Raw genomic sequence first — 55951 nt, forward strand, 5'->3', positions numbered from 1 at the left:
ATTTGAAAGGGGGGGGGGGGGGGGGGTAACTATCCAAGACTTTCTGTGTGTGTGTGTGTTAAATCATTAATATTTTGATCTCAAAATCAATTGGGGTCTTTTAAGGTCATAAAATATTTCACATAAAATTTCATTACAAAAGCTGATTCCAGTGGATTTCCTTATTACCTATCTGGAAAGTTTCTTCAATAATAGGCATAACTCTTAGGGCAAAAATAATGGAATCGGAATTTCCTGGTAATATGCACATCTGCACATTGTGTCCTAAATATCTGCAAAGTTTGACCAAATTCTGTGCAGAGGTTTAACTGACAAACTGTTCATCTCTTTATTCAAGATATGGCCAAAAATCTAAGTTGAAAAGTGCCGAAATTCCCAGAAAAAATAAATGAATCGGAATTTCCTGGTAATATGCACATATACACATTGTGTTCTAAATATCTGCAAAGTTTGACCAAATTCTGTGCAGCGGTGTATGAGAAGTTGCGCTGACAAAAAATTACAGGACTGACGGACGGGCTGACTGACGGACGGACGGACGGGTCAAAAACATTATACCCCCCGCAATTTGTTGCATGGGGTATAATAAAGCCAAATCCTTACACCAGAACATTTGACCCACTGGCCATGAACTCACAATTCTGGAAGAAGCACCCTTGCTCATCAAAACTATAAACTTGTTTCTTTACTTTATAACCAGTAGTAGAAAAAATATTTTGAAAGAAATTATGCATTTTCACTATATAATCAATAGAACCCCCCCCCCTTTCACCAGAACCCCTGACCAAGGGGCCATGAATTTCACAATTTTGGAAGAGGCATTCTTCCTTATCATAACAATGTACTTCCTTTGTTTGAAAAATACCCAGGAGAAGAGAAAAAAATTTTGAAAGATTTATGCCTTTTCCCTATATAATCAATAGAGCCCCGCCCTAACACCAGAACCCCTGACCCAGGGGCCAAGAAATTCACAATTTCTGAAAAGGCAGCCATGCTCACCACAACTATGTTCTTAGTTAATTTATTTAATACCCAGGAACAAAAAAAAAGATTTTCAAAGAATTAATGCAATTCTACTAAATAATCAATAGAGCCCCGCCCTAACATCTGAGCCTCTGACCCAGGGGTCATGAAATTCAGAAATTTGGAAGAGGCAACCATGCTCATCATAACCATGTATATAGTTAGTTTATTTAATACCCAGGAGCAGAGAAGAAGATTTTCAAAGAATTAATGCATTTTCACTATATAATCAATAGAGCCCCACCCTAACACCAGAACCCCTGACCCTGGGGCCATGAAATTCACAATTTTGAAAGAGGCACTCTTGCTCATCATAACTATGTACTAAGTTAGTTTATTTAATACCCAAGAGCAGAGAAGAAGATTTTCAAAGAATTAATGCATTTTCACTATATAATCAATAGAGCCCCGCCCTAACACCAGAACCCCTGACCCTGGGGCCATGAATTTCACAATTTTAGAAGAGGTACTCTTACTCTTCATAACTATGTACTTAGTTTGTTTATTTATTACCCAGGAGTAAAAAAGAAGATTTTTAAAGAAATAATGCACGTTCACTATATGATCTATATATCCCCACCCTAGCACCAGAACCCCTGCCCCTGGGGCCATGAATTTCACAATTTTGGTAGAGGGCTCAATGCTTATTACAATCATGCCAACAGTTTGACTGCTTGATGTCCAGGGGTAAAGAAGAAGATTTTTAAAGATTGCATTAATTTTGGTGGTTTTAGCCCCACTCCTCAGGCCCCAGGGGGGCAGGGACCATGAAATTCAAAATTTTTGTTCCCCTTCACCCATAGATGCTATATGCCAAATTTGGTTGAAATTGGTTCAGCGGTTTCAGAGAAGAGGCCAAAAATGTTCAAATGTTAACACACGACGCACACCGCACGACGACAGACGAAAACAGATAGCAATAGGTCACCTGAGTGACTCCGGTGACCTAAAAATGGAGCGAAAACCCACTCATATCGAAAAATTGTGTTTTAGTATCAGAAAATGATCCTTTTTGTCCTCTTAAGTGTATTATTCCTTCAAGACCAACACGCTAACCACCACGCTACACAGCTCTTGTGGAACTGTGGCATTTAATTAAATCATGTTTGTGATATGACCCTTGACTAAATGGATTTAAGTATTTCTCGGAAAGATGCGAATGTTGTTGTTGACCAAAAAATGTATATTTTTTCGCAAACGTTGAGGATAAACTTTAAAAAATATGGAGCGAAGACCCACTCATATCGAAAAATTGTGTTTTAGTATGAGAAAATGATCCTTTTGCCCTCTTTAGTGTGTGTGTGCTATTTCATAGGCAAATAATTTCAATCTTAGTGAGATTTTTTTTGCAAATTGTGGAGACTTTACATAAAGTATACTTTAATTTTAGATGAAATATCAAAGAAAATTTTGTTATAGTCGAGATTTAATTTTTCACCTTCATGTTTGTTGCACTATAAGCATTGCGCTCGCCTTGTTCGCCCATCTCTTTCAGTATTAAATCAAAGGTCTAACAATTGGTATGAAAAACGTCAACCAAAATACGACCCAGTGTTAGGTTACATTTGCTAACAAGGTCATAATAACGACCATAGAATTTACGAAATGCTGACTATAGACGAGGATGTTGAAATCCCTGTAACATCAACTTATCTGTCAGTAGCCTGTCTCGGTTTAAAAATTGATCGTAAATACAGCATGCTCTTGAGTATCGAATAAGTTGGGAGAAGTAAACCTCAGATGCAGGTGATAGCGGAATATTACTATATAAATAAGGAAAGTTGACGATGGAAAAGCTGAAGTCATCTCGTTTGACATACAATTTAATTGTAGTTGTCTATAGTCAGTAAAACTCCAAAATATGAAACAGACGTGGCATACTCTGCAGTGTTCACTGGGGTCGAGTCAACATATGAATGCAAATAACTATAAAACGTCGTCAATATATCTGAATGTGGAGTTGAAGACAAAAGCAAACTGTTTTTTCTTCTCAGTAAGAGTTTTTGAATAAATTCTTCATAGGAATATAAAAACAGGTCGGCCAATAAAAGAGCACAATTAGTTCCCATAGCAATTCCAGCAGTTTGTTGGAAGGCATGGTCCTCAAAGACTACATAGATGGTGTCAATGAGGAATTCCAGCATTCTTTTAAAATCAATATCAAAGTACTTTTGTGTAGAGTCAGAGTGATTTTTAACAAAGTTTCCGAGTTCCGTTTTTATGGAAGAAGAAGTTGTGTATGATATCAAAAAGTCTAATTTTTGATTTAACATGAGGAATGGTTGTATAAAGTGTAGAAAACCCGTACGTTTTGATGTTACCGACTTTTGAAAAAAAAAAGATTTTTACATTTTCAAAGAATTCTTTGGCGTTTTGGAGAATCCACATCTCATTTACACCACTTCCAGATTATGCTGTAGCATACGTCTGAAGTTTCTCCTTTACAGCATGTAATTAATATATTTTTGTGAGGAGTAAAGATAGGGGCTTGGAATAGCATTTATATCTTTGAATGCATGTTAGGTTAAACAATAAAATGCTTTCTTTGGTTGTTAGTACGGGAATTAATGTCGCAGCCGTTGCAGAAAAAATACATAACCTGAGTAATTCCCCTACTAATTACATGTACCAGAGAAAGACATTTTAGTGGCTTGCTAAGTGTTGTTTATGGACTGATTAATGGCAATGGATTTTATAAGAAATAAAGGAAATAATATTCAGTGGATGTAAATATATTTTTATAAAGCTTAGGAATCCAGTATAGGTAGGGTAGATCGAAGTCTCCTTGGTTGAAAGAATTAAATACTGAAATGTGATTTCGAAGAATTTCATTCTTAGAAAGTGAACTCTGTGCATAAGTTGGATTTCCAGACGTTGAATTAAAACTAAGTTTTCTATAATATATTTATAATAATGAGCCTTACAAACAAATACGATATTGTTACAAGCCTTGTCTGCTGGAACCATCACATATTGTTTGTGTTGTCTCTTTAATTCTTTTATTACCTCAGATTTAGTGAAAATGGAAGGATAAATAGTTCTCATATTGCCTTGAATTTTCTAACTCGACAATATATTTCTAAAACACAACTGTTGCATCCCAACTTTTCAATTATAAACAAACTGAACTGTACCTATAAATTGATCATCTAAAACAAAATCCTCCAAAGTGCTCTTGTTCTACTTCTTTCAACTATTGTCCTGTTGAACACATCATCACATTCAAGAAGTGGTTGTATATTTGTTGATTCTCAAAAGCTACAAATAGCTTTAAAGCAATTTAAAATAATATTTTTTTTTCAAAATCAGTAGCATCACAAAGTGTGACTTCAACGCATAGACAACTCCTTCTTCGCCTCTTCAATGAAAAAAATGGAACTCGGAAATTTTCATATCTTGTGATTGGTCATTTACAAGATTGCTTTCTGAAAAATAATTCTGATTCTGCACGCAGGAACTCTGAAGTTGATATATCTGACGCTGGAGTCCCTCATTAACAGTATATATGTACATGTAGCATTGTTTGCTTGAATGTTTGTGTTACATATTCATTGAATGTTGCTATTATAATCCAATTTATCTGAAGTCGATAAAAGACACTAAATACAAGACAAAATTCTGTTTCTTGTAGTAATTTTCCTTTTCAAGATTTTTTCTAGATGATGTAGTTAAGTGAAAATATGATGTAGTTAAGTGAAAATATATCAAAATGACTAATTTTTGCGTTTTGTGATTGCGGATTTTGATATTCTAATTTCTGCATTCAAATTCTATACGCATTCAGTCAGCTTTACAGGAGGTGTCCTTTACACCAATAACAGTGCACAAAATTGATTACATTCGTTATTGACCCACAAGCCAATGCTTTAATTACTGTTGTGTTGATGAAGAAAAAGCCAATATACAATGGGGGTTTTTTCTGCACGATTCATATCTACACCTTTGGTGAGTGATCATAGAAGACAACCTTTAAAGCAGTGCACTGATGTCCAATCTTTCTTGTTAAACTACGGGTCGTGTAACTTGAGTAATTCCGTCAGGCATGACAGGTCAAATTGAACTAGAAAGCACACGGGTATATGTACACAGTATTGCATAATGGGTGTTGGTGAATCGAGAAAGAAAACTGAACAGACATGCAAGGCTTTTCTTTGGATTTATTAAATGTTGTTGGATATTTGTTTCTTACGATATTTGTAGATCATGGTGCCACATTGAAGCATTTTGAAAACTTTGATCGAGGTATGTATTCTTAATTAGCACAGAAACAACTAATGAACTTTAAACATGGACAAATAATATTATTGAGACTTCGGTCCAGAGATTGGAAATTGGTTATTTTGGAATTTAAGTACCAATACCGTTTATTAGAAACTCGTATATTGCTTTTATATGAAGGTTTTCACCGTAAAATATTGAGGAAATGAAAACTTCCACACCCGTTTATTATTTATAAATATTGAGTAATTCGATAGCCAGCTTGAGAGATATAGCTTTATTGTTATATCTGCACACTTTCAGTTATACATTGCTCCCTTGAGGTTCTGGTAAATTGCCTGAGAATTTGAAAGGAGTGTTGCTCTAAATCGAATAACTTTTAAAAATGCTGCTGTACACGAGAAGAAAAAAAAACAATCTAAGCCTCCAACCACATACTGAACATTGCTACAAAAGGTTCTTTTAAAAGGTGATAAGGAAAAAAAGACGAACATTTGGGATCTCATTGAATTCTAAAAATTTCCAATTAAGAACCCTCTATACACTGCACACTAAAGAGTTCTGATTCTGTGGTATTTTTATGCCGTTAGAGTAACCTGCCCTCCATCTAAAATAAAATAAATTGAAATCAAAAGTGCATTACTCAGTTTACACAATCAATTCAAGCATTCTCAACATCTTAATCAAGATAAATAGATTGAACACTTAATTTGCATGTATTTTATTTCATTTAAGTAAACAACACTGATTTCTATTCATCAGTATTTCATCGTCTTTGAACATTTTTCCTGGGGGTAATGGCAAGGTACTCTTTGTCGAAAATTAAATATATAAGCTCAATATATAGACCTTTGTACAATGTAATTTTCTCAGTGTCAAAAAAAATTCCTGTAGTATATAGAGGGTCCTGAACACAAAAATTACACATTGTGATTTTAAAACGTATAACCTTTTAAAAGGCATGATCTAATGTAAAAAAAAAAAAAAAAAAAAAGTACCCAATGGAAAGACGTGACCCACAATCACGCATCCAGTCATATAAGGGTTCAAATTTCAATTGGAATAGAAAGAGACTTCTTCTTTTATGGCGTTTACCGTCTTATAATTGTCGTAGAGGTACGAAAGAAACTGGATATGTTGAGAAATTTGGCTCTTTAAAATAGAGAATAACCATCAAACACTGACATTAGTGGAGTAAAAAATAAAGATTTCGGCAAACCAGTTTTTGTCAAACAATAAAATTTATATTTCAAGTGCATTAGTAAGCATCTTTGACGTCTACACCTAAACTGACTTTTTTTTTAAATACTTTGATATATTAATTAGTATGTCTAACTTTGGATGTAAATTAAAATGAAATTGTTTAACCATTTCGTAAGGAGGCTCTATACAAATATGACAGTTTAATGCTTTTACAATAAATTATACATTTAACCAATGCCGATCTTTGTTAGTTAAACAGTATCTTAGTTCCATTAATAGTACATTTAACACTTGTTTAGCACTTGTTATCCATGATCTGCAAACAATCCCCACTTGTTTTGACTTTTAGAGCAAGGCTTCAAAAATATTTTTGCAGATTTGACATACGGAAAAGTACATCACCTGTTTCCCACGTCGAGATGGAGACCAGGGACAAACGGATCACCTTACAAACCCAGTGTGCTTGTAGAGGTTGAAGGTCGTCCGCTGAGACTGTCCTTAACCTTTAATTCACGTCTATCTGGGTGTGTCAGGGTCTACCCTCAAAGAGAAGATATCTGTAACAAAGAGAAGGAAGTAAGTTGCCTTATTTTAACGAAGAGCCCAAAAAAGTGCATTTATAAAACAGTGAATTTGATGCTAATTTTCAATTTTAGAAATGATATTTCAGGACAATTATTTACATTCAGTGTAATTTTTTTTATGAAAATCATTGGAAATCTACAACATGCAATTCTCTATAACACACACGAAACCCACTAGGAACACCTAAATTGTACACACAAGTTCTAAAAGACTCTAAATGTATAATGATGATTCATGAAATTAACATTTATGAAGAGAAAAATTCAAGTGAATGTAAATATAAGCATTGAAGTCTCATTTGGGATGTCGTCGGTCGTATAACAGCACCTGTCCGTGCTGACAAAATCATACCGCGCGGGCACGGCCAGGTGCTGTTATAAGACCAACGACATCCAAAAATAAGAATTCAATGCTTAATTAATTACAACTTACGAATGAAAATTGAAGTTTTAACTATTTTGAGAAGTTTTTCTTAATCTAAATACATGTTGACAGGTTGAATTATATCAGGATCCACTTCATGGGGCGTCAGTAGAGATCGAGACCTCTGCAGCGGGGCTATACAGTTTGGTATGATTCTCTTATATTCTACTCTACGATAAGCTGATATACAGTCAAACCTCTCGAACTCAATGGGACCGAGAAAAACCTCAATATCCAAGGATACGAGATACCCAGGGTAAAATACTAAAAGAATAAAGGGTTCAGACTTCCAAATCACTTCGACATATCCATGGTATTCGAGATATCAGTGTTCGAGATGCCGAAGTTCAACTGTATATCTCATGACTGTGGTAAAGACTATTGTACGTACATGTGCGATATAGCAGAATATTTTTGTTTCTTTTCTTCCCTTAAGATACGAAATAAAGGATTTCCCTTCCTCAATTAGAAAACTCAATTTATCTAACGACTGTGAAAGAGACTACCTATGCATACTATAAAATAAAGGAATTTAAGTCTTTCCTCATTCGAAACTTTTTTCTATAAATATCAGATTTTATATTTAATAAACCATTAAAAAAAAATAAAACAATCGAAATCCCTGCGAATCCATTTCAGCAAAAGAATGAAAGGGTGATCACAATTTTTAAAAATTAAAATACTACAACTGTTGTAGCTATGAAAGCAATTTCATAATTTTCAGTCTGGAACTTTTACTTTTGGTCACCACCATTATTATATCAAGACAGTCTCCAATATCAAGTCCTTTCATCAAGTTTCAAAAGTGCCATTCCTGATTTCAAAGATAACAACATATTCAGATTTACGATCTGACTACATCATTCCAAGTAAGAATTCAGTATACACATCTTTTTTTAATTAAAAAAATCGTATAATAAATCATCTTTAAAGTTTTAATTAAAAGATCTTAAATTAGAGAAACCATTAATGAACCCAAATACATTTGCTGGAAGAAATGATAAATCCAAACTTTGTCAATTTCTAAATGCAAATTCAATATAACATGGACTGAAAGTCGTTATTTTGAATTTTTAAATGTTTTATTCAGATCCTAAACCACTTAGGTACAAACCATTAAGGAGAGATTTTCCGCTCCGCCATAAAAGATCTGGGACAGTGTACACGGTGGAATTGTTTCTAACTATTGATTACAGCATATACAAGTTGTGAGTATTATTTTCAACCGATACGAACGTAATATACTCTGCTTAAAAAAAATTGCATATCTGCAATGTCAACTGTTCTTTGTCAGATAGTACTTCGATGTCAACCTTGTTCTTTAAGTCAAATAGTTATGTCATGATGTCAACCATTGTTTTGGTTTGTTCTCTATTAATCTTTAAGTCAGCACTGCGATGTCAACCATTGTATGTTCTCTATTAATCTTTAAGCCAGCACTGCGATGTCAACCGCTGTATGTTCTCTATTAATCTTTAAGTCAGCACTCCGATGTCAACCGCTGTATGTTCTCTATTAATCTTTAAGTCAGCACTCCGATGTCAACCGCTGTATGTTCTCTATTAATCTTTAAGTCAGCACTCCGATGTCAACCACTGTATGTTCTCTATTAATCTTTAAGCCAGCACTGCGATGTCAACGGCTGTATGTTCTCTATTAATCTTTAAGCCAGCACTGCGATGTCAACCGTTGTATGTTCTCTATTAATCTTTAAGTCAGCACTGCGATGTCAACCGTTGTATGTTCTCTATTAATCTTTAAGCCAGCACTGCGATGTCAACAGCTGTATGTTCTCTATTAATCTTTAAGCCAGCACTGCGATGTCAACCGTTGTATGTTCTCTATTAATCTTTAAGTCAGCACTGCGATGTCAACCGTTGTATGTTCTCTATTAATCTTTAAGCCAGCACTGCGATGTCAACAGCTGTATGTTCTCTATTAATCTTTAAGCCAGCACTGCGATGTCAACCGTTGTATGTTCTCTATTAATCTTTAAGTCAGCTCTGCGATGTCAACCGTTGTATGTTCTCTATTAATCTTTAAGCCAGCACTGCGATGTCAACCGCTGTGTGTTCTCTATTAATCTTTAAGTCAGCACTCCGATGTCAACCACTGTATGTTCTCTATTAATCTTTAAGCCAGCACTGCGATGTCAACAGCTGTATGTTCTCTATTAATCTTTAAGCCAGCACTGCGATGTCAACCGTTGTATGTTCTCTATTAATCTTTAAGTCAGCACTGCGATGTCAACCGTTGTATGTTCTCTATTAATCTTTAAGCCAGCACTGCGATGTCAACAGCTGTATGTTCTCTATTAATCTTTAAGCCAGCACTGCGATGTCAACCGTTGTATGTTCTCTATTAATCTTTAAGTCAGCTCTGCGATGTCAACCGTTGTATGTTCTCTATTAATCTTTAAGCCAGCACTGCGATGTCAACCGCTGTGTGTTCTCTATTAATCTTTAAGTCAGCACTGCGATGTCAATCGTTGTATGTTCTCTATTAATCTTTAAGCCAGCACTGCGATGTCAATCGTTGTATGTTCTCTATTAATCTTTAAGTCAGCTCTGCGATGTCAACCACTGTATGTGTTTTCCTCTTAACTGTTTTAGTTGGTACGAACAGAACAGCAACATCACCAGTAGTGGGGAAAGACGAAACGCGGCCATTAATGACATAAAGCATTACTACGCTTTCCTTGTCAATGGAGTAAGCTCATTCAAATATACTTTTTTTGCTTAGAAAGAAGAAAGAAAGAAAAAAAATCAGTAATGAGTAAGTCAAAGGATCAAAAGTGATCAACACTTTCATGCAGATAATATTCTTACTAGTATTCCTCGGTACTCCATCTGTTTGTATAGGTCGATGCCAGATACAAGAACCTACCGGCGTCCACTTACACCATCAGTGTCATATTTGCAGGGATGTACATCGCTGAGGTGAGCAATTGCAACTAACGTTATCTTTCATAACTTATTCTATGATCTACTTTCATTTCTTCTTCATGTGACAATTGCTGGAGTTAGTAATCTACGGGTGTTTATGTTGGGGGGGGGGGGGGGGGGGTCACAATCATATGTGTTTTAACATTAAGCAATAATATATTGTCCAAAAGACAGCCGCCTCTTGGACTGGGAGTATGGACAGCCAGAATAAATTAGATGCCATTTCTGCTGGTGAGGCATTTGAAAGCTGGCGGACGTCACAACTGAAATCCAATTCCATTCCAGACCATGACCATGCTATGCTATTTACAAGGTTTGATTATTAATATTATTATCATTAAATATTGATAATTATTATGATTTATAATGAATATTGTGCAAAATGAAACAAAAATATGCTTTGTCTTGTCTTGTTTCTTTTTTTTTTAAATTAAGATTTTCTCATTTAACGTTTGTGTTTTAATTACATTTAGGTATAACTTGGCCATGCAAAACCAAACTGGTGCAACAGGTAGTAAAATTTTGCAAAACAATATTTTCGGTAAAATCAAAAATACAGACTCTAAAGCAAAAATATATACTGTATTTATTTTTTGATGTAATTTGCAGGATTTGCATACGTATCCTCAATGTGTTCATCAGGCTCAATTTCTCTGATCGAGGAAAAATTTGACTTGATTAGTTACACAATTGCTGCGCACGAATTGGGTCATAGGTAAAACAAATACATATATTACCTCAGATTAACTTTGTTCATCATAACCCTATCCATTGTTGAAGATGTACATGTAGACGACATGTCTATCGCGAGATGATGATACGCTTTATTTTGCTTTTATCGTAAAACATGATACTTCGTATGTTATCTAATTGTGTAGCTAAAAACATGCCAACGTTTTTCATCTGTATTTTTAGGAGGATTTTTAGTGCTGTAATGCTCCAAATCAGAATAGCTTATGAAATGGTAAGGTGTCCGTCGTCCGTCCAGCTCTCCTTTCATCTGTCTATCTGTTAAAATTTTTTTTTCAAAACTTCACTCCTCGTACAGTTTTGGTCCAATTAAACTTGGTACTCACGTAAACTACACCGAGACAAATTAATCTCTTTATCCGTCTTTCATTTTGAAGATCAGTGTTGGCATCGTTGCTGGAAACAAAATTTCTAAAAAATTCTTTGAAAATGCCTTCCACAGTGTTGGTGCGATTTCAATGAAGAAATATCAAAGGCGGATCCAGCACCAGCATCCCCCCCCCCCCCCCGTGTTTGAATTTTTTTTTTCTTTTTAAGAAATTTTGTTTGTATAACAAGCATTTACCTTCAGTTTAGTACAGTTTAGTACATAAATTGATAAAATGAATTCGTCAGCTTCCGGGGACTTCGCCCCCGGACCCCAAAAAGGCTTTGCCCTGAGCCCACTAGGGGCTTCAGTGCAGCCCCCAGACCCCCCTGCCTTCTACTCCCCCCCCCCCCCGTTATGAAATTCCTGGATCCACCACTGAATGTAATTCAATACCAAAAATTCATGATTGATTGATTGATTGTTTGTTGTTTTACGTCCCATTCGAGAATTTTTTACTCATATAGAGACGTCACCATATACCGGTGAAGGGCTTCAAATTTTGACCTTTACTCGGCACTTAGGGCCATTGAGCAGTGAGGGATCTTTATCGTGCCAACGCCTGCCGTGACACGTGGCCTCGGTTTTTAAGGTCTCATCCGAAGGACCCGCAACTTTCACTTCAAAGTGCCGAGCGCATGGCGAAGGAACAGTTGCTACCCATTTTTTATCGACTTGGGTCAGTCGCGGCCGAGATTCGAACTCACGACCTCCCGATCACGAAGCGAGCGCTCTACCGACTGAGCTACCGTGAACGGTCCAAAAGTTCATGAAGATACGGCCTGATACTTTTCACACTTTTATTGCATGAAGCGTTTAAACATGCCTTCGTGAAAAAGAAGCTGTCATATCATATCACTATGCGCTTTCAAAACTGGAATACAATGTATTTAAGTCCAGGTGCAACGTTTTTTCCCCACTATTATAAGTAGAAACCAATAGAGCATCTCTTTTTCTTTAAAATTCTTAGGTTGGTATCGCTTTACATGAGAGAAAACAGGACCTTTAACTCGGATAATGTTTAACGTTTTATACTATTATGTAAAAGGAAAGTGACAACTTCAATAATTTAGTTTAGGGGCGACCCACGAGGGTGTGGGGACGAACACATGCCCAGATGAAGGATACGTCATGTCCGCTGTTAGTCGTCCGCATGTTAAATCCACGAATCCATGGAAATTTTCCTCCTGTTCTGTGACCCAAATAACCAATTACATCAATTCCTTGCAGTAAGTAAAAATAAATTAAAAATTTAAAAGAAAAAAAAGGACAATAAATGTAAATAAGTAAACACATATATTTGTTTGGTGACAGATCCAATTGTCTGTTGCAAGAAACATCATCTGTGGATCGAAATTCACTGCATTCTTTCGAAAGTACACCATTGGGACAAATATACCAAATCGACCAACAATGTATGCTCAGTTTTGGTTCTGGTGCTCTTATCTGCAGGGTAAGAAAACTTTTTAAACTTGAAGAGAAGTTTTTTTCTTGAAACCAATTTATGAAAAATAATAAGCCATGTTTGAAAATACAAACTAAGATCCTTTTCAAAAATTCAACTTTTAACTGCTTATTTCGTGAATTCTACATTCCTGAATTACAGGAGTTTTACAATTCCTCGAATTTTCAAGAAATATGCACGACTTTGCATTGTAAAGGACAGGGCAGTACTAGCTGCGGTGCTATTCTTCCTGCAGATGGCACCACCTGTGGCAACCGGAAGGTGTGTAATACACTCTTCTTTTTATATTGATCTCCAAGCTATTTAGTATTTACTTTGCAAGATTTGGTGCAATTATCAATACTATTTGACTTCTTTATCTATTGCACATGACAGTGGTGCCAAAATGGTGTATGTACATACAACAGCTCTAGCCCCGCTGCAGATGGTGAGTATATCGTGTTATTCTCCAAATTGTGTTATTTCTAGACATTATTCTGACATTCTGACTTAATTCACAGAGACCTGCTTATTTGGGGACGAACCAGGGACTGTGTGTACTCAGATAAAGACTAATTCTTGGGATTGCTATGGTAACGACTACCGTAAATGTTGTCGTTCTTGTGAGTCAATCAGATCCAGCGATACAAGTAAGTCGTAAACGGATGAATTCATCCACGATAAATGTGTTGAATCTGCAGAAATGGTTGAACATATGTCGAATAAAGAATTAATTAAAGTACAGTTCCTGTTAATTTTAGACTGTCCTTTTGGAAATCGCGTTGCAGATTGTTCTTTCCTAACAATTAATAATCGCATTCATTGCTACGATGCTGCTATGTATTTGCCATGCTGTGACTCCTGCAAAAAGCTCTCCACAAATATTTCAGGCAAGTTTAATTTAAACATTGTCTTAATTTTACAGAAATTATTCTTATAAAAACGATTGTTGAAATATTTCTCAATTAAGAGTATTTGAGCTAAGCGATCAGACACGGCTTCAAATAAACAAGATAATTTTCAATGTTTCCCCAAAGGACAATAACTATTATTCCAAACAAAAGAAAAAGAAAATTCAGAAAATATTTTTGTGTCTCTTTTCCAAAACTGGGGAATCGTTCTAAAGAAAAATTGGCAAATTTTGATTAATATAATTAATATAATTAAAGTTCTTACGTATAGTATGATAATTTTTTTTCCAACTTCGTATAATATGTATACAGGATGTGAGTATGGTGATAGGGACTCTACTAGCGTCTGTAGTCAAATCAAGTCACATCAGTGTTATCAAAATAACACGCGTACATCATGTTGCGAGACGTGTTCCAGGTTCGAGACTAATCAAACAGGTAAGATATCCTTAATTTTCAAAAATTAATAAATATAAAAATAATTCCACTGAATCACAATATTTTACTGACATAACACAAAATCCCTGTGTAAATGGCGTGGTGTTGCTGTTGTGGTGTTCCAACAACAACACACTTACAAATCGATTTTTATTACAAATTATTTTGAAAGTCAAATTTAGGCGTTTCCATTTTTTCACTTAATTATACAGAATAATTTTTTTGGTCTTGAAGTGCTTAGCAAAATGATACACTAATCATTGAGAATGATCTATGAAATCAACAGGGCAAAATATTTAACCGCAATTTACTATGATTTCTTAACAAATTTGAGTCGTAAAATTTAATTTCTCATTTGGAGTATGATATCATTGCAATGAAACATTAAAATTATTTTGAAATTACGTGAAGAAACTGAAAAAAATTATTACATGTGGAATTTAAAAAAAAAAAATAGATAGAACTACAAATAACGTTGCAATAATGCTTTTAAAAAAGGCATTTTTCAAATAAATATATAGTGAAAAAAATAAAATTATGACTTACTTATGGCCAGGTACTGTAGATATAAATACGGGTGTAAACAGATTTGGTAATGTGTATTGCTTGTTTAAGGCTGTGAGTATGGAGACAGGGTAGAGAATTGTGATGCACAGAATGATTGCTCCAGTCCACAAATCTCATGGAACTGTTGTGCTACATGTAGCAAAGTAACACCAACAGCACAGCCAAGCACAACTTTATCAACAACCACAACATCCAGTACAACTATTACCTCTACAACACCATCAACAACTTCCACAAGTCAAGCGCCAACAACAACGATCTTCACAACTACATCTACACCTAAATTCAGCACAACGACAAAACCAATCACAACAACTCAATCTTCAACAACATCAGTGATTAGTAGTTCGATTTCTACATCAACACTTGTTCCAAAATCAACAACAACAACAACAAAACATCCATCTACCATAACTTCTACACCAATTCCCACAACTACCACTGCCAAACTGATAACAAGTCCGACAACAATCGCTCAATCTCAAACAACTTGGACTTTTACCACTACTACAACTGTGCATATCAGAACAACACCAGCACCAACAAACTCCACAACAACACAACCATCTACTACACCAAAGCCTATGACAACAAGTACAACAACAACCTTTCAATCTCCAACAACATCAACTTTCAAAACTACTACTTCTACAACTGTCCCAATAACAACTAGCCAAGTACCAAAATCGAGCACCAAAGCTGCACCTCCATCTACAAAGACAACAAAAGAAACAACAATAAAGCCTACAACAGCGATTACAACTACAGCAACACCAATAACTACAACACAATCTAAAACCACTGCTGCAAAGACAACATCAAGAGCATTGGTAACAAACGCCCAAACATCAAGAACGCCATTATTGACCACACCTACCACGTCCGACAGTACAACTGACTTTTCACAGTTGGCAACACCCAGAAACTTAGCTCCTGGTGAAGAGACTCCCATTCTTAAAGAACGTAAGTTGATACATTTGTAGACGATTCATTGTGTTTATCATAAAATTCACATCAGCATCATTTGTTTATTTTCTTCCTATTTTAGCGTGGTTTTTGGCTATCATGACAGCACTTGGTGTGGTTTTTGGTCTTGTATTGGTTGGGGTATTTCTACATGCTTGTAGGAAAAAACGTCAGCTCAGGAAAAACTCTTTAAAATTACACAAGGTAAATCTCTACTAGTTTGTACTATTATTTTAAATAAGTATGAGTTTGTTTATTTAAGATGCTTGAAGAAACAAAGATGCCTTTTTCTGAGAAAAATATTGTATGCAGTGTCATTCTTTCTATAGAAACACACTAAACATGCATTTGAGAACCATCGATATAGTTCGAGAAAACATCACCACTTTGACATGGACGTAGGCGACGAATACAAGGAAATACCACTTAAATACAATGCAATATCAGGGGCACAAGACAATGTTAGCAATTACTCACTTGCCGACAAAAGTCTTTCAAATACTATCGCGACGTCAGTAAACCCCTTTAGGACTTTTGCATCAACAACGTCCGAAGATCAGCGACTTTCCGAATCTTTGAATTCGCCTTTCTATGATCACTTGCCAGTAAAAGAGAGACCGCCTCATGACGCATTTTCATCTACAACACACGGGGACCGTCGCCATTCGTCTCCTCATGCAGTAACAGGTGTCTTAAACCCCACCTACTCACATCAACTACATACAGTCCAAGAACACCAGGGACTGTCCAGAACATACAGGAATCCTGTGAGAAAGAGTCCTCCCATTAGTCAGCAACTCTCACAGACCTGCAGGTCACCTATCCTTGGTCACGAACATCGTAATGACTTTTCATTAAAACAAGAGTCACCTCATGATGCTTTCTCATCGTCTCTTAACTGGGATCGCCGTCATTCCGTTCCTCATCCAATAACAGGTGTCCAAAAATCTCCTCACCCACATCCAGTGATTCAAAAACAGGAGGGACTAGCTAGATCACATGCGAATATTCAACACAGTGGGGGAAGGGGGGCGAATCAGCAGCAATGGGGCCAACGTCGAACAAGCGAATATAACTCAACGTATAGATATTAATTAAAAGACATACCGGTATAAATTCATAAGACAAGGATCCAAACTCCATAACATACCGAATAGGATTGGAGAGAACATAAATTATTACGCTTTAAATCTAAATGACTTTATAAACTTTTCCCCCCTCCAATACAAGGGTTTTTTTTTTAATTAATACAAAATTCGATCAAATTAAACGATCGATTCAAATGGAAAGACCGGTTTTCTTTATAATTAAAAATAAACTTGTAATTTTACTAAAAATAAAAAAAAAACAAATGACGAATGTTTTTACTAGAGTCTATCAATGCCTATTTTGTTCCTTACGGCATTCAAATACATAATTTTAGCTCATCTTGACCAAAGGTTCATGAGCTCTTTAGTTCTATATATGTGCTTGGCCACGGTTCTGTCTGTAAATTTTTAACACTCCACATCATCCAGCTTCAACAAAACTATAGCCGCAAAGCTTCGTCAAGGGAATGATCTTTTGTCAAATAAAGGGTCATGTGCTTTTTATGGAGAAATAATGAGAAATAGTAAAAATGGGGTAGGGGTCATTTATATAACTTTATTGCATCTTCTCAAAACCATTGATTAAAAAAGACAGAAACTATATAAAATCATCTATATTATATGTGTATAGAATGTAATGTAGAATGGAGATTTTATATTCCCTATCCTTATGGGACACAGACAGCATTTGGATCAATGTTTTACCTAGAAATAATCGCGAAAACCCTTTTTAGCTCACCTGAGCTGAAAGCTAAGTGAGCTTTTCTGGTCACATTTTGTCTGGCGTCCGTCTGTAAACTTTTCATATTTTCGACTTCTTTTCAAGAACCACTGGGCCAATTTTGACCAAACTTGCCACAAAGCATCCTTGGGTAAAGGAGATTATAGTTTGTTCAAATAAAGGGCAACACCCTCTTTCAAGGGGAGATAATTAAACATACTTTTTTAAAGAATTATCTGAATGATATACTGAGGAAAACAATTCAGTTTTCTACATAGGAAATTTCATTTCACCTCACAATAATTTCGAAAACGTTTCCTAGAGTAAACATAAGACCTCGGAACATTAACTGGCAAAATTGGAAATATGCAGCTTACGTCATTTCCATCTGTTGCAGTCAAAACATTTAATGATAGACAATGAAATGGGCGGGTACAATTCGACACGGACGTCCGAGAAAACATTGGATTGAAATTCTAGTTTGAAATTTATTTTCAATCCACCTCAGCTACGCTAGAACGCACGGTGTTACTGATTGACCTAGAAGACAAATAAGTTGAAATATATATAAATCAGAATTTCTATCCCATGTTTTTAAAGAAATATAGAGACAAATATTTGATTTCTGTTTGGTATGTGTATGTGGGGTCGGGGAGGGGGTGGGGGGGTGGAGGAGGCTGAACGATCTTGGAAAGGAATAAGAAAGTTTTCTTTTAGTTTGGACATCCCCTCCCTGTTTTTGTTTGTCAAACATTTTTCAGAGAACAAAAAACTGAAAAATAAAAGCTCTTGTCATCCTAGAAATTAATATATTCTTCATGTGAAGGCATGATCTGACTCGACAATTTTTGACAGCCCCCCCCCCCCTTCTAGAATCAAATGGCCGTCCCCTGAAAAAAATATTCTCTGTCTTCTATGACTTTGACGTGCCCTTAAAATTATAGGCTTAACAAACTCATATAAATATGAATTTCAGAAACATGTATTTGGGAATTGAATTTATTTGTCTTTTGGATCATAATTCACACTTAAGGTTTGAAAACAGTTCAGGTGGATTGAAATTGAATTTCAATTTTTTTCAGTGAAGAAGAAAATAAATAATGTCTTTTGTCATCCTACAAATAATAAATAAATTCTTTTATGTGAGGCATAGCCATAAATAATCTGATTGGACAAAATTTGCACCCCCCCCCCTTCTAAAATCAAATAGCCGTCCCAACTTTTGTGTGTCCTCAAAATATTGGATAAAAAATTGTTATACAATAATTTCAAACTATACGTATTTGGGAACTGAAATTACGTATTTGTCGTTTCGATCATACAATTATAACTTTGCGAAAAATAGCTCAGGTGGATTGAAAATGAATTTCGAATTGCAATTTCAATCCAATGTTTTCGCAGACGTCCGTGTCAAATTGTACCCGTCCACTTCATTGTATATCATCAAGTGTTTGACTGCGACATATGGAAATGACGTAAGCTGCATATTTCCAATTTTGCCAGTTAATGTTCCGCGGTCTTACATCTAATAAATAAATTTCACATTTACACGCAACATATACTATATTTTGCAAATACATATTTTATTCTAGAACAAAAAATAGGCCTGCGCACAGATGAAATTCACAAGAGGAAAGAAATTCTTTAACATGAAAAACATCCATTTCAGCTTTTTATAGGTCAACAAACAAATGCTCAGTTTACATAATGCTACAATGTACATACAATGCGTTTCCAGTAAAGATCATTGCATTTGTTTCCAACGGGGAAAAAATTAAATGTATAACTGCATGTGATACTTAGTTGAAAAATTAAATTGTTTGATTGTGTCCTAACCAAGTATGAGTTAGATCACAAATCGCTATAATAAAATTCTTCTCCTTTTATCTTTATAAGTAATGTAAGATGCGTTCTTTCATTTCATTAACAAATTGTTCAATGGTAAAGGTTGATGGTTCTCACGAAAGTGTAGAGTGAAAAATTCCTTTTTTATGTTTATAATTACTTTGTTTAACAAAAAGAAATAAAACAAGACAAAATATCTCCTTTCCTCGAAAGGAAGTCAAGATTATAATTTACTATTGGTAATAAGGTAAATAAGTCATGCTTATATATATACACTTAATTATATAACTCTTAAAAATAGTAAGGGGGACCGGTATTTGTACTTGTCTGTACCCTCATATCATATTGACACGTGCTGATAAATGAACGCGACAAAATCGTAACAGTGGGACCATAAAAATCCCCTTCAGATTATCTCAAGTGTGCATGATTTGCAATATTATCACAGGTACAGCACATGTTGTACGTATATCAGCAGAAATAATAAACCACAAATGTTTAACGCCGAGTCCTTGGTATAATTATAGGAGCTTTTCTCCAATAGAATTTTTTGATTATCACAAAAAAGCAATGCCATATTAATCCGATATCACTAAAAATCTATGTGACTCCATTTTCAACAAGGACATCCACTTTTTCCTGTCCCTTCCACTGTGGTCGGACGGACGGTGGTCGATTTCGTTTCCGGTGTTGACTGGGAGGCTATTTTGGTAGCTACAGGAAAGAAAGGCAATAATTTTAAGGTGGCAGAAGTCATGGGTAACTTGTACAAATAAAATACTATTCTAGATTTTACCAGAAGTTATATATCTTTGCTCTGGGAAGACATAATCTTTACAGTGACCCCCTTTTAAAACATATAATCGTGTCAGAACGAAAATAGAATGAAACAAGATGTGTTTGTGAAACACTGATGCCCCCGTATGGCAGCTTATGGCGAAGATTAAAGTTTCTCAAATGCAAGTCAAAATCCAGGCCAAAAGATAAAAATGTTGGTAGCCAAAGAAAGGTCTTGTCTTGAGGAATATACCTGTGAAATTTGAAAGCCCTAGCTGCAACTGTTCAAAAATTATGGCGTAGGTTAAAGTTTTTTAAAAGTAAGTAAAATGTCGAGGTCAAGGTCAAAGTTGTTGGTATCCAAAGGAATGTTTTTTCACAAGGATTACATATGTGAAGTATGAAAGCCCTAGCACGACCATTCAAAAGTTATGGCCAAGGTTAAAGTTTTTCAAAAGTAGGTCAAACTCCTATGTCAAGGTCAAAAGGTCAAAGTGGTTGGTATCCAAAGGAAGGTCTTGTCACAAGGATTACATATGTGAAGTATGAAAGCCCTAGAATCAACCATTCAAAAGTTATGGCCAAGGTTAAAGTTTTTTCAAAAGTAGGTAAAACTCCTAAGTCAAGGTCAAAAGGTCAAAGCGGTTGGTATCCAAAGGAAGGTGATGTCACAAGGATTATATATGTGAAGTAGAAAGCACTAGCTCCAACCGTTCAAAAGTTACAGCCAAGGTTAAAGTTTTTCAAAAGTAGGTCAAACTTCTAGGTCAAGGTCAAAGGGTCAAAGAGGTTGATATCCAGAGGAAGGTCTTGTCACAAGGAATACACATGTGAAGTTTTAAACCCCAAGCACCAACTGTTCAAAAGTTATGGCCAAGGTTAAAGTTTTTCAAAAGTAGGTCAAACTCCAAGGTCAAGGTCAAAGTTGTTGGTATCCAAAGGAAGGCCTTGTCACAAAGAATACACATGTGAAGTTTGAAACCCCAAGCACCAACTGTTCAGAAGTTATGGCCAAGGTTAAAGTCTCATAAAATTTTGCAAAAGTGGGTCAAACTCCAAGGTCAAGGTTTAAAAGGTCAAATATGATGGTACCCAAAGAAAGGTCTTGTCACAAGGAATACACATGTGAAATATGAAAGTCATAGCTCCAACCAATCAAAAGTTATGGGCAAGGTTAAAGTTGACAACAGACAGACAGACAAACAGATAAACAGACAAACAGACAGACAGGACAAAAACAATATACCCCCGCGATCTTTCGATCCGGGGGCATATAAAAAACATTCAAGTTCTGCGACACTAAGAAGAATACCATTAATCTTGAAAACTTTCAAAAATACAAAACTATAATATCTAGAGACAGACCTAGGTTGTTGAAAACTTCTTCGACGTTCATTCCTGTTTTGGCAGACACCTCCATGAACATCAGTCCATTACTACTTGCAAATTCACTGCCCTCCTTAATCAAAAGAACTGGTGTCAAAACTTTGGGAAATGGCATGATAATACAGAGTAAGGATACATTAATACTACAATTTTTCACTTTTACTCATTCTTTGAAAAGATTTCAAGGTCTCATCTTCGAGAACCCTGTGCTCCTTAAAGAAATAGGTCAAAACACTTGGATAGCGAAGATGAAAAATATGAAGGTTGCATTGATGTATAGTGAAGTTTATTTTGGTGAAATTTTGCCAAGAACCTATATTAAAGCTTAATAAACACAAAACGAATGTTGAATCCTAAGTTGATTTAAAAAAACTGAAGTTAACAAAAATCCATACTGATACCAACAGTACTACCGTTCTACAAACAACCAAAAAAAGTCTGACATCATGCATGCATTATACGCAGGTTTGTCCGAGTTAAGTACACTCGGACGTAGCTTCCTTATTGTGTAAGTCATACCTCATAGGGCACATCTCGACAATCGTCAGCTAAATCGCATTTATTTCCCAGCAGCATAATATAATTACAAGATCCGCCAAAATCAATGATCTCCCTTGTCCACCGCTGAGCCTCCTTAAATGAAACCTGTAACATGTACAAAATGGTGCCTCTTACCTCTTTGCTTATGACCCTGTTTTCGCTGGCCATATCGGCCTTATTGCCCACTAAAGCAATGACGATCTGAGAGTTAGCTTGCTGAATGAGCTCCTTAACCCAAGCTTGAGCGCGTGAGAAGGAAGTCTAGAAAAAGAACAGCAGAAATGTGAGTAGCATGCAAAAGTAGACATCTTATAGAGTGCTAACAGGACGTTACACATTAAAGTGTCAAAAATCCGATACCACTTAGAATTATGTATAGTAAATCTATACAAAGCATACATGCCTCTGAAGTGATGTAAAATAAAGCCAAAGAGACAAAAATTAGATAAAAGCAAGTTGAAGCCAAAAACTTCCAGTGATTACACTACAAAAGCAACAAAATTTAAATCTACATACAGTGAAGAATAGTAATTTTCCGAGAATGAAGATACAGATATACTAGACTAAAAATGGAAAGGGTCCCTTAAAAGCCTCGGAAATAAGATCCGCCTTCAAATTACATGGTTTGAGGACCCCTGTCACTTAAACAAATTAAGGTTCGGTATTTGGTACCAGAAATTGATTAATATTAAGTTACTAATCCCTGTGGTGTATAACTTGTCTGGGGTTCGTGGCGATCTTCAAAGTAACTTTCGGTCTTTTGATACTTATGGCATATACCAGTGCAATAAAGAAGGTATTTATGGGAAATTTTTGGTGTGATAATATATTTAAGTAGATGTATAATGTAAAGTAATTCTGTCTAATAATAAAATTAACAATAAATCATACTTAGTTTATATATATATATATATATATATATATATATATATATATATATATATATATATATATATATATATATATATATATATATATATATATATATATAAGAAAATTCAATAATACTATAATGGTATATAATGCTAAAAAAATATATTTTAACCAAAAAAAAAATCATGCTTAAGTAAAGAATTTAAAAAAAAAAAAAAAGAAGAAGAAGTAAATATGGATTTACTGTATAATTAATGAGGATGAATTATTAAAACATAATTTACACGTAAATCGATTTCATGCATATCTGAAAGTGCCTACCAACATTGGAAACATATTTTTGCCACTAAAGACTTAAGTCGTATTACATTTCACCCACCACCCCCTTCACAAAGGATTTTTACAATGTCCATGGTTATTTAAAGATACTGAAAACGACCTTTCTTCACAATAGCAAACATACTCTTGGCTTGTACCCCCTCTTTTGATAGTGGCAGTGTGGGTGTTTGGGATGGGGGAGGCTTGTCAAAATATTTTGCTTGAGTGCTTTTCCTCATCCATTCTTAGAAATTTGCACCCTCTCCTAAATTTGAGAAAGCTTTCAATTTTAGCAACTTTACTTTATACAATGTATGGAATTCAAACTTCCGCCCTATAGCTGAATTGCATTTCATTACAAAAGCCTTTTCTTATCTTCTGAAATTTCAGTGGAACTCAGAATAAAGCCACGACTTTTTTTCCAGTCTCGTGTTTCTTATTAATGTCTGAAAGTCAGTTGCTTATATTTGTATTTTCTTTAAATATCTGGCAATTTATGTTAAATATTGTTTCCTAAATAGCACAATGTCATAATTCTGTGTTGATTGCATTAAACTGAGAGTGGCAAAGGAGTGCTTTATATTGTAATATTTATCAAGTCTTGCTTGTAGAAATTCCTGATATCTACACAATTGTGAATAAAAAAGGCAATATACGCTAAAACAAGGCAATTTTAATTCTTTGGCAGTTCTTATATGATATGACGTACCTGGCTTGTGATGTCATAGACTACCACGGCAGCAGGTGCCCCGCGATAATACATGGGGGCCAAGCTATGGTACCTTTCTTGTCCTGCAGTATCCCAGATGTCGAACTTAACTGTCGCAGACTGCAGGACATTTATCGTTTTTGTCAAATAAGCGGCTGGAATTGAAAACAGAAGCTAAGTATAAGGAATCGCTACTAGAATTAGTAAGAAATAAAAGTATGCCAAAATAGGCTTTAATTTTAGAAAAAAAAAAATAATAACATTGGGAGCCACTAGTCATTTTAAAAATACGAGTAATTTGCGTGATTTTAAAGGATAAAGTTTGAGTTGTGTTTATGAGAGGTTGGAAACTCAAGGTATAGTTAGGCCTAAGGTCTGGCTAAGGTACCTCCAATGGTAGCTTCCCCATTCTCGTTGAATTCCCCTCGAACAAATCTTAAGGCTATGCTACTTTTGCCTACTCCAGACTCTCCCAGCAGAACCAGTTTTATTTGCTTAGACTTTCCCTCGGGGCCGCTCCGTGATCCAGTCGGGGGACCGGAAGCGCGACCATTTGGCCGTCTGTTTGTGCTCATAGCAGTAATACTTTAAACTTTTCCTGAAAGGATAAACAGTTCCGTGTGTGCATACAAGAAAGTTTTAAACAAAAAATAGTTATGATAACACAGGAAATACATATATATAAATTTAGGAGCATCCACGTTCCTTTGAGTTTTATAAGTAAACTTGATTAAAATTTACGTACCAATCAAAATAGTACTCAAGTTTTAACTACATTCTCGAACGTTTCTTAAGAAGTATAAACTGATATAGAAAACAGCCACAGTCATTATTCACGGAATAACATTTTTGACTTCGGGCGGTATTGAAGTATATTTGTGAACATGATCTTACATTCGTGTTGTTTTAAGTGACTACTTCCTGATTGTGGTAGAGACATGAATAAGGTCACAATACTTATTTTCTATGGTCTTTCTCCTGTTACAAGCTTTTATAATAAACAGGTGGTGACGAAAAGGTCTTGTAACCTTTGTTTTATGTAACATCCGAGGTATCTATATCGCGTTCATCTCCTGTCAGTGTAATGTTCAGGTAAATATATTCCACTTATAAGGAGTTGAGATGAAAATTCCAAGAATTTCATAAGTTAGTTGTCCTACATGTATATGTACAATTACCTGTATTTAAATCAACTTGACGAATGACACGACATTAATTAACATGCTCTATTATCTCAAAGTAAATACTATTTTCATAACACATCTATATATGCATACAAAAGTTTAGATGGTTAAAACAGGAATTAAAGATTTTCAAGCAAAACAGTTAGGTTAAACTTTGTAAATTACCTGCTAGTTTTAGCTATCCTCTATGCACACAAATATGTCCATATATTCTATATAATTTCAGTAAATATGCACGATCGGACCGCTGTCTGCCCCATTACGATGATAACATGAGCCAGTCCAGGTAACGCCCCCTTTTCACGAAATGTTTTTCACGATCTGGTCCAAAGGCTGTAACAAATCTTTAAAGAAATTTATATTCGTGTAAGTTTCCGATTCCTGTGGATATTTGTGTTGTGTTCTGTGGTGTGTTAGATTATTCCACAGCAACTATTCACGAGACACTGACAAAAGCAACATATAAATAGGGATGATATCCAAAGTGAAAATTTAAATGTACACGTTGACTCATACGCAGTTTGACCTTAAACTTCGCGTCATAATATCAGTAAAGACTTACGAATGTTAAATTCAAGCTCGCTATCCTTTCATGTTTAATATTAGCACAGTTTGTAATCGATATAAATCATCGATTGAATGGGGTGATTTTGGTGTCGCGGTGTGTCAGGTTTATTTGTTTGTCAATAAAGACAATCGCGACATAACCCCCGACCTTTTAGATAAAAATAAAATCGTCTGCCACCGTGAGATTGGTTGGAATAAATTTATTTAAAATTGAAAGGGAAATATTAGAGTACTTTGCAATACAGATTTTTTTTTCGTCAGTATTGGAAACATTTCCTTTTCAGACAACATGCAGTGCATGTACATGCTATCTCTCATAATAAATAAATATCAGGAAATATAAAAACATTAAACGACATAACATTCATTTAATTACCTTTTTATCAAATTAAAGTGAAAAAGGTTATAAATCCAATGCACACATAAAATGCTTTTCGCACAAGAACTGGCTTAAACCTTCACTAGTCAACTTGTAAGTAAAATTATTTGCTCTTTATACAGTGTATATAATTTACAAGTTTGATTTACCTTTTTTTCCTTGTTATTTTTTATTTATTTTGATAGAATGCTATCAATTATCCCCCCCCCTTTACTGCGTGCCTGGCTGGGATAAGCGGTAGTTGCATCTGCGGTTATATCAGAGTTATTCTAGACATTTGCAGTCAGTACTGCTTTAGGGACAATGAAATTAAAGGAATATTTCTGGACACTGGTCAAGGTTTAACCTTGCAGCTTCGAGCTTACTGACCTCAATTTGCCGACACGCCTTATTACCAGTGATATTTATAGATCCTGAAACGTATGCCAAAATGTCTAATATATAGCTGAAAAGAAGAAACAACACATGTAGACTACTAGTCATAGAAAACTACGACCCGAGAAGACAAGAATATCATAAAATAAGACTTAGAGTAGGAAATTATATTATTTAATTGAAATTCAAATCACTATAGTAATAGAGACAAGGAAAAATTCCCATTAAATTTAGGAAGCAAACAATTACACACCCATCATTTGATGTAAAAAGAAAATTTAAACTAATTAATTCAATTTCACAGGCAAAATATATTGACTTCGAATAGTTTCATGTTTTCTTTAAGAAAAGTTTACTTTTTCTTTTTTCATGTTTTTCTTTCTTGTTCTCGGAAAGTTGAACGAAACACATTTCATCATAAAACAAAAATTGCAAGTTGTATAAAAGTGTATGCCCGACCGTATTATTTTGAAATGGTTTGGATTCTGCCCGATAGATTTAGTGATTATTGCGTGCAATAATTGAATTGATGCGCACATCTAATCTATTGCCCTCATCAATTCAATTGACGCAAACATCTATTCACTTGTTGAACTCAATAATGTGGTGGAATTATTCCTCGCAAAAATTAATTCAGACCTCGGTATAAATGGTTTCTTTACTTCAGTTGAAGATATCTTTAACGATAGGGATGGGTATCGGTTGGAAATTTCGTATTGCGATATATTGCGATATTTGGAACTGTATTGCGATATGTATTGCAATATTTTTAATAACAGTTAAAATGCTCTTTTCTTATTTCATTAATCTCCATTTATAAGCAGAGTGTATAAAGCTTTTATAAATACGATGTAACAAAAAAGTTCTGTTGACTTCACTACAGTTTGGCAAGGAAATGCAACCATACAACAAAAACCTTTACCGTTTGGTACTGTTTGGCACGATTGAAAACGTTTCTGACATCTTAAATTTCATATTTTATTTCAAAAATCTAAAGCCCAAACATTTTACCGGTATATCTGTACTGAAAAAACATATCGCAATACGATATTTTTGTTAGCGAATCGCAATATACCGGAATATCGATATTACTGCGCAGCCCTATTTAATGATATCACAATTTTGTTCGAGGAATTAATGTGCACATCAAATCTTATTTATAAAGAGCAACAATTCACTTAGAGAGATCTTATTTTAATTATGGATGCGTTAATTAAAGATAAATGTATCACTAATTAAACAGTTTCAGTTTATTATTTTATTTTATCATTTAAGTTGCTTTCTTTTAAAGAATCGTTGCGTGCATTAATAGGTGTCTTACTTTAGTGATATTGTTTTCTTGAATCTGTGAAAATTTCACAAATTTTTAAATACAATAAATATGAAAAGAATCCATCCTTAATTGAACTGATCTGCATGCAATATAAATGAAGATATTAATAATTCAATTATTCGTGCATTTTTGCTCTCTTCAATTGAATTATTATGTGCATTTATTCAATTTGTTGATACTTTTAATTCATTTGAAGAGAACAACAAATTAATTATTCTACATTAATTTAGAAAATTAACAATCTCAATTGAATTAATGTATGTAATAATTCAGAATTAAAGATATTAATTATCTTAGGAGATCTTTAAATAAATTGTTCTGTGCATCAAATAAATTGATATTTTCAAATTTTGAAGATAACTTCAATTATTTTGAGTTCATTTTGATTTTTTCATATTCCATACTGTTGCTGGTGCACAAATGTAAAACACCTGCACACTTCATTTTCTACATACAGTGAAAACTGTCTAATGTGACACCTGTGCAATCCAATTCAGTGAATTCTGACCTTTATTTTCATTCCCATTTTACTTTTCTGTCTGTTCTTTACACTTTGTAACCCGACACCCTGTCTATTCCGACACAAAATATGTTTCCCAGTGCATGTCGGATTAGACAGGTTTCACTGTATTGATGAATTTTCCATCTCTTTTCACAAATTCCACAATTCAAGAGACTTTCTTTTAGACTGTCACTTTAAAACATACTCAAATTCCTTCTTTACATGTTTGCTCATTAATTTTTTCAAGAATTTTTTTTATCTAAAGAATTCAAACCAAAATTTTCCACTATCCTTGTATCAGTAAAAAACTACATTAGTTAACTTATTTGGAAATTACAACATTTATTCTGCAAATTACGCCAATAAAATGGACACCACCAAACATGAACTTTTATGTAAATAATTCAGGCTCTGAATCCCATATGATGGGAAACTACCAACAGTTGTTCAAAATCAATAAGAAAATTACTATTTTAATAACACTTTAATAAAAACTAAACTCTACACCAATCATTTCCAATTATATAACAATTCAATACAAAGTTAATTGAGCACTAGGTGAAATGCCAACAGATAATATCACAGATCAGGCTTTGGCAAAGAAAAGAAGAAAGTTCTGACTAGTCCATCATTTCTGATTCCGTTTTCTTCTTCCTCTGGCCTTGATACTTGACCTTCGCCTCTCCCTGAACTTTGAACTTTTGTCCTTGATTTCCTCTTTACTGTCCTTGACCAGGGTCCTAAGTTTTGTACTTTCTGTCACTTGGGGTATCTTTCCTCGTTTCCTCATTAATCTGATTATATACCCAGTCCCCCCAAGTGTGACAGCATAACGGATAGGAGATATCAATTTGTACAGTAAAAATGCCAGCAAATAGTCTCCAAGGCCTGAAGAATGGAATGGTTTCATCATTGTTTCACTGAGTCCCAGTTTCTCCAGCAGTGATATTACATCTACACCACTGAAAGGTAAAATATTTTCCAGTAAAACATGGTTATAGCAAACACACTTATAATAAATTGACGCATTCACGCTTACAGCGAAGTGATTTTCATTCCCAGTATGAGTGGCTTTGAAATATAACTTTGTTCCAAGTAATTCTTGATGGAAAAAAAATCAAGAAACTCAAGAAGCAGCATGTATATCAGATCACTTTTCTAAAATCTGAAACTACATGATTTGAGGATGTTTTAAATTTTGATTAATTGTTATAGATCTTTTAAAAAAAATCTATCAATTTGGACTCCCATTAATTGTGACAACTTGAAATAATGTAGAAACAAACCATTACTCACCATCTTACAATGATGTAAAAGAGCCCATACCAAAATATTGAAGTCAGAACCTCAACAATGATAAGTACTTTGCCATGTTCTTTGTAAGTTTGTTTGAACCTCTGAAAGACTGAAAGTTTCTTTACGGCAGTATCAGCAGCTGTCATGCTGTCTTGGCTGGTGTTTGGGGTCTCTTTTGGGTCTTCCTCAGGGTTTGCTTTGGACCCCTGTTCATTCTGAGGTTTCTGTGGTGTGTTAGATGAGGAATTACTGTACAGTCTGCATATACTGTGGCAGTGAAAGGATGCAGTGGGCTTTAAATGGTTAATTTTTTGATGACTTGCTGAGAAGCTGATTAAATGATGGCCTGTATGTCAAAATAAAAGCATTTTAATTATGTTAGATTGAAATAGCAGGCCTGTAGAAGGGGGGGGGGGCTTTTTTCAGAGTATACTATTTTGCTATAGAAAATCTTCCTTTAGATACTGGTTCCCCCCCTCCCCTCCCCACTTTTTGATTTTCATATAAGGTCGTGCACTGGCAAATTTCACGATTTGGACAGTAAATTACCCTTTTTTGCTGTCAGGCAATTTTGGGAAGTCCCTCCCCTTTTTGGTCAGTTTAGGTTTTTTTTTTTTGCTTGTCAGATTTTTTTTTTTGCTTGTCAGATCTTTTTGAAGTTGCCCCCCCCCCCCCCGCTTTTGAAACTGTTTCAACAGGCCTGAATAGAACTAGTTTTCAAGCTGCAATTTTCAGGAATAAAAATTTACAGTCCAATATTTGTTTGCAAGCCAAAAGTGTATGGTTTGAATTACACCCAAACATACTATTACAAGCATTTTTTCAAAAGTTAATAGTACTTAAACAGGTGATATTTTTGGAACATCAAAAATTTTGGTTTTTGTCATTGTTAACTATTGTGTACTAAGACATCTATTATAGTGATTTTTGGGAGAGCCGTGCCCTTGTGCTCGTAATTTACATAAATGAAATATTTATAAAATAAGTTACGAAGTCTCCTGTGAAAGTAATATAGTTTCTTTCGACCTCACAACTACAGGATACCCTCATGTGTCACAAAAAGGCATTATTCTACCTTACTAAGTACTATGTACAACAGTACAAGGACTGCAACAGTGCAACGTGGGAATTTGCAAAAATGATGAGGTGATATTTGACTGCCTTCGACTACTACATACTATTATTACCATTAATGCTTCTCAAGACACCTGAAGAAAATGTTCTGACACTCTTTTGTGTAAACCTTAACAACACAGAGTGTTGTTGAAGCATCCGACGGCAACCTGTGAGAGACGACATCGCTACTTTCAATTTCAGCCAGGGTAATGGTAAAAGCAGTTCACAATTCGACCGACATCTGGAAGATACATATACCAACATGCGAACTACTAATCGTTAATTAACTTACCATCTACTGTTTATATTTTGGTGCATGAACTTGTAAATCACTCGGTAAACAATGTACAGAAGAAATTAAAGACATTGAAAAGTAAGGGTCAGGGTGTTACAGTCTGAATATCAAAAGCATTGATGATAAGCAAACATCATTGGTGGGTCCGTTTTCATTTACAATACACTATAGTGTATATAGTATATCTACTTTACATAAATTATCACCAATCAGACGAGAACATTTCTCTTAATTATAAGTGCATTAAACATTATAAACTGAAAGGGGAGAGGTATATTTTAACAGTTTTACAGATTATCGCACCATTCTCAGGCAATCTCCATATTTCCCCCGTCTTCAGCAAGAGACTGTAAAAGCCTATCAAACTGCCACTGCACACCTATTATAACTGCAATGTTCACAAGTGATTCTTGTATTTTTATTTTTTGTTTTAATTCTTGTAAGCAAAAAGGAAATCTATAGGCAATTTTAAGGCTTTATTGTTTAGACAATGCTGTCCTTGAATACTTGCAGAAATTTTTAAAATTCACATAAAACTCCGATGGTTTGATAATTGGTTTAGTTTCTTTTCTGTGGTCTTTTGACAGTTGTTCCTCGTTTGCAATCTGAGATAAACAAAGATCATGACAAAAACACAAGGCTGTTTCCTTGTCGTTAGTTGTATTCTGTTTACTATTGTTGTTGTTCTTTGAGTTCACATCAAGGGTGCTCTCTATCTTCCTTGAGAAAGGCACCTTTCGTTGATTTTGAATAGAATCACAGGGTAAATGCTTAGTTTTTCTGTCACATTCATCTGTGATCTTCCTAGTATCCACTGTTCCAATATGAATAGGTATTTTAGAATTTGCCTCAAATGGTCTCGACACAGAATCCGCTGAGCTCTGTTCAGTTCTTTTGTTTTGTATAGATTTTGTTGATGGTGAAGAGTTAAACCCACACCCTGTACAGCTAGAAGACAGAGACTTTTCTGTGGTAACCTGCTTCTCCTCACTCTCTCCTGGATTGATACATGAACTGCTGTCTGGTCCCTTAATGTTTGAAGTTACAGATTCCAACCTTGCTCTTTTTGCTGAGGGTTCATTTACAGAACTAGAATCGGTAAGAATCTAAATGAAGATACAGAAAATAAATTACTAGTACATGTATATTATTTATAATACAGTGCACATGTATGAAAATTTACCAGCTCATTATCTGTTTCATGCAAGTACAAAAGCCTGTAGAATGCAGGGGTGCTGGGGAGGGGGGATGGACTACTTCTTTCTGAATATTTTGCTATAGTAAATTTTCATTTAGATCCTGGGTGCCCCTCCCCCCTTTCTACTCTTTGCTGCTGTAAGGTCAAGCAGGTCCACGATTTGGGCAGTTATTATTAATTTTTTTTTTAATTATTATTTTTTAAAAATTTTTTTTTGTTTGTTTGTCAGATTATTTTGGGAAGTTGCCCCCCCCCCAACTTTTTGGACAGTTTTAGATTGGTTTTTCTTTTTTTTGGCTTGTCAAATTTTTTTTTGGAAGGTGGGCCATCGTCCCCCCCCCCCAACCCCCAACCCCCTTTAAAACCATTGCTACAGACCTGGCAAGTGTATCTTATTGTTTGTTTCAGTCTACCTCAATGAAATTACTCCATTCATCTGGCAGACTGTTACTGATGTTGTAGAGTAGCATTCCCCCATAGCCAGCCCCCCCCTCCCCAAATCTGAACTATAGAGTTGGATTTCACCCTGAGGGGAAATCTCACAATAGAGCCAAATTTCCCCCTCATTCTTTCTCAGAGTGGGATTTCCCCCCTTGTATCAATGCTTATATCGTATCCACAAAATTCTGGCTAAAAGTTTATATGAAAGTCAACAGATTTCTAAAAGAAATTTGAGTGCTTTCAATTCAAGAATTGTCAAACGAAGTATTAAATCTTAATATATTTAGTTTAAATGAATACATTCAACCCAAAATTTTAACTCATAGAAAATTGTAAAATTAGTCATTTAAAAAATCCTAAGACTCAACGTCAACATCTCTCTCTATGTGAAGATACCTGTTTGTTCAGGAATTTTAAAATGTATATCAGGCCACATTTAGTGATTTAATAATATGTTGGCCCTCTAAAGGCCTAGTATTCTATTTATGGATTGATCCTTTTGACAAAGACAATAATTTATGTTATTGTTAGATTCCACATACCATTTTGAGTTTTTAAATCGAATACTTCTTCAAAGGATAAAAGCCAAGACCAAACAAGAGGCCCATGGGCCACATTGCTCACCTGAGTACTGTGGCTAGGAAAAAAGCAAAAATCAGTTCAGTATTGAAAAGCTTTAATGCATAAGTGGTGCCAACCTACCCCTAAAAAGGGCTCACTTAAGCTTTCAGCTCAGGTGAGCAAAAAACAAAAGGCCCATGGGCCACAATGCTCACCTGAGTAACTTTGCCCCTGCTGTTCTTCACAAGATTTTCCCCTTTTAATACTTATTGTGGCCCCACCCTACCCCCGGGGGGTCATGATTCAAACAATTTAGAATCTACACCACCTGAGGATGCTTCCATATAAGTTTCAGATTTTCTGGTCCAGTGGTTCTTGAGAAGAAGATTTTTAAAGATTTTTTCTATATACATGTATTTCGATGTAAAACGTTGATTCTTCATTGTGGCCCCACCCTACCCCCGGGGGTCATGATTTGAACAATTTAGAATCTACACTAACCAAGGATGCTTCCTTATAAGTCTCAGCTTCTCTGGCCCAGTGGTTCTTGAGAAGATTTTTAAAAAAATTTCCTATATATTTCAATGTAAAACTTTGATTCCCCATTGTGGCCCCACCCTACCCCCGGGGGTCATGATTTGAACAATTTAGAATCTACACTACCCAAGACTGCTTCCATATGAGTATCAGCTTTTTCTGGCCCAGTGGTTCTTGAAAAGAAGATTTTTAAAGATTTTTCCTATATATTTTAATGCTTTGTTTTAAAACTTTGATTCCCCATTGTGGACCCATCCTAACCCCAGGAGTCATGATTTGAACAATTTAGAATCTACACTACCCAAGGATGCTTCCACATAAGTTTCAGCTTTTCTCGCCCAATGATTCTTAAGAAGAAGATTTTTTAATGACCCCATCCTATTTCTGTCATTTCTTGATTATCTCCCATTGTAAGGGGGCTTGGCCCTTCACTTTTACAATTTAAACTCCCCTTCACCCAAGGATACTTTGTACCAACTTTGGTTAAAATTGGCCCAGTGATTCTTGAGAAGAAGTTGAAAATGTGAAAAGCTTACAGACGGACAGACAGACGACGGACAACAGGTGATCAGAAAAGCTCACTTGAGCTTTCAGCTCAGGTGAGCTAAAAATCATTTCAAATAATTCCATGGATACAGTTAAAAATTTGTTAAACTGATTACATAGTACCCTTTTTTTTAAAAGCCAGTTTGACCAGTTGAAAAGAATAAGAGTTTAATGCTTCAAACAAATTGATGGTCATTTACTGAGAAAAAGGGAAATTCAAAATTTTCAATTTTCATAATAATAATTCATATTTCCAATGTAACTTGCTGCCTTTCTGAAGAATGGACACTTCTAACAATGTGTCACCCCCTTCCTTCCATGTATATGTATAGCCATGATATTTTATTGGGGGAAAATTTGGCTCTGGGGCAAATTGCACTGTATAGTAAATATAAACTATTACACATGGCAAGAAAATTTCCATGGGGAAAATCCTACTCTAGAGTAATTTTTCCATGGGGGAAATCCTGCTTTAGAGCCAATTTTCTGGTGGGGATATATTTAAATCCTACTCTAAGAGCCAGTTTTCTGGGGGAAAAGATTTTACAGAGGAAAGCCTACGTACTCTACAAGACCAGTAAATCTTTTATTTAAATAATTTCTTCTAGGTTCATGTAGTTAAAAGTTCTATTAAAAACTTTTTAATAGCTTTAAAATCTTCATGCCAATGTTTTGTAACTTCTTAATTAGACATTTACTTGGCTTTGTAATATGTTTTCTGTCTTTCTCTGCAGGTACAGGGCACAAGCATTGGAAAATTGCTCTTGGCCCCTCAGGTCCAAGATGTCCTCCATGCTCTTAATTTCCTCCTCTGACAGAAAATGAATCAGTTTAGCATCATCAAAATGTTTGAAAGGGCAACCTCCTCTACTTCCACATGACGGAATAAATTCCTTGAAAAAAATGAACAAAAATATAAGAATTTACTCTGAAATCTTTAAACCTTTATCTTTTATATTCCCTCACTAGTGTGACTTCAGGAAAATATTCATAACCATTCATCCTCACAATGTCAGAAGTCCTGAATAAACACGTTGCAGTTGGACCCCTGACAAATTTCATTTGATCTCTTGTGGGCTGACTGCAGCGACGTCTTTTGGGGAAATTACAAATCTTGATTGTTTCTCATCTCTCAACCAATCACAATAAGCATTTCGTTGATAAACAATGCATAACACATGCATTTTAGGTGTCAACTGATTCCTTTCTGTTTACATTATCTATCTACTTCAATTTGATTGGTGCTTTTCAATGAGAGAAGCAAGCCCAAAGATATCATTACAAATGAAATTTGTCAGGGGTCCAACAGCAATGTGTTGACTCAGGACCCCTGACATTGTGAGGATGATAACCATTGGACTAGATGCAGGGATGGATGCAGGCACACACTCATATGTCAATGAGCTGCTATATGACCCCTTTGCAACTTTATTGCAGGAAAATAAAAGTTTCTGACACAAGTACAAGCTGACAAAATTCATTCGCAAGTTGACAAGATAATTTACAGACTTTGCTAATGCCCTATACCAACCTGTAGAGAGATGCAGCAGTGAGCCCTGTAATTGATATGAGATCCCTCCAGTCCGTACAGATGCCTAATACTATACTGGTACCTCCTCTCGTTCCCCTCCCACTTGTGAGAACAGCCACTGTTAGGATCACTGACTCTGCTGTAATAATACCTCCAGAAATGTAAAGCCTCATGAACAGGCATACCTATTTCTTTTAAAAACAAGGTCAGCTGGATCTAGAAAAAGCAAAGTGTATTAAAATATTTTCCATCATTTTTCTTTTAATATAATCTTTTTATTTATTACACATATAAAACAGCATAGCATTACATATACCAGTAAAAAGAACAAGGTTCACTTAGGGCCATTTTTGGCCATGTGAATTTCGGATTTTTTGCCTCTGTGAATTTCTGAAAAATCAAAACTACTCAGTTTCAGTTGAAATTCATAAAATTTCACTTGGACCCTTCGTGACTGCATATCTATTAAAAATGACATAATTTTCTTGCTAATCCATGTATTATGATGTCATGAATTGTGTAACTATCCTCAAATCCTGAAATTTCTTCAAAAATGGCCAAGAATTTAAGCAGTTTTTCAATATTTTGCATAGACCTCAACCTCTGATCCAAAATGTTCAATTATATAATGAAAGGACTATTTTAGAAGAATATATAACATGATTTATTTTTTGGATGGAGGGGTGAGCTCATATTTTAATTCTTCACTGAAAGTATTATAATATTTTAATATTTTTATTCTTTGCTGAAAGTACTCAAATACACCCATTTTATTAAAAAGTTAGGAACATCGCAATTTCACAAAGCCTGTTTTTCAATATCAGGACCCTGAGAGGAAACCTTTTGTTAGGAAATGAAAGCACCAAGTCTTTACTTTACTTTGATGTTTGAAATGGAACATTGGGACTTGGTCAGTTAATCAGTATATGGACAGGGCTATTTCATGGACAAAGTGAACCTAGCTCTTTCTTCAACTTTCCTGCAAAACTCTCATATAATCATGAAGTAGATCTTTGGTACATCCTAAATACATTGTAGATATTCTGGAAATGAACTTCTAGAGCATTCAAAAATTTAGCAATATTTTCCTCATGACCTGGTTATAATAATATACAAAATAGTGCATTTGACACCAAGTTTCAATATGAAGCTGTTTTAATATATAGAGGATATTCAATGTTTTGTAGTTGGATATGGAATTTATTTCAGAGTGGGACAGGATTTTTTTTATATTTTCATGAGTGCGAAGCATGAGTGAAAATATCAAAAAATCCTGTCTCACAAGTGAAATAAATTCCATATCCAACTTCAAAACATTGAATTTTCTGTTTATTACATTTTCTTTGATTTTCCTTTGCCTCTGTCTTTTCTGAACACAGTGTCAAAGGCTGTGACTTCATAGTTGATGGTTGAGACATCATAGCTTAGCAATTATTGTGAGATTGAAAACATTGTAACATAAATTTTAGCAACATATTTGGGAAGAAATTGGCAGTTTTTGTCTCTATCAAGATGTTTTAGTTACTATTTTTATCTTATGAAAGGCCAGAAGTTATTTTTACTTACTTTGATATCCTTTCACACTAGGGCTGGGTATCGGCTGGAAATTTCGTATTGTGATATATTGCAATATTTTTAACTGTATTGCAATATGTATTGCAATATTTTCAATGACAGTTAAAATGCTCTTTTTCTTATTATATCAAACTCCATATATAAGCAACCTGTGTAAAACTATTATAAATATACATTGTTACAAAAAAAAATTGATTTCACTACAGTTTTGGAACAAAATGCAACCATACAACAGCAACTTTACCGTTTGGTACTGTGTGGTATGATTGAAAACGTTCTGACATATTACATTTCATATTTTACTCAAGAAATCTAAAGCCCAAGCAGTTTGCAGGTATATCAGTACTGGAAAAACGTATTGCAATATGATATTTTTTGTCAATGAATTGCGATATACATATGTACCAGAATATCGATATTATTGCACAGCCCTATTTCACACTGTGAGAGAATATCACTTTGGTATCCTTTCACACTCTGACAGAATATCACTTTTATTCTATAAATAAATCACAGTATTTCACTGTTTAAAATGTAATAAACATGTATATCCTTACACACTGATACATCATCAATGTGATGCATCCTCAGTGTATTTTGTTAGTGTGACACATTCTCACTGTATATCAGGATACATTTCAAGTTCATTTTAAAATTGTGATAAGTGAATTTTTGGTGCAAAACATCCTTAGTGTACATAATGTTATATCCTCAGTGTATATTATGATACATACCGGTATTCAGTGTATACTATTATACATCCTCAGTGTATACTATGAAAAATCCTCAATCTATACTATGATGCATTCTCAGTGTATATTATAATACATCCTCAATGTCTACTATAATAATTTCTCAGTATAAACTATGATACATCCACAGTGTGTACCATGATACATCCTCAATTTGTACTATGATACATTCTCAGTGTAAACTAATATACATTCTCAGTGTATACTTATGATACATTTTCAGTGTTAACTATGACACATCCTCGATGTATACTATGATACATCCTCAGTGTATTTAAGTGTGATACTTTCTCAGTGTATAAGTTAGGTATATGCTCAGTGTATGTTTAAGGCAACATAACACACTCTCAGTGTATATGTGTACACAGTGGACATACCCTGGAATGGTGCTGAAGTCTGTGGTTTTCATGAAGATTCTGAAATAGCACTGACATACATGGTGGGAAGAATTTGCTCTCTGACATCACTTCCTGTTGTCCCAGTGAAGAGGAGGTTACAAAAGACATATCAGCAAATGGCTTGTAGTTATTCCTTAATATTACCTACACACATATATATTAAAACATGAATTTATTTATGAAATATCTCTGTGCCCAAACTACAAACTAAGAAAAAAAAATACTTGTATTAATGAATTAAAAAAAAAAATAAATGATGACATTTTCCGAGATTTCTTAAAAAGACTCCAATTCTGCATTGAAAAAAATAAAGCTTGAGAGAGATTTTAGGGAATTGAGACCCTTTACCTGCAATTGGTGTCTGAGTATTCTACAGCGCTTATCCAAGCTTCCCTGCATGGATTTACATTTCTGTAAGCCATGACGAAGAATGAGCATAAAGCAGTGTTCCAGCACATCATGTAGGTAACAGTATGGTACATCGGCCTGTCCATGTTGAATGGTTACCACTCTCTTGGCAACTAATTGTGGTACAACAGAAAATGGGACGTGGAAGGAGAAATTGTCTTTTTTGTCGTGACTGAATGAAACAACCTTCCTCCAGCTTCTATGGGAACTCTTTATCTGTGATAGAATACTCTGAATTTGGTACACGAAGGAGAAGTCTGAAGATAAGGGATGTATGGAATCCTGTAGTTTCTTTAGCTTTGATTCAAAATAAGATAAATACCTACAATTCAATTGCCATGATAATTTAAAGTATATGCATATGATCTACTTTACGTATATTTATTTTAGCATGATTCATACTTTAGAGTCTAGCTATGTCACAATTTTCTGTTTGTAATTTATAAAAACCTGCAAAATATAATTTTATAGAAATATATGCTACATAAAAAATTTGATGATATTTATTCATGATTGTGCCAAATAGTTCTTTATCTATCTTTGTGTTAAGTTTTGAAAATGAGAAAAAGTACCTGTATAGTACAAGTACGTAATGAGAATTACCAACATTCAACTTAAATACTTTTCACAGGATTTTAGCATTCATACCCAGATAATTCTGTATCATTCATGCTCTTTAGTCTAAATTGGAACAGTCTGGTCTCAGCTTGGAGAAGAAAATCACAGGTATCAGCCTCATTTGCCAGCAGAAGTCTACAAAAACAAATCATTTGTAATTTTTGTATACAATATCTTGGATAGCAATGCAAGTGATTTCAAGCTAAAGACGCAAGTGAGCTAATCTTGAATGAAGTTTGTCAAGCATTATTTGACTGTCTGTAATCCTAATTTACCAGAACCCAAGTCAACTCAATTTTAAAATTCATACTTTTTTTTTTTTTTTTTTTTTTTTTTTTTAATCATATTCTAATTCCTTTCCTGGAATTCACTGATATCAAAAAAACAAGTCCCCAGAGAAAATAAGACCCACATGATTTTCATGTCTGTCTCTTGGTATACTGGTTAAATCACACTACATATGTATTTTGAGTATTTTTACAATTTAAACTACCCTTCACCCAAAGATGCTTTGTACCAACTTTGGCTAAAATTGGCCAGTAGTTGTTGAGAAGTTGAAAATGTGAAAAATTTACAGACGGAAGGACAGACAGATGGATGGATACCAAACAACAGGTGATCAGAAAAGCTCACTTGAGCTTTCAGTTCAGATGAGCTAAAAAAGAATGACACATCCTCTGGTCATAAGTAATCTAGAGCATGTAGAGTGACATTGAATTTGCCATGCACAGACAAAACCCATGCCCTTGCAACGATGGAGTTTCAAAGCAGCCAGCATTTTAACATGATTCAAACAGCTTATTTAGAACAATTTGTCCTGTATATATACTATAAAAAGCAAACCTCAAAGTAAAATGGGAAATGATATCTTTATGGGACCCTTCAAGTAACACATCAGAATCTATCACAACATCCTGGTCGGACAAAATCGACATGAAGTCGTCTATCTGGTTTCCACATTTTAAAACTCTTAATAAGAATTTCAATCTAATCCTTGCAAAATGCTCAAAGTTTTTTAAGGCTACAACGCCTCTTGGTGATTCAAAATAAAACATAATCTGGAGGGAGTTCTACTTTCGTTTTGTGTCAGTGTAAACAAATGTACCAAATGTACCTTCGTGTATTAGAGAGTATAATGTGGCACGGGTAAAAGTAGATGTGTATAGCAGATACCGTATAATTGCACACATTGCAGACTTGGGAGGGGGAAGCAAGGTTACAAGGGGAAAAAGTACATCAGTCACAAGAACACAAATATTCATGGGAATTTGCATATGTGGCATATATATTCAGTAACATATCTTATCACAGGTGATTTGCTCTATTTGTATATAGTTTCATTGAAATTCAAATTGTACGCTACATTCAGCTATCACCAATGATCACAGGTTGCATTCGCGTGAAAGAATGGGGCGTACAAGGCGAGGGCAATTCCAAGCTCTGAGACAATATATTTCAATTTTCTACTTCTACCGGTATAAGCGTCCACCGTCAAAATGCTGACTATTATACCACTAGGTGTGCACATGATAAAAAAATATATTGTGATGGTCTATTTACGGGTGAGTTTTAAAAAAAATTTCAATGTTCATGGAAAAGTTTTATTTTTCAAAATTTCTGCATTTCTGAGAATTTTATTTTGCTGTTAAAATGTGCTGTTTTGATAAATATGTATGTAATTTAAACCTTTATGATCAATTAGACTAAAATAAAGTTTTGTGGTTTTTTTTTCATAAAAAAGGTTTTATACAATGGAATGAATAGTATTATGTAAGAAATCAAAATATTGTACAGAACGACAATAATGTAATTTTGCTTCAATCAAAGTCTCTAAATAGTTCTTCCATCGCAAATATGAACAACAAAAGTTTATAAATGATCTTTTTTTCTGTCATTGAAATTGTTAATTACAATTTTGCCACAAAAAAATTCCGACTTCAAAGTTGCAGCTCATATTCATTCAAGTTTGTCAATTATGTACGAAAGCCCATTGAGCTCATTTTCGTAAGTTAAAAAAAATATACTTTTCGCGTTATAACGCGTAACTTTCGCAAATAAACGCGAAATCTTCGCGTTATAAAGCGATACTTTCGCGAATAAACGCGTAACTTTCGCAAATAAACGCGAAACTTTCGCGAATAAACGCGTAACTTTCGCAAATAAACGCGAAACTTTCGCGTTATAACGCGTAACTTTCTCAAATAAACGCGAAAATTTCGAGTTAAATCGCGAAATTATACATATGTTATCATGTTACTCAGGTACCCGTGATCTTGACTGACAGATAAGAAATTTGAAAGCAGACGGGGACTTCTATGAATTTATAAATGACATTTCTTCAGAGGATTTAAAGAGAATTGATGCGAGAAATGAATAGATTAGTGTTGATTTTGCATTTAATCTTAAAACCTTACTAATTAATAAAATGAATATTCCCTTAAAGATTTTCTTGTTTTCACTTGTTGAATCCAAGAAATTCTTTAGATGATTTGTTTTCAGGAAAATCTCTTCTCGTCGCTTTCTTTTTCAAGGCTGTTTTTATCGTTTAAGTTCACTATAACTTTACCACTAGTAAAGAAATCCATCATTTTAGACTATAAATTATACAATTTAGAAATCTGGCTTAAAAGTGAGGGAACAATGTATCATTTCGTGAGCTTAACATGCCATAGGATGCTTTTTAAAGAATACTTATAATAGGATACTGTTAATCACAAATTTATCGGGAAGGAGGGGTCTACTTTTCTTGATTTTCCTCCATAATTTATATATAGGAGGGGTTATTAAAAAGACTAGCGCTATAAATTAAAACTGCTAAAGGTATACAGCAAAGAGTTTATATATATATATATATATATATATATATATATATATATATATATATATATATATATATATATATATATATATATATATATATATATATATATATATATATATATATATATATATATATATATATATATATATATATATATATATATATATATATATATATATATATATATTTGAATAATTATGAATTGTCAATGTTTTCGTAAGTAATGGTATGACCACGCGGCGCAACCTTAAGATACGATGTTGTATTTCTACAGTGAGTCTATCGGAGATGAATCATTTGATACGAATATTTGTCATCCAATTTTCACATTAGGTTATCCAACTCATGTGATGTGACACAATTGTTCCGTAAAATATACAAATTTAAGTCATTTTATTTTCAATTTTCTGAGTTCTTAATTTTATTTCAAATTCTATAGAGAGTGTTAAAAATGACGCCGGAAAGGGGGATCATTTTCCCGAAAGATTCACTTTGGAAGAACCCGCATAGACTTTGAAAATGTTTGAACAGCGTTGAGAAAGACAAAATGTGACGGCAAAAAAAGATTTAGAAAAAGGAGACACATTCAATTATGAATGGCGAGAAAACATAAAATTTCAGCTTGTGGTAATCCAAGTTCAAAATAGTCTTTCGTTTTTCATTGTAATGAATAAACTAGAATTAAGGTAAAAAGAAAAACTAGAATTAAAGTAAAAGAAAATGGAGACTTAAGCAAATGTCTCTGTTTTACAGGGAAAGTTTCGCGTTATAACGCGAAAAATATGTTTGTTTTTCCTAAAATGAGCTCAATAGGCTTTCGTAGTTATGTGATCTTTAACACATTTGATTCATTTAGTTAGTTTAATAACTTATTGATTGATATTTTGTTTGTTTGTTTTTTAAAGTTGAAAATGGGTCTATCACAGGCATTAAAAATGATTTTTGAATATGAATGCTCAAGTCTTTATTCTACATAAACCTATATAGCTTTTGACGGAAAAATAAATGTAAAATCTATTATAAAGATATATATTAAGATTTGGAGTCTGAACCCATTCTATATGAAAATTGAAAATTTTAATTTCTTGGGGGAGAGAGAGAGAGACTTGTTTATTTAAATCACAATGGTACAGTCAAGTTCAAGTTCAGTTTATTCGCCCAAACCAAAATATTGGTACATGGGGTACATTAATAACATATATACATTTCAAACAAACTGGTCAGAGGTGCAAAAACTATATAAATACAACACAAAATATGGTACAAAGTGAAAAGAGATAGAGAGAGAGAGAGAAAAATAAAGTATGAAATATATCAAGGAGGACAGACAGCGTCAAACTTTTAGGATAAACATACATAATTTTTTCAGGATTTTTTTCGTTTTGAGTTGACATAAGTTCCGTAAATTTAATAACATTCGGTCTTTGAGTCTTTGAGAATAATAATTACCCAGATATTTTTTCGTACGTTAGCTAAAGATTTGCATTCTAGAATATAATGAAATCCATTATTATATATGTTAGTGCGACATGTGCATTAGTACACATAAAATACGTTCTTTTAGGGTTGTTTTTTCTGTTGTTGATACTTTTCTTGAAATAGTCAGTGGCGTAGCTGCCTTTAGGCACTTAAGACACGTGCCTACACTTAATTTTATTCAGAAAAAATAATTAGAAACAAACCTGTAAAAAAGAAAAAAAATGAATGACTAAATATCATTTTCGCCATTGCTATAGAGATCATGAATGTATAAATAACCATCGATCTGTGCAAAGAAATAATAACCTGCAATAGTTAACTGACTGTTTCACTGTAGGACTCCTTATAAAATGCCTTGTAAATTTCTATATGCAAGTACATGTAATTAAATATAGATATAAGACCCCCTGACGCTCACAAGTTATGTTATGTGTGGCATTAAGTTTCATTTTAATTAATTTGATCTAACAGCAATTAACTTTTTTGTGGCTGTCCAACCGAATTTACCACTTCTTTGTGGGTAGACTAGCTTTTTTTTCTGAAAAAAAAAATATTTGTTCATTATTTATTGTAAAACATTGTACGATGGCCGATATGGGCCGGACAAAAAGTATCCACGAGTTGTGTTCGATTTGCCGGCAATTCTTAGATGCCGGCAAAAAGTAACCACGAGTTGTGTTTGATTTGCCGGCAATTCTTAGATGCCGGCAAATCTTAGGTACCAGCAATTCTTATATATAATATTTAATTAAAATGCCAGAGGATATCGAGGTCACAGAAGTCTAGTTAACTTAACAGGACAAAGGGTTTGACAAAACACAGAGTACTGAGAAAAGTGAGGAGGAAAACCGCATACAGACAATGTTTAAGGGGTTTCCAGACCTGTGCACTCCACATAAACGTATATTAATATCTTTTAAATTCATTACCAACCCATATTTTATTTGATCTTCAATAGTTGTGTTATTTATTTTAATATCAAAGCCAGTGTTTCCTCAAATACCAAATGAACGCTGTGCACTCTGCCTGTTGATTGACGGCCCAGCTACATGTAGTCAACTGATTAGATGTTTTAAAAAACTTGCCTGGTTAAATACCATAAACAATTAGGAGGGTGATAATGAGAATACAGAAAACTTCTGAATTTGTATTGTCCATTTTAATCTAGGCCCTGCCATATCTTAATGAAATATTATGAAAAACCGGAAAACGAAACTTTTGTTTCCCTGAGGATGAAGAGCAGTTTACACTTGTCGATTTGCGTATGTATATCTGCAGGACCTCATATATAAAGGAGGCCCGATACATTACCCAAGAAATGTTTTTTTTTTCTAATATACTTGATTTTCAAACATTTTGTAAAAAGACAGTGAACGAAACCCAGACCAGTGTTGAAATAGCCCCCCCCCCTTACTGACTCTTTTTTTTTTTTTTTTAATTTTCGGGGAGGGGGATGCTGCTTTCTAGCCATTTAAATAGCTTGACTTCGTTTTGATGTCATAAATAATGCCACGTATCGAGTGAAACTGTTGTCTTTGTCAAACCGTTTTCCCAATTAAGATAACTTTACCTTTGAGACCTCTAGTATTTTAATTAAATATTTAAAATAAGAATTGCCGGTATCTAAGAATTGCCGGTATCTAAGATTTGCCGGCATCTAAGAATTGCCGGCAAATCAAACACAACACGTGGTTACTTTTTGCCAGTATCTAAGAATTGCCGGCAAATCGAACACAACTCGTGGTTACTTTTTGTCCGGCCCATATCGGCCATCGTAACATTGCTTTGTGTCTCATTATTTTTGAATACGTTTTAAATATGTTTGTTTGTTGTTTAATGTCCCTCTCGAGAATTTTTCATATGGAGATGCCACCAGTTTGAGAGCTGCAAATTTTGACCTATACTCGGTACTCAGGGCTATTGAGCAGTGAGGGATTTTTTTCGTAACAGCACCTACTGTGACACATGACCTCGGTTTATACGGTCTCATTCGAAGGACCAGTCTCCACGTCCCACAGTGGGATTTGAACTCGCGACGTAAGGATCAACTTCTTACTCCGCGACTCTAGAGCAAACGATCTAACCACTGCGCCATGCGGGCGACATAAATTTCTTCTTCTATTCTAAATTTGATTACGCCGAAAAAATATGAAAACTCGATCTTCTAACTTAAGATTTCTGGTTAAAAAGTCGGACTGCATTTTCTTAGCTTTTCTCCTTAATATGAAATTTCATTTTAAAGAGACCCAGAAATTTGTATTTTAAACGCCCACAATTTGTCACCGTCTCAACATCGTGAAATCCATTTTCCGTCAGGGGGCTTCGCCCCCCCTGAAGCCCCTACCAGGGCGCTGCCCTGGACCTGCTGGGGGCCTTAGGCGGCCCCCAGACCCCTCGCCGCACACAGGGTAATTTGTGCCTATACTTCATCAAAGTTCTAGCTATGCTCCTGAATACAAATTTATACTATTTTAAATCTTAAGGATATCCAATCCTCAGCCAGGAAGGACAACTTTATTTAAATTATATTTTAATCCAAAAAGTCTCAAAATAAAGCTTGAAATTGAAACTTTTTCATGCAACAACTTTCATTTTATGCCTCTTAATGTGATTCAAGGTTTTTTGAAGTTCTTAAAAACAGTCTTATAAAAAGTTGATAATTGCACCCCATAAAAGTATTTTAAAAATTATATACTTAAAGAAATCCAATTTCCTTTAATCAAGCCTTTGATACCAATGCTAATTAGGTTGATATGAAATCAGAAGTGATTTATAGTGCTTTGCAATGATAGTAGAGGCTTTACACACTATGCATTATAAAATGATGGAAGTAAATAGAAGAAAATAAAGTACCGTATAAGTATAAAATTCATGCAATTTTCTTCAAAAGTCTGGATACCTATAATTTTTATTCCTAAAATATTTTAGTTGTTCAATTTTCAATTAGAAAATGCATATTAGGTGTTTTTATTCGCATTTCCATAAAATTTATTTGAGATTCACTATTTTCCCCTGTATAATATGATTAACTTTAAAGATGAAGTTTGAAGAATTACCGTGGGTAAATACACATTACTTTGGGAATTCAGAGACATTTTTGTGAACATTTTTAATTATTCAATGCCTGATTTTCATAACCTGAGGATCGGACTACCTTGAAAACTTTCTAACACACCCACAAATAGATCGGCCGCTCCTGTCGCCGATAATAATAAATAGCCGACCAGTCTTAATTTACATCTATAAAGTTTTTTCTTTTATTCTCTTTTCTCTCCGTTTCTTTTCTTTTTTTTCTCTCTCCCTCTCTTTTCATACTTTATGAGTACCGATTGTTTAGAATAGGAGTTATCTCTCTCTATACGGTTTCATTATAAAAACATATCTTCGTTGAAATCTATTTACAACCTTTTCAGTATATTTTGCGGACAGACCTGCTATTTTTCTTCATTAGAACTTTTGTTATATTTTGAGAATGTGAAGGTAATTAAATTTACTTTCCTACCTGTTTTAATTGTAGTTGAGGGCAAGGCGGTGTATGTAACAAGCGTCACCCCCCTTCCCCTTCCCCCCCCCCCCCAGACACATACATATTGTATTAATATATTCTTCTATATCACGTTTATATTTATTCTTTAACTATTTTGGTTTAATTCAACCATATTCCCTTTTTTCATACATTCATTTCGTATAAATTCGTTACCATATTTCTGCTGTATAATTAGAACGTCATTCATTTGTGTGAATCGATATGCTTTCTAACTTAACATGCATGTAAAATTTCATATAGTATTTTTCTCATTATTTTAAACAGCCTACAGGCGTGTTTTTATTACAATATAACACGGATTAGTTATTTTAATTATAATCAATAATGAAACGGATTAGTACAATTTTTTAAAACTTGTTACCGAATTATTTTGTTTTCCTGTACTGCTTGCCTGTACATGTATTTTGTTCTTTTATTTTCAAATAAAATATGGTTTAATCCTAGGCAAAATGTGAAAGTTTTTAATTCTCGACACATTTAAATTAAAAAAAAAAAAAATGAAATTTGTAATAAATAAATAAAACGATGGCAGCTATTTTTTTTTTTAATCTATGGAATAATACAGGGAAAAGAGTTTATCTTGAGTTTATTATAAAATTTAAGGTAACTTTAGCATTTAGAATAAATTCATTAATAAAAATAACACTGCCGTTATAAATTTTGATTTGTATTATTTAACTTATTGGGGGGGGGGGGGTGATGCAGAGTGCTGTTAAATTAACTTTTAATTAGGACGAATACATGTATTAAACCGTTAATTTGGTTAATGTCAATGTTTAGCGGAATAATGTCAGTAATGAGCATAATTATGTCCACTTTAATTGAGTGATTTATTTTTAATTACATTTGACAGAGGAAAAAAAAGATTTGTGTTAACGCCCTTCAGAGTCCTCAAGTGACCATCAAAGAATATTGCCTAAAGGATTTTCTTCATTGAATTACATACATTATTTGCGAAATCAAAACAATAACTGTACACTGACAGTTTTGAAGGGGTGTAAAAGTAACAGCGATCTTAACCAATTGTATTCCTCGTTACTTCGGAGATTCTCTGGCGCATAAATAGTTTCTAGATCCCCATTTCACGCAGGTTTGTGCTTGGTATTCCAGGTCATTGATCTAGAAACTTTCGAAATTCTAATTCAATTCACCGCACAAAGACAGGAGAAGAAGATGCACATAGATGATTCATGTAAGTCTATCTCTCTTTAACATTTGAACTTATTTGAGGACATGAAGATGTGTCTAGTTGATTAATGTGTGATTTTGAATATTTTAGGACCATGTCTTAATATTGATTACCTGGATATTGGCTCAAACCAGCGGATTATTTACAAAAATGGCAGCTTTAAAAGTAGTGTGTTTTGTTACGTTTCTTCTCTCGGTTTGCTTTATTGTAAATGGACAGAAAATGTTTCAACCACATGCAAAATGCCAACTGATATCGATTCCTCTGTGCAAAGATTTGCCGTATAATTATACGATCATGCCAAATCTATTGAACCATCAAAAACAAGAAGACGCCGGATTAGAGGTGCATCAATTCTTTCCTCTTGTGAAGGTCCAGTGCAGCCCTAAACTGAAATTTTTCTTGTGCACAATGTATGCACCCGTGTGTACAGTGCTAGAAGAGGCTATTCCACCCTGTCGCTCTATGTGTAATGAGGCTAGGAATGGATGTGAATCATTAATGAATAAATTTGGATTTGAATGGCCGGACAGTTTAAAATGTGAAAAATTTCCGGAGAGTGGTATGTGTGTTGGAGAAAATAGAACTGATCCAGTGGAGTCTACACCCCATCCTCCTGATGGAAATGGAGGTGGGAATGATCGCGATGAACATTTTCCAGGATTTATTCCTGATGATGAAGAAAATAAGTATAGACCAGGGTACGGGGGAGACCACAAGGGTGATGTGGTCAACTCCTACAAAACGTGTCCCATAAAATATCGTATTTCTCTAGGATTTGACTACCGCTTAAAAGTTGGATCTACAGTGTACCCGGAGTGTGGTGCCCCATGTGAAAACATGTATTTCAATGAACACGAGCGACACTTTGCCAAATTATGGATAGGTGTTTGGTCAAGCATATGTTTGGCTTCTACACTGTTCACTGTCTTAACCTTTTTCATTGACATGACCCGCTTTCGTTATCCTGAACGTCCAATCATATTTTTGTCTGGATGTTACTTCATGGTTGCTCTAGCATATGTAATTGGATTTTCTCTTGACAAAGAGGCAGCAGCATGCAACAGATTTAAAAACAGACCAGAAACGGTGCTTATAACTACACAAGGAACTAAAAAAGAATGGTGTACTATTCTTTTCATGATGATGTACTTTTTCAGCATGGCCTCCTCAATTTGGTGGGTCATTTTGACCTTGACCTGGTTCCTGGCAGCAGGAATGAAATGGGGTCATGAGGCTATAGAGGCCAACTCCCAATACTTCCATCTTGCTGCTTGGGCAGTGCCTGCCATCAAAACCATTGCCATTTTAGCCATGGGTCAAGTGGATGGGGACACACTTAGTGGGATTTGTTTCACTGGAATTTTCGATGTGGATGCACTGAGGGGATTTGTGTTGGCCCCATTAGTTGTATATTTATTATTAGGAACTTCTTTCTTATTAGCTGGATTTGTTTCGCTCTTTAAAATCCGCACCATTATGAAAAGTGATGGAACAAAAACAGACAAGCTGGAAAAATTAATGGTCCGTATTGGAATTTTTTCAGTATTATACACTGTGCCAGCTACCATTGTAATTGCATGTTACTTTTATGAACAAGCATCTAGAGACACTTGGATGTTACATTGGTTTACAAAAGAGTGTTTAGCATCCTCAACAGATGCTCCTCCCGAAGGCATTGAACTGCTGAAGTCCGGGGACAAACCATGGCCTGACTTCAATGTGTTTATGATCAAGTACTTAATGACTGTCATTGTCGGAATTACCTCAGGGGTTTGGATTTGGACTGGAAAAACCCTCAGTTCATGGAAGAGGTTTTATGCCAAAATTTGTGGGTCTAACAAACGTGAAAGTAACGTGTGAAAACCTTCTTTGGATGGAAAGCAAAATGAAAACCTTAGTGGACTTCATTAAAATTTACAGATCTATTGTAAATTGATTGAGAAGCATGTTGTCAGTGAAATGCTGTAATATGTTGACTTACTAATTTGTACACCTTCCAAAGATGCCATTACATAGCTCTCTTGAGAATTTAAGTTGAATTCATCAGGTGAAAAATTCAATTATGTGAATACTTGCTGCATGAGTGACTGTGCTAAAATAATTTAACTGCCATAAGAGTACACATTCAGCGATAATGTACATGTGTGTGAGATTGTTCATGTGTAATTGTCTCAAGTTTATATATTAATTTGTGTGGTAAATGAACATATGCATCTTGTATCTCTTTTAAGTTCTTTTCATGTGCCAAAATCTGTGTTAAAATAGGAAAATGAAAAAAAAAAAAGTTTTGTGATTTCTAGCTTGATAATTGCATGAACAAAAATATTTTGAATTATGTAATATATTACTTTTTTTATCATTGATACAGTTTGAACAAATGGAAAATGCAAATAATTTGGTATTCAAATAATTTGGTATTCTTCATATTTTTTAAATTTACTTATATATTTCAAGTACATTTCATTTCTTTCTTATAAGGTATACATGTATATTTACTTTTTAAAATATGTTTATACACTAATATAATTCTACATGTTTTATGTGTATAAATGTGTGTCAATTTATTTAGATTCTTTTACTTGTAAATAAACATGTTTTTAGCTTTAAATCCCATTTTTTATGATTGTGTGTTAAGGCCAATTAGGGCTTGATTGTAAAACATGTACAGTTGCCTCTTGGTCATACAAGGTAACAGTATACATGATCAGATGCCAATTTTGAGGTGTGAAAGTATGATACTAGTATGTTGCTTGGAAGACGATGTAATTATGGGAATATTTTCTCTGTGGCACATGTAGGATTCATTTTTATTTTAATTAATTTCTCACTTACAACATAAAAAAATCATATGAAAAGCCAAATTCTATTGATTAAGTTTCTCAAGTTTTTAATTTGGTTTAAGAAATGTGTTTAACGACACAGTTCTGATTTTGTTAAATGAAGTTATAAGTTGTCAGTGTCACTCAAAACATCAGTCTAAGATGTTTTTGTTGGCAGGTGACACATGAAACAAGGAAATGTGAAGAATCATATAAAAACCCAGTTTGTCTGGGTTAGTATTTATCTAGAATTTTGATATAGGAGTAAACTTCTCTTTTTGTTTTCTTTGTAATTTGTATACACCATGCTGTAAATACAACAGTGTAATTTTGATAATGTATAGAAGTAACTGAAACAAAAATGGTTGTATGCTGAAGGTGAATTCAGTGGAATTTTTGAAATTATTTGAATGCACAGGTTGCTTTTTTGTGTCGCCTGCAGAGCAGAGCAGCACTTTACTTACTGATATGATTTACAATTTTTGATCCAAAAATAATTTTAAGGATATAAACAAACTGTTCCCAGTCCTCAGGAAAATGTCCTTTTGTATTAAAACTAACTGTACATTTGCTTCACAGGTGAACAGTGTATCCTAAAGAACAAGTTTTGATTTTCCCCCACAGCAAATTTTAGTACTTAAATTTTGTATCTAGTATCATGTGTTTTGTTTTCCTTTGAAGAAAGATTAGGAAATCTGGTTAAATTTACGTAGTTTAAAATTTTATTCAGAGAGAATTTTTGTGTTTCACTGGAGGGATTGATAAAGTTCATTGATAATAGATGTATCATATTTTGGGGGCTAAAGGAATTTTGGCTGGGTGCCAGTCAACTTTTATTTTTGTGAATCTTTTTTTTAAAACACCTGGAGTCGCGTGTGTTTAAAGCTTTTTTTGTCTGTGAGAGATAGAAATCTCTGCATGCCTAATTGTAATTTTTAACAGCCAGTGCTGTATGTGTAATAAAATCTAGTTAAATTCAATCATGTTTTCATTTTATGGTTTAGTTTGTAAGCACATGTACAAAATTCAACAGGCTAGTGTAGAATATGCAAGAAAATGACTTATTTCATACAAAATTGCTAATGGGAGGACTTGATAAATTTTTGAAAATAAGATTTTTACATAGGAACTCTAAATATATTTTAATAGAACAGATTAGCTAATATATTATATGAATTTCACAGTACTGAATAATGGAGAAGTTGGTCACACTTTGACTGTACTTGAGGGGAAATCCTCACTCAACAACACACACTTACACTCAATGGCTCACTTGATGTACTTTATTCATAATCTGAAGCTTAACAGTGATGCAGTTATATAAACACCTACAATATAACATCCTTACTAAGACATCTGATCTCTTACATAATTTTTGTATATTTATGGTTATTAGGGGGTCTAAAATATATTGTTGGGGTAGAAATTAAAGTGCTTTATAATTTATGAATGAAAATGCAACATTTTAATTGATGTCAATTTTGTTGAATATATGCTAGTTTTGTTTTCATATGGTACAATCAGTGTTTGTATGATGACATACTCTTTTGTGCTTTTGTTTTCCAACAAACTGTGCTCTTGAAATACATCAACATGCAAGATAAGGATGTTATCAATGCAATTTACCACCCTAAATGTAGGAGATATGATATGTGGAACTAGTATTGATAAGTACAAGGTATATAAAGACATGGAGACTTTTACAGTACTGCAAAATTAATGTTTATGTCATGACCATATCTGGCATATTTAATATGTCTGAGAGGACAGAATAATTCCACTTTAGACTTGTATCTTAAAATATTTTGTTAAAGTTAAGAAGCCTCCCTGTAAGCTATCTAGAACTTGTTGGGTGAAAGCAGGTCAGTCAATAGAAGCCACCAAAATTTGGATTTAACTTGGAAAAAAAATGCTTTTTGTTCTTCATTTGCCAACATATGGATGTTGTCTATGTATTGATGGTTTTCTTGCGTCTAATGATTTTTATGACGGTACACTTGCATGACCATCTCTGATAATCAATTTAATATCCACTTATCTGTAAGATATTTAGTCTTCCTGACAATCGGATGACAGGCAGATTGATTTATTATGGACATATTTAGTAAGATGTACCAGTATTTGCCTATTAGGGGACATAATGACTTATGTAGTAAATCTATTATGTTAAAATTGATAGCTGATCTTTGTTTGCTCGGCTGAAATGCTTTCTCTTACCGTAAGTTCTGTAATAGAAATCTACCAGATGAAATTTATTAAGAGCTAGGCTCCATCCCACTTTCAGGCATTTTGTAAAATTAAATTAATCACTGTAGCATTGGTGTACTCGGCTTGTGAGAACCCTTCTCAAACAACCAAACATCAGAGATGCATCACTAAAGGCAATGAACACCAAGATCTGGTGAGAAATATACAAAGTATATATGTTCTTGAAATCAGAAAGGATCATAATTTCAGTCTTTTCTATATGCTTGGCCAATTTTTTTAGGTAAGGAACCCCTTAACAGAGCAGAAGGAAAACACTGGATTTGTATACGTAGGTGCTATATTTAATGAGAAAGACTTTTACATAGAGTTATGAAGTTAAAATGTTTGGAAGGCTGTGACTGGTACTCAATCATTTTTAAATACAAGCTTTGAATCTTTTTAAAGCTAGAACACTTTGGCGGATTGTTCCTTTTAGATTACACTGTTTATATTGTTCCAAACACCTGACTTCCCTTCATCAGGAAAGTAAAATTAAGTGAACCCTGATGCCCAAAATTATCAGAAAAAGTTGTTGAACCTTCTGATGCCCAGCCTTTGTATGTGTGTCTGAAGTTTGTGAACCTCATGATTTCCAGGATCCACTTGACTGCCTAAAGTGTTCCTTCCCCCTGCATTCCTCCCTGCCTCGTTAAAAGTCTGGGATATCCACAGCAGCTGCTAAGCAGTGTATACAGTTGTTGCAATCTTATGTTCAAGCTGAGACTGCATGCCAGAGTTGTGATGATTTATGGAGAATCAGGGGCTTCTGCAATAACAAACCTGCACACATCAAGTGCCACAAGTCAAATGTTTATTTGTTTCCTGAGCTGTAAAAATGGCAAGATGTGGGTAAAAATTCTCTTAATGGCTACTATAGGTGAAGCTCGGAGAAATCAATATGTTATGATTAAGGTTTAAAGATGTCTATCTTATATGTAGATTTGAATATGTACTTTTTGAAATGGAGACTGTAAGGAGTTTAAAATGACTAGAATCACACTGACGCTTTTCCAGATTTCTAAAGGTATCGGATATACACTTGAAGTGTGTTGTTTTCATGTACTTGGCCCTGGAATGTTGGGGACAACACTTCTTGTCTACACAGATGATAACGCTTGCATTACTGCTGAATATCTGGCCCAATCCTGTACAAATAGACCTGTGAGTTTTCAGTGGAGTGTAGTCTATCTGTTGTGACAATATTTACCGTCCACATACACACTTTCACATACAAGTAGGATATTATTGGAGATCAAAGACCCTCAAGGAGTAGTCTAGATTATAACAGAGTTCAGCTGACACAATCTGGATCAGCAGTGTTGATCACAGGGTGGACTGTTTGTACAAAATGTTAATAGATTTGAAACATACACCAATTTTACAATGTACATTCTGTGCATGATAAATGTATTTCAAATTTAAATAATCAAATATAATTTTTACTTGAAATTTAATCAAATAGTTTCCGTTGATGAGCATGGTAGGGGAACTTTATTTATTGGAGTGTATTTCCCATAATCTAAAAATATTTAACAGCAATTTAATGACTAATATTATGTAATTGTGACATTTATACTGATCCTATACTCTGCCCATACTCAGAGTAATCATTCCTACTTTAAATTACACCAAAGCTTTATCTTATTGTGGGTTTCTGGATGTAGTTTATGAATGATAAAATTTAATTTAATTTTACAGCAATTCATTTAGCAAATTTCCGACTTCATGCTGTAATTAAGAGATAAACCGCATATGGTAAAGATAAATTTTATATATGCACTCTGCTGCAAATAGAAATTAATCTCAGGTGTCAAGATTGTTCTAAATTGAATGAGAGTGACAACATGTCAGAATAATAGTATTTTTTTCCTGTCTCCTAACATCATATCATAATGACACCACATTGGGGATGATCTAGCATATTTATCATTAGGGGAAAAATTACACACACCTCAATATGAATTTGTGTATCAATGAGTCATCCAATTGTTCGCTAGCTTTTGTATTTTTTTAACAATTGGAACTTTAAACAAATACACTAGGCTATATTAATGTTTCATAATATGTTTCAAAATATGAAGCAGAAAGTTATTATTTCATGTTTGTTACATGATCAGGGTGGTAATTAAATTATTAA

General features: G+C 34.3%; 3 protein-coding genes across 3 annotated transcripts; 2 read left to right on the forward strand and 1 right to left on the reverse strand.

The window, feature by feature from the left end:
* The first annotated feature begins 5159 nt into the window (after positions 1 to 5159).
* Positions 5160 to 16934, forward strand: LOC133196136 (uncharacterized). The gene is made up of 19 exons (XM_061332069.1): positions 5160 to 5265; positions 6821 to 7020; positions 7525 to 7599; positions 8177 to 8321; positions 8543 to 8660; positions 10065 to 10161; positions 10314 to 10391; positions 10568 to 10710; positions 10871 to 10908; positions 11007 to 11112; positions 12588 to 12743; positions 12829 to 12967; positions 13121 to 13240; positions 13355 to 13406; positions 13480 to 13608; positions 13720 to 13848; positions 14923 to 15837; positions 15923 to 16044; positions 16170 to 16934. The coding sequence occupies exons 1-19, from the start codon at positions 5160 to 5162 to the stop codon at positions 16932 to 16934; spliced, it is 3633 nt and encodes a 1210-aa protein (XP_061188053.1).
* Positions 16935 to 19208: 2274 nt separating this feature from the next.
* LOC133196137 (uncharacterized) lies at positions 19209 to 40764 on the reverse strand. Its single transcript, XM_061332070.1, has 16 exons — positions 40553 to 40764; positions 39740 to 39844; positions 39032 to 39413; positions 38663 to 38827; positions 35959 to 36174; positions 35126 to 35320; positions 31634 to 32250; positions 30912 to 31090; positions 29734 to 30079; positions 29067 to 29399; positions 24486 to 24682; positions 24098 to 24252; positions 22333 to 22458; positions 22177 to 22302; positions 21637 to 21730; positions 19209 to 20208 (listed from the first exon to the last, which is right to left on the reverse strand). The coding sequence occupies exons 1-16, from the start codon at positions 40762 to 40764 to the stop codon at positions 20111 to 20113; spliced, it is 3546 nt and encodes a 1181-aa protein (XP_061188054.1). The 3' UTR covers positions 19209 to 20110.
* Positions 40765 to 48615: 7851 nt separating this feature from the next.
* Positions 48616 to 51165, forward strand: LOC133197143 (frizzled-1-like). The gene is made up of 2 exons (XM_061333005.1): positions 48616 to 48748; positions 48836 to 51165. The coding sequence occupies exons 1-2, from the start codon at positions 48740 to 48742 to the stop codon at positions 50606 to 50608; spliced, it is 1782 nt and encodes a 593-aa protein (XP_061188989.1). The 5' UTR covers positions 48616 to 48739; the 3' UTR covers positions 50609 to 51165.
* The last annotated feature ends 4786 nt before the right edge of the window (positions 51166 to 55951 follow it).

The sequence above is a fragment of the Saccostrea echinata genome, unplaced genomic scaffold, assembly GCF_033153115.1.
Source record: "Saccostrea echinata isolate AGI-Se365-2 ecotype Australia unplaced genomic scaffold, CSIRO_AGI_Sech_v1 ptg000030l, whole genome shotgun sequence".
Classification (NCBI taxonomy): Eukaryota; Metazoa; Mollusca; class Bivalvia; order Ostreida; family Ostreidae; genus Saccostrea; species Saccostrea echinata.

Excerpts from the sequence above, each read along its gene's own strand:
- LOC133196136 (XM_061332069.1), top strand. The coding sequence starts at position 5,160 with ATGCAAGGCTTTTCTTTGGATTTATTAAATGTTGTTGGATATTTGTTT. Across the intron at positions 10,162-10,313 it reads ACGCTTTCCTTGTCAATGGA|GTCGATGCCAGATACAAGAA; the intron begins GTAAGCTCATTC and ends CTGTTTGTATAG. Across the intron at positions 11,113-12,587 it reads GCGCACGAATTGGGTCATAG|TTTAGGGGCGACCCACGAGG; the intron begins GTAAAACAAATA and ends TCAATAATTTAG.
- LOC133196137 (XM_061332070.1), bottom strand. The coding sequence starts at position 40,764 with ATGTTTTATTTTGAATCACCAAGAGGCGTTGTAGCCTTAAAAAACTTT. Across the intron at positions 39,845-40,552 it reads ATTTCCCATTTTACTTTGAG|ACTTCTGCTGGCAAATGAGG; the intron begins GTTTGCTTTTTA and ends TTGTTTTTGTAG. Across the intron at positions 29,400-29,733 it reads TTTTACATCATTGTAAGATG|TGGTGTAGATGTAATATCAC; the intron begins GTGAGTAATGGT and ends TTTACCTTTCAG.